Source organism: Nicotiana sylvestris, chromosome 7 (genome assembly GCF_000393655.2).
Source record: "Nicotiana sylvestris chromosome 7, ASM39365v2, whole genome shotgun sequence".
NCBI lineage: Eukaryota > Viridiplantae > Streptophyta > Magnoliopsida > Solanales > Solanaceae > Nicotiana > Nicotiana sylvestris.
In genome coordinates, this window is record NC_091063.1 from 153,034,316 (window position 1) to 153,106,404 (window position 72,089).

At 38.5% G+C, this 72,089-nt stretch overlaps 2 protein-coding genes across 2 annotated transcripts; both read right to left on the bottom strand.

Annotated features, from left to right (window-relative positions):
* Positions 1 to 19,257: 19,257 nt before the first annotated feature.
* LOC104212117 (CRM-domain containing factor CFM9, mitochondrial-like) lies at positions 19,258 to 21,887 on the bottom strand. Its single transcript, XM_009761305.2, has 3 exons — positions 21,676 to 21,887; positions 20,917 to 21,577; positions 19,258 to 20,498 (listed from the first exon to the last, which is right to left on the bottom strand). Exons 1-3 carry the CDS (start codon positions 21,711 to 21,713, stop codon positions 19,395 to 19,397), a joined length of 1,803 nt encoding a protein of 600 aa, XP_009759607.1. The 5' UTR covers positions 21,714 to 21,887; the 3' UTR covers positions 19,258 to 19,394.
* Positions 21,888 to 23,681: 1,794 nt separating this feature from the next.
* On the bottom strand, positions 23,682 to 31,505 carry LOC104212119 (eukaryotic translation initiation factor 3 subunit A-like). The gene is given in 16 exon segments (XM_009761307.2): positions 23,682 to 24,437; positions 24,767 to 24,968; positions 25,485 to 25,565; positions 25,913 to 26,119; positions 26,196 to 26,399; positions 26,480 to 26,661; positions 26,664 to 26,701; positions 27,618 to 27,637; positions 27,639 to 27,779; positions 27,908 to 28,135; positions 28,357 to 28,386; positions 28,482 to 28,850; positions 28,937 to 29,152; positions 29,658 to 30,139; positions 30,421 to 30,482; positions 31,415 to 31,505. Coding segments are annotated over 15 exon segments (2,874 nt in total). The 5' UTR covers positions 30,467 to 30,482; positions 31,415 to 31,505; the 3' UTR covers positions 23,682 to 24,009.
* Between the last annotated feature and the right edge of the window lie 40,584 nt (positions 31,506 to 72,089).

Here is a 72,089-nt window from a genome sequence, read left to right on the forward strand (position 1 = left end):
CGCTCCTCATGCCAGTAGAAATATATATACACCTCCAAATCGCGGTAGAAATCATCAAGAACTCTCCGACTCCCTTTTGCACGAAACCAAACCTGCCAGGACTAAATCCTTCTAGCTCGACCAAGCTACGCAAGCCAGCAAAACCTAAGAGCATTGCCGTAAAATGCTTGTAGGAACTCATTACCCCATACACACCCAAGGAACTAATCATATTCTTACCATACCGATCCGGCCTACTACCAAGCTATCACATCTATCCGAGTTTCCTTATGATCTACCGTCAGCTTGACACTTCTCCTTGCTACAACGCCACCATTCCTCAACCCAAACTCACCAAGCATAAAACTACACTATCTAAGACTCATAAGCCGCTGAATACTCTCTTAAATATTCCCAAAAGCACCACATTCAAAATACTTTACACTGAAGAACTTCCTGCGAATCTAAATCCGTTACTTTTACCTTCCTGATACTGATACATAGAATCTCATAATTAATATAGGAAACACCACAAGTATTGACATCTTCTAATGAAAACTCAGTCTCCAACCACATATACAACCTTAAAATACCCCATTGTTACATGTAAAATCCTAAACACATTAGAACTATTTCCACAAGTTATTCACTCTACTCAAACTACAATTAACTTGATCGAACGAACCGAACAACTCGTGCCTCGTTGGCACTCCAACACCGTAGAATGTAACCTCATCTCAATACAACCATGCAACTTCCTGCCCTATGCACCGAGCATTCTTTATCAACAACCACTCAAGATATTCTGTGACTCTCGCAAACCTATGAAGCTTAATATAACCTTACCTTAGTCGAAAATTTTCCCTTACTCGAGCCGTTCTCGGTCTCAATTTCTGCAAACCATAACTGATTCACCAGCACGCCTCAAACTGGAACCAATATAGCACATATCCATGCAATCAACGACTCAATAGCAGACTCCCCCACTTGACTCGAAGTCATAGATCAAAACAAACTCAATAACTTATAACGCATATACTCTATTGCTTCCAAAATACCATAGTGAGATTAAACTCGATCCTTCATAAACTCGTGAAACACGGACCATATGGTACTTTAAATCTTCTACAAATCTTGCATTCACTCTCACAACGGTCAAGCCCACTCTCTTACGCGACCCAAATTTAAATTTCAACACATATATTTCACTTGCAAATAAGATCTTCTAACAGACAACATAAAGATCGCATAACTTCCTAACACTCCATAGGAGATATCCCACCTACTTCGCCTCGAACTAACCTTCCCGCATACCTTCCACCGTCATAGACTTTACGTAGTAACTTAGTCTTCCTAAGTCTGAACTCGTATCGCAACATGAAATTTACTTCACTCACAACTGGGAAACATGAAAAGATTCTTCACACGCCCATAACTCGGGGCTATACCTCGAATCAAGATGGAATTCAAGCACCTAATAGTCCTTCTAACCTCCAGAAGACCCTTCTCGTCGCTTCCAAATCATATGGATACATCTCGCAGTACTAACATACTCATCACATAGTTATCCAGTCGTCACTCCCACTAATAGGGACACTACCGAACATATAAGTTAAAAAACACTTGCTCACACAATCAGCACCTCGGTGCTCAAGCCATAGGCAAAGATCCGGCCTCAAGTCCTCCAAACTGGCCCAACATCAACTCACAGAGATCACATCTCGCCCCTCGATCGGGGAATTACAAGACATCGATGTACATCTGATACTGAGCGCTCATGCACGCATACGAATGCGTGGAAGGAATTTCAAGAGTTACTTTTCAAGCTGAATCAAGGACGTACAATAAATATTCAAGAATGTAAAGTTTTTCCTAAAGGTTCTGCAGCCTCTCGAGGATAAATACAGACGCTTCCACCGATCCATGAGACTCTACTAAACCTGCTCATGACTCGTGAGACCTATGTAATCTAGGCTCTGATACCAACTTGTCACGACCCTAACCCCGAACCCAGTCATGATGGCGCCTCTCGTGAAGACAAGACCAGCCAATTAAACCCAATGCACTTTTTAAAACTGTTAAACAATATAAAAGCAGTCTAAACATGATTTAATAATAATAAGTAGCAGAAATACAGCCCGACGCAACACTAACCGGGTGTCACAAGTCACGAGCATCTACTAGGGTATAACTACAACTGAAAGTCTGAAGTGTACAAATACAGACTAATAAAATGAAGAGGGAGAAAAGCAGTGCTGCGAACACCGGCAGCTACCTTGCTAAACTCTGATGACTCTGCCTCTGATCAGCCAAAACCCGCTACCGGGTGTATAAATACCTGAATCTGCACACAAGGTGCAGGGAGTAAAGTGAGTACTCTAACTCAGTGAGTAATAATCATAACTAAAGTCTGAATGGTAAGAAAACACGTAAAGCATATCAAGGTGATGTATAGAAGCAGTTCAAAAACCAGTAAGAAAGTAGTGAAGCTGTAAAAATCTCTTAAAACATCTTAGCTCAGTTTATACTTCTTTGAAAATGACTTTTTCAATAGTTACGCATATGAATGCAAAACAGTTAGTGCAGATAAGCATAGAAATTCGTCCCTCTGGCACAAATACCATAGTTTAACAAGTAAATGACCGGTAAATATGAAAGATAAACACGTAAAAGGTTCGCCCCTCGGTCACAATGTCACCAACTCCGCCCCTCGGGAAATATCTCAGAATAATACCAGCCCCTCGGGCAATCACATAGAACGGTACCAGCCCCTCAGACTATCACATAGAATAATATCAGCCCCTCGGGCTATATCTCACATCACAATGGGTACCCACACTCACTGGGGGTGTACAGCTTCGGGAGGAGCCCCTTACGGCCCAAGCGCAATATCAAGCCATCTCGTGGCATCAAATCTAGGCCCTCGGCCTCATATCAATCAACAAGCCACCTCATGGCGTACATATCTCAGGCCCTCGGCCTCATAATCAAATCATTATCTCACTGCTTCGGCGTGCAGCCCAATCCAAAAGTATCCTCATAATACAGGCCCTCAGTCTTACTCAGTCAAAATCACATAAGCCGCTCGGGCAACAATAAAACGAGATGCTCAGTCCAAAATATTAATTTGAAATATCATTTCAACTGTTAAAGTAAAATAAACTTGGCTGAGTTTTGGAAATAGTGGAAAATAATATTACTCAGTTCAAGTATAAAGTCAAAAATAGTGAGGAAATATCAACAAAAATCCCCGACGGGTTCAAATAGATAGCATTAGGCCCAAATATGGCATCCAACCCAAATAATAATGATAGCAAATAGTTTTCAGTCAAATATGCGGTAAAATCATCAATCGGGATGGACCAAGTCACAATCCCTAATAGTACACGACCCCACGCTCGTCATCAAGCGTGTGCCTCACCTCAATATAGCAATACGATATGCAATCCGGGGTTTCAAACCCTCAAAGCATCATTTACAATCATTACTCACCTCGAATTGGCTAAATCTCTAGCTCGCGATGCCTTTGCCTCTCGAATCGGCCTCCGCGCGCATCGAATCTATCCAAAATCAGAACGGCTACGTCACAATATGCTAAGGGAACAAAGCCCAAGCGAAACAATCGAAAAATACCAAAAATTCCGAAATTAGCCAAAACCCGAGCACCGAGCCCACTTCTCGAAATTCAGAAATTTTTACATCAACGCGTTCCTTATCTCCCCACGAGTCTATGCATAACAAGAATACCAAAATCGGAGTTCAAATGACTCCTCAAATCTTCAATTTAAGGTCTCTTAAACTCAAGCCCTAATCCTCCATTTTTAGCCCTTTAATTCCTTTAATTTCAGTCTTAATCCATGAAATACTACCATAGAAATGTGTTTTAGGTCCAAAATCTTTACCTTAATGAAGTTCCCTTGAAATCTCCCTTCCAAATCGTCCAAAAGCTCTCAAGCCGAAGTCAAAAATGGTGGAATAACCAAACCTCGCGAAGTATAATAAGTTATATGATCTGCCCAGGAGTTTCCATATCTGCGGTCCAAAACCCGCTTATGCGGTACCGCATATGTGGTCATCTCCTCCACTTGTACATAAGTCACTTAAACACCAATTACCGCAATTGCGGTCCACTCGCCGCATCTGCGGCTACGCAGGTGCGGCCTATCTACCACATCTACGGACACTAACCATTCCTCTTGAATCTGCTTCTGTGGCTCGCCTTCCACACGTGAGGCACCGCACATGCGGTCCCCAAACCACAGGTGCGAAAACACCAGAAGCAATAAAACTACAGCAGGTTCAAAACATCACAACCTCTCCGACAACTACCCAAAATCATCCCGAGGCCCCCGGGACCTCAACCAAAAGCAACAACATGACCCAATACCTTATTAAACTTGTTCCAATCACCAAAACACCTCAAACAACATCAAATCTACCAAATCACATCGGATTCAAACCTAAGTTTTAAAAATCTTCCGAAATACGCTTTTGATCAAAAACTCAACCAAACCACGTCCGAATGACCTAAAATTTTACACACATATCCCAAATGACACAACGAAGCTACTGCAACTCTCAGAATTCTATTCTGATCCCTATATCAAAATCTCGCATGTTAACCGAAAATTGCCAAAATATCAACTTCGCCAATTCAAGCTTAATTCTACTGCGGACCTCCAAACCTCGTTCCGATCATACTCCTAAGTCATAAATCACCTAACGGAGCTAAACAAATCATAAAAATTCCAATCCGAGATCATATACAAATAAGTCAAATATTGGTCAAACCTTTCAAATTTCAAGCTTCAAACTGGGAACTGCTTTTCCAAGTTTATTTTGATGATCCTACAAACCAAAACCAACGATTTACATAAGTCATAATACATCACATGGGGCGAGTCATGCCCGAGAACTGGCGATCAAAGTGCAAAATCTCAAAATGACCGGTCGGGTCTTTACACTACAGGAGAATATGTCTCCATATAATCAATGCCAGGCCTTTGCAAAAACTCTTGTGTCATAAGTCGTGCTTTATATCTAACGGCTTCATTTTTATCATTTTGTTTTCGCACAATTTGTACCCTACTGGCTTTATACCTTCAGGTGTTCGAACTATGGGTTCAAAAACTTCACGTTTTTCAAGTGAAGTTAACTCTGCCTCATTTTTCTATCTACATTCATCGACAGATTTTGGTTCAAGATCTTCATCTTGTTGCATTATTTCAATAGCAACATTATAAGCAAAAATGTTATCGATAACAATATTATTTCAGTTCCATCTTTTTCCTGTTGAGACGTGACTTATTGACATCTCTTCATTGTCATTATTTTCAGGTACCTGGACCTCCCTTAAGGTCTTATCTTTTGTTACGTCTTGGGGATCTTCTTGAGCCACTACCTCCGTGTTATGATCACTTTGATCATTTGCTCCTTTTCTTCTTCGAGAATTTTTATCTTTAGAACCGATTGGTTTACCACGTTTCAAGCATGGTATAGACTCATTTGCTTTAATTGATTGTCCTACCGGGATGTCAACTCGAATTGGAGCATTAGTAGCTGGAATATGTGACTTAGTCACAGTTGGTATGTCAGTGAATGCATCTAGCAATTAATTTGCAATATTTTGCAAATGAATAATCTTTTGAACCTCATGTTCACATTGATTTGTTCAAGGATCTAAATAAGACAATGATAATGCATTCCGATCTATCTCCTTTTTCAGTTGCTTATTTCTCCCCCTAATGTTGGGTATACTGATTCATCAAAATGGCAATCAGAAAATCTTGCCATAAATAAATCTCCAGTCATCGGCTCTAGATATTTCATAATAGAAGGAGATTCATATCCAACATATATCCTCAACCTTCTTTGGGGACCCATCTTTGTGCGTTGTGGTGAAGCAATCGGGACATATATCGCACAACCAAAGATTCTAAGATGGGAAATATTTGGCTCCTGACCAAAAGCCAATTGCAATGGGAAGACTTTATGATAACTTGTGGGCTTTGTAAGCACCTGATTTTTGCCCTATATGAGAAGTACTCCCAAAAAATTCCAAAAATAAAACAATTTAAATTTGTTTGCAATTGTTGTGAATTTTGTGTTATTTTTCTTGTATTGTTTGCATTTTGTCTGTGCATGTTTATTTGCTAAATTAATAAAAAATACAAAAATATGTCGCATTTGCATTTAGGATTTAGGTTTGCAATTATGAGTAATTAAGTTTGTTTTACAAGAATGAAAATTACAAAAATAGGCATCTTTTGCATTTTTAGCATTTAATGTCCAAATTGTGTGATTTTATTTTTTATTGATGTTTAATTTTGGGTGATAATTATTATTAGGAGTTAATTAGTATTTTAAGATAATTTTGGTTTTTATAATTTAATTTTAGCATTTTAGTTTTATTAATAAGTAAAAGAAAAGAGAACAAAAAATAGAAGAAATTCGGAATTGGGCCTCCTCTTCAATTCTAAATTTAGGCCCAAAACACCTCTACCCAATCCAAAACCTCACTGGGTCGACCCGACCCAGTCCGCCCCATAACCCAAACTAATCCCAACCCCCATTTTCATTTTTTTCATTACCCTAAAAAACTCTAAAAAAAACCATCCCCCCCCCCCTCTTCTTCTCCTTCTCCACCCCAAGCTCCCTCCCATGGCTGCTTCTGCTCCCAAGCTCCCATGGCTGACCCCAAGCTCCAGTTCCAGCCTCCTCCTCACGACCAGCTGCTGCCCAAGCTACGTCTTCATCGACGAACAACACCCCTCTTCGTCGAGCTCCATCGACCTCCCATGGCTGCTGCGCCTTCTTATTCTTCTTCATTGTCCCGCTGTGTTGTTGTTTCTTCTTCTGCTTCGTCCAGCAACGTGAGTCACCAAACATTTTTGCTGCTCGACGACCCTAAAACCACCATCGTCGTCACGTCCAAACCATCATTGCTACTGCCCTCCCCCGTCCGCCATTAACGAGCAGCATGGCTGCTGCGTTGCTTCTCCTTCTTCTTCGTCCCAGCTCATCCATGAACACCACCCAAGCCACCATTGTTGCTGCCTTCGTCGAGCTCACCCCAAGTCGCCGGAAAAACCATCAACTTCCCCGTCCGCGACAAGCAGCATTGCTGCTGTTGTTGTTGCTTCTTCTTCGTCTTCTTTTTCTTCACCATGACTGCCTCGTCGAGGTCCAGTCTGAGTTCGTCGAGGTCCAGTAGGTGGGTTTTCATTGAAGTCGAGATCCATTAGGTCGTTGGCAGTCTTGGTTCGAGTTCATCGTTGTTCATTTCCGGTTAGTTGGTTTAAATTTCATTTCTGTCCGTATTTTGTTTGATATTCTCAGATTTGAAATCAGTATATGTTTGATTCCTTTCTTGTTCTTTGTTTTTCATTTCTTGATTATTTCTCCGGTTTGTTTTCATTCATTTGTTTTTGTTTAGTTTTAATATAGAAGGGTGTTAGTTTAATCGTTTGAATCATTCATCTTTGTTGTTTAATTTAGATTTAATTCGTGTTCATTTGTTGTTAAAAAATATTGTTCAGTCAAAATAATTCCAGTTGTTTCTTTGTTGTTCATCATTTAGTTTGAATTTGTTGATTGAATTTGATTAGGAATTGGTTATAGCTACTGTATTTTGGTTAGAATTGATTAGGTGAATTGGTTATAGCTGATGGGGGTAGAATGGTAAATTGCAGTATTTTCAGGGGTAGAATGGTAATTTCAATAATTTCAGAGGGGTATTTTTGGAATTAAAAATTTGAACAATTATTTAATCTGAGTGTTTCGTCCACTAGGTACTAATAATATTAAATTAATACATTTTTTAATACGTAGTGGGGGACAAGACATGATGGTGGGGAATTAATACATTGTTTAATATAGTGGGGGACAAAGCATGCGGTAGTGGGGAATAATAAAATTAAATAAAGAAAAGATATGTGTTAGTGAGAACTAATATATTTGTTTAATATAGTGGGGACAAAACATTAAGTAGTGGAAGTTAAAGGGGGATGAGTGGAAGATGGTGGGATTTTAATTTTAAATGTTTGAAGTTTGGCTATAAATAAGGGGTCTGGATATTGGGAAAAGGGAGAGGATTCCGAAAATATTTAAAGGGGATAGGGGATTGGCTGAATATTGAGAAAGAATTTCGAAGGAGATTCGAAAGAGAGAGTAGTATACACCCGATATACAATCTGCATACACTGGATATACAAAGGGGTCAAGATTTAAGGATTAAACATTAACTGATCTTTCAATCTAAAAAAAATCACTTTGTTTCTGCCCGTTGATTGTTGTTGGTGTTTTGGGATTTTCATTTGATTTGTTTCCTTGAGTTTGGTCGGTTATTTGCTACTACTTCACTGGTTATTGCTGGATTTTTGTTTGATTTTAAAATCCGTCACTGGTTTCTCGTTGCTGGTTGTTACTGGTTGTTGGGTGTTGTTGTTGTTGTTGTTGTATGTTACTGCATTCCTGCTGATCTTCCTTTTCTTTTGCTTCCAATATCAGGTACACAACTGACACGCTGGTTACTGTAAACTGAAACATGAAGCATGAATATGAAATGAAGAGTTGAAGTTCTGAATTTATCTTAGTTATATTCTGAATTTTATTTGTATATATACATTATTTAGCTTCCTCTAATCAGAATCATGTAGTTGTTTGATATATATAATGGAACATCTTACAGTAGCTTAGTGGACGAACTGTCTATGTATTGCCTAAAAAATAAATAAATGGTGTAGTAACTCTGTCCAGTTAATTCGTTATTGTTGGATGATTATCATGTCTCAAAAAGCATGTTAGCTGATTTAGACTATTCTTAAACATTCAACAGTTATCTCATTAAACGAATAGATCGTTTCGGAACTTGTAGGAATATTGTTTAGCTAGATACTATTGGTTAATTTCAGCATGTAAATGGTCTTAGGATTAAAATTAGATTGCCAAGTTTTTTTTTTTAATTTAACAAACTGTGAGCATGCCTAGTATAATGTAACTAGGTAGTAACATGTGAATGAGATGGCTCAGATCCAGTTTTGTGCCATACACGTTGGGCCTGGGTCCACGTTGGCCAACAGGCTGTTCATATTGTGTTTACATTCTGATTTAACAAATTGCGTTCGGAACCCGACTATAACAATTCGTAAGCATGTAAATAAATTAGGACCTTTTCTCTTTCATTTTTAGAGACAAATTTAATAGAAAAAATGTAGGCACTTTAGGATTATCCTTTTTTAAAATAAATGAGATGAGCCTCACCCAATAAAATGTACAAGTTGCGGGGCCCTCAGTAAATGGTTAATAATTGTATAAACTCCGGGATCGGTCGTTTAGCAAATTTCACGGCCTTACCCAAAATAATGATACGCTAGTCGCTTTAGGCGCGCCTTTAACAATTTATTTTCTTAAACTCAGGTGCACATTTATGTGACCCAAATCCAAATCTCAACAGAGTCGAAATATGTCGATAACCACGGGTACATTGATGTGACGTGGTTCGAGATATATTTTCACGATGCTGCAATTCTCGATAAAAATAATAATAATAATAAAAGCGGTTAAAAGTTAAAATTCGCACATATGTTCAACATGTATTATATCAGATAATAAAGCCGAACATGACAATTGAGCGACCGTGCTAGAACCAAGGAACTCGGGAATGCCTAACACCTTCTCCCGGGTTAACAGAATTCCTTATCTGGATTTCTGGTGCGCAGACTGTTAAATAGAGTCAATATTTTCCTTGATTCGGATTCAACCGGTGACTTGGGACACCATAAATCTCCCAAGTGGCGACTCTGAAATAAATAAATAAATCCCGTTTTGATTGTCCTTTAATTGGAAAAACTCCCCTCCGCGCCCCTTTTGCGGGCTACGCGGGTGAAAAAGAAGGTGTGACAGCTCTGGCGACTCTGCTGGGGATGTAACCCAGAATCTCTGGTTCAGGGTTCAGAATTCAAGCTTAGATGAATTGTTATATTTGGCTTTATTTATTATTTGATCTTATTACATGTTTTAGCCTAAAATATGCAAAATGATGCTTTTTACTGCTTTGATATTATTTGAACTGTACATATAAACTGTGCCGAAACCTTCTCTTCTTACCTCTGGGGATGTGCTTACTGGTTGAGACTCCCTATTCTGTTAGTGTCATACCCTAAATAAAAGAGGCTCGGAAAGTTTATAAGCCGGTTGGCCTTTTGGTTCCCGGAAAGGAGCTCCTTCCTCAACTCGAGTTGTCCGCTTGGGTACACTGTCTAGAACATATACCCAGGTTGAACCTAGAATAACTTGACTTAATGTCGGATCCCTAGTAGGAACGTTTATTTGCATCATGTTGCATTTGGCTTAGGGGACTCAACACAGGGGTTGGGTCCGTCTAGGACAAGCAACCTGAAATGAAAAAGATCATCCTGTTGCATCTTGTTTGTTTTGCACATTTATTTGCTTCAGATCTGCATGCTGACCGGCTTCTGAAATCAGGAATTTTGAAGAAAAAAAAAGAGAAAAAAAATATAGCAGTGTAGGGAGATAACTACTTTTTTTTTTAGAAAAAATAAAACCAATGTCCCAGTAGTGTCAAAACCCTGCCGAAACTTTGAATTTTTTTTTTAGTTTGATTTATTGGAAAAGAAAGGAGTATTGTTTACAAAGTTTAATTTATATGTGGCGAACTACGCTGGTTTTATTCTCACCGGATGTGAGATATGTAGGCAGCCCTAATCGGGTCCAACCTCCCCTTTTGCTAAAATAGCCACAAAAAATATGTCAAATTTTAATTTCATCATAAAGAAGTCGGGTGACGCTGTTTTGTCAAAACATAGCCGAATGTTCCCGAAAGGGACGCCGGAAGGCTGACTTTGCATAAACAACCACCGTTGGGTCATTTTTTTAGATTTGGTCCAGTTGACCCACACAGCCTTAAAAATCTTCGTCCCCGAGGCGCTGAAAGGCCGTGTTTGCAATATTGGGTTTTCTATTTTGAAAAACGAGAAAAGGTCATAAATATGTAGGGTGACGCTGTTTTGTCAAAACATTGCCGAATATTCCCGAAAGAGACGTCAGAAGGCTGACTTTGCATAAACAGCCATCTTTGGGTCATTTTTTTAGATTTTGACCGATTGACCCACACAGCCTTAAAATTTACGTCCCCGAGGCGTTGAAAGGCCGTGTTGGCTATATCGGGTTTCCTATTTTGAAAAACATGTCAAAACTTTTGTCATAAATAAGTCGGGTGATGTCCAACCTCTCCTTTGCAAAAATAGCCAAAAAATGTCGAATCTTTGTCATAAATAAGTCGGGTAATGCCGCTCATGTCAAATATAGCCAAATGTTCCCAAACGGGATGCCGGAAGACTGATTTTGCATAAACAACCACCTTTGGTTATGTTTTGATTTTTGACCCTCGCAGCCTTAAAATCTTCGTCCCAGAGGTGCTGAAAGGTCGTGTTTGCAATACCGGGTCTTTTATTCTAATTTGAAAAAAAAACAAGAAAAGAGTCATAAATAAGTTGGGTCACGCCGTTTTGTCAAAAATAGCCGAATATTCTCGAAAGGGACGCCGGAAGGCTGATTTTGCGTAAATGACCATCTTTGGTCATTCTTTTGGGTTGCGACCAGTTATCCCGCGCAACCTTAAAATCTTCGTCTCCGAAGTGCTGAAATGTCGTGTTTGCAAAACCAGGTCTTTTATTATTTGAAAAACAAGAAAATAGTCAGTGGTCAAGTGAATACCGTTTGGTTTTTAGTTAAAATAAGCCGGCCCGGCTTCGGTGATGTCTTAAACCGTTCTTGCCGAGATAGCCTTAGAGTAATGGCTATTTTCGTAAAAGAACGAACAAGTTTGTGAAAGGTCGTAAAATAGTCCTTCCCGGCCTTAAATTTCATGTAAAAATGAGAATGGGCCACGTCTGAAAAACAACCATTTGGTTAAAATTGGCATATAGGGGAAGGAATCTGGTTGTTTGTTTTTGAGTTTTTAATTCTTTGATTAGAGTATGCGAGTTATTTTATTTTCGAGTCCGTTTGTTGTCTTTTGTCAAAGTCTATTAGTATGGTCAGTTTTTAAACTTTTATAATCAAGTTTGTTTTATTATGAAAATTGAAAAAAATGTTTTATTATTATTTATCTTTTATTGATCCGAACTACGCAAGGTCTGATTCATGCAGGGATATGATACGTAGGCAATCTACATAAGGTTCGACCACCGCTAAAAACGAAAAAGAGAAAGTGAATAAAAGAAAAGAAAAAAGAGAGAGAGAGAGAGTAAAAGAAAAAAGAAAAAAGAAAAAGAAAAAGAGAGGTTTCTGAAACACTCGCAAGAGGCACAAATAAAATAAGTCGGGATGATGCATGCGGTCGGAGCAAAAGCATGTTAGAAATGGTTAACTGCCTAAGAACATTGCATCCCCCAACGTGCAATTGCAATATCTGTTAAAACTCTAACGCTGTCAAGTTTGTTATTTTTCCATATCAGTTAGTTGTTAAAGCGTACTGGCACCATACCATTATCAAACAAGATCAAAAGGGCCTATACCAGAAAGCATGACTGGCTCAGAAAATAGTGTTGAGTCGAAAAGGACAACACATCAGATGCTGAAGGAGGCGATGGCCAATATAGAAAAAATGAGATTGGAAATGAATGAAATGCAGCTAGCCATGGCTAAGGTGCAAAAGGGGCCCGAACCACCCGTCACTCCTACTCCCCCACCGGGACACACGCCGGAATACCCTTCCCCCGGCCCTTCAACAAGCTTCCCAAGCCACCACTACTATCAGAGGAGAGATGCCTATGATCCCCAAGCTCCGCCACCCAATCAGAACCCTCCACCACCAAATGTTCCTGTCTTTGTGGCACCTCCCCCAGCCACATTACAAAGATCGTCTAGTGAACCACTGTTCCAAGTTCACGACACCCAATATTTTCCTCCTGAACCCACTTTTAAAGCTCCTGAGCCATACACATATACACCCCAATTTGGGATCCCAAAGGAAGCTGAGAAACCGGTTAAGAACACAGAACATGAGGAGGTGATTCGAAAGGTCAAAAGTCTGGAGCAATCCTTCAGGAACATGCATGGGTTAGGCCACCAGGTCAGCGTGGCCTACAAGGATCTATGCCCTTTCCCTGATGTCCAATTGCCGGCAAGGTTCAAGATGCCCAAGTTCGATTTATACGAAGGGCATGGCGATCCTGTGGCACACCTACGAGGTTTTTGTAGCAAGATGAGAGGAGCTGGTAGCAAAGACGAGCTGTTGATAGCTTACTTTGGCCAAAACCTAAGTGGGTCAGCACTGGAGTGGTATACAAGACAAGATCCGAGCAGGTGGTACACCTGGGATGATCTGGCACAGGCTTTCGTAGGACACTTCCAATACAACCTTGAGATAATCCCAGACCGTCTAACATTGCTAAAGCTTGAGAAGAAGCCCGGGGAGAGTTTCCGGGAATTTGGGTTCCGGTGGAGAGAATAGGCAGCCAGAGTTGATCCTCCAATGAGGGAAAACGAAATGGTGGACTATTTTCTGCAAACTCTAGAGCCAACATACTTTGGTCACTTGGTGACATCAGCTGGAAAATCCTTCAATGAAGTAGTGAAAATGGGAGTTATGATAGAAGAGGGACATAAGTCCAATAAGATCCTGAGTTACTCGGCAATCAAGGCAACGACTCAGGCCATTCAGAGTGGCACGGGAGGTGCGCTTGGAAAGAAAAAGAGAGAAGAGGTCGCGACAATAGAGGCAGGCAACTGGTCCAGATCGAGAGGTCCTTCCCCTCGCTACCAACCCAGACCCCATCACCCAAACTACCCTCACACTCCAAATTACCCTCCACAACCCTACTACTCGCCACAAGAACCACACTTCTCCGTACACCAAGCCCAGACATACACTCAGCCTCCGGCTCGCCCGCAATGGCGCGCGCCGGCTCCCCAACACACATATCCACCTCCACAAAATACATACCCACCTCCACAAAACACTTATCCGCCGCCAAGGGCCTACATGAACCCTCCAAAGGCAGGTTTCCGGGGAAATCATGCTTTCAGAAATGAAAGAATATAGAGAACATTCACTGAGTTGGGAGAAACCTATACTGTCGTGTTCCACAAATTAAGGCAGTTAGGCTTGTTGAGTCCTGTTGATCCCAGATTGCCAAATTCCCTTCCCAAAAATATGGACCACTCGGTAAGCTGTGAGTATTGTTCGGGGGCTCCCGGACATGATACCGAGAAGTGTTGGAAGTTGAAACATGCAGTGCAAAATCTTATTGACACCAACAAGATTGAGGTTCAGACACCAGAGGCACCCAACATCAATCAGAACCCGTTGCCGGCACACCATGAAACCCACATGATTGAGCTAGTGCACGAAGGAGGGGAGTTAAAGAAACCCTCACAAACAGTGATGATGATCCGTCGACCAGTGGAAAAGCGGTGGTATAGTTGGAAAAGGTAGATGACAAGCCAGTTATGGTGTTGGGAAAAGGGTCCAATGGGGTAGATGTACAGTTTGTGGGCCTGAAAGCAAAAATCAACAATTGAATGGCTACTCCTCTTCCTATACGAAGGGAGTCTTGGTAGTGGGCTCTAATTTTCTTTTTTGTTGTCTGGATTATTCCAGGGTTGTAATCCAGATTTCTTTTTGTGCTCGCCAAAGTGTGAAACCTTGCTATCCCGTATTTTAATAAAGTGAAAGTTTTTTTTCTTCATTCCTTATTTTGTTTTAATTTTTCTTCTTCTTTTTCTCTTCTGAACAGTTCTCTTTATACTGGTTCTAATGACATGACATGCACGACGGGTCTTCAACCTTGTCTAAAAAATCAATCTGATTTCAAACTTATAGTACAAGATTGTGATGATGAGTCGGAATACGATGAGGGTGAAGCCTTCGAAGAAATTAACAGAGAGTTGAGCCAATTTTAAGAAGAAAAAAAAAAGCCCAACTCAAATGACACGGAAGCCATCAATCTAGGGGATGCGGATGATATCAGGGAAGCTAAGATAAGCATCCACATTAAACCAAACATCAGGGAAGAACTAATCAAAGCACTTATTGAATTCAAAAACGTTTTGCATGGTCATACGACGACATACTGGGTTTAAGCACCAATATAGTGGTTCACAAATTGCCCACTGACCCGGCATTTCCTCCCGTCGAGCAAAATTGAGGAAGTTTAAAACCGACATGAGTGTGAAGATTAAGGAAGAAGTAACCAAATAGCTGAATGCTAAGGTTATTCGGGTCGCTCCATATCCTGATTGGTTGGCTAATGTGGTGCCAGGGCCAAAAAAGATGGAAAAATCAGGGTGTGTGTTGATTATCGCAATCTGAACAAAGCAAGCCCAATGGCGCTTTATGTTTAACAGATATCGAAGGGAAATGCATCGACATGGCTATCAATTCTGACGCAGTTAAGAGATATTATGTATGATTTCTTGTAATTGTAATTGTTGTTTGTTTGTACTTAGCATTTATCGGAGAATGAAGTGACGGAGACAATTCTTTCTTCTATCCAAACACTTTATCTTTTGCTTCCCCTTTTGAGCCTTACTTATTCTTTCATATCCCTCTTTTTGGAATCAATAATGAAAATGAAAGAAAAAGAAAAAATAATAATAATGATAATAAAGACAAAAGAAAAGTCACAAGAAAAAAAACAAAGGAATTGGGAACTACGTTTGACCTGATTCCTCAAAGAAGGATACGTAGGCGCCCCACGGCTCGGTCATAGTGTAACATAGTGTGCATAATGTAACATAGTGTAACAAAATAAAAATCCCCAAGCAAAATTGGGGCAGAAGTTTGCGTTTGTAATTTTGGTAAGAAAGTTTGATTCCAAGAGTTGTATTACCCATCAAAATTATTTTTGAACTTTTGATAACCCTTTTTCCTTTTTAACCATACACAAAAACTCGTATTGATGTCCAAAAAAGACCTCCCGATCAGTATCTGAGAAGTGCCAAGTCAATGCAAATGGAAGTCGGGAATAACACTTTGATCCCCAGCAAAGAAGAAGATCATAAGCTGGAAATGAATTGATAGCCGAAAGAATCCCCAGCAAAGAGAGTCATATCGACAGCACTCGAATCCCCAGATGAAAAATAAAATAAAATGAGAGAGTCTTATCGGTGAAAACCTTCACAGGCACCATAAGGTGACGAAAGATGAGAGAAATAAAACGAGAGAGTCTTATCGGTGAAAACTTTCACAGGCACAACAAGACGATGGGAGTTGAGATAAACGAGAGAGTTTTATTAGTGAAAACCCCTCGAAGGGCACTATGAGGCGACAAGACAAGATTGGCGGAAAGGATCCGCATTTGGCAAAGGGTTGACTGCCTGTTTATCCCCAGCAACATGAGGCCGTCCGAAGGGTTGATTGATACAAATAGACTGGGTTGATTAATCCGGAATGCGCGACATGATCATTGGGATCAGTTATATCATTCAGATAAGTTCTTTTCTTTCCTTTTCCCCAACATTTGTTCAGAAAGACTTCTTTTTTTTCTATTTTTTGAGATCATCACTTTTTTATTTCTTGGTTTAAAGACTTTACCTCCCCAGCAGTTTGTTTTTGAATAGGATTTTCAGAGCTTACTACCAGTTGCCAAAATGATGCAAAGCAAAATGCGAATAGGACAGACCAAAGATAAGGCGATAAAGCGAAAAGAAGTTGGTCGCAAGACCAAATGATGAATGGGTCTAGATCCCAAGAGGACCAAGTTTCCAAGAGAAGTGGGAGAAAAACAGGAAAACAACAGTTGAGAAAATTGTGGACCTAATCCCAAGAGGGCCCCCAGCAGATCATCGAGATGTAGGAGCATTCCCAATAGATTTTCGACCAAGTTCCAAGAGGGTCGGACAACACAGAGTGGGGAAGGAAGAAAAGGAAAATTCATCCCCAGCAAGTTTTGATAGCGTAATGAAACACAGAGCGGGGAAGGGAGAAAGGGAAAAACCATCCCCAGCAGGAGTGGCACGGCCACTCACCATGTTTTAAAACTAACAAATTTTCTTTGATTTGAAGCAGGAAAAGGAAATCTTATTAATGGCGAAAAAACATGCCACAAGGAAAAGCACCAAAACTGGGGCAGAAAATTTTCTGCCATTGTCGAAAATTTTCTCGGAGGAATGAGGAAATCAATTCAAGTTTTAAGAGATAGCAAGACAGCACGATTTTAAGAAAAACAGTCGGAGGTAAGACAATTTCAAGTTTTGAAGATGGGTCTATCCGCCCTCGAATATGATATTTTTGGGTTCATCCGCCCTCGAATAGGATATTTTGGGTTCATCCGCCCTAGAATAGGATATTTTTGGGTTCATCCGCCCTCGAATAGGATATTTTGGATTCATCCGCCCTCGAATAGGATATTTTGGGTTCATCCGCCCTCGAATAGGATATTTTGGGTTCATCCGCCCTCGAATAGGATATTTTGGGTTCATCCGCCCTCGAATAGGATATTTTTGGGTTCATCCGCCCTCGAATAGGATAAATAGTTCTTCCCGGTGATGTCAAGTGCCACAAATTCAAATTTTGATAAATTTGACATAATGAATACTATCATAAAAAATAAATAAGTTAGAGAAATAATTATATTAATAAACAATTAATGAAATAAAAACGAGTAGGGAAAAAGAAACAGTAATAAAGTTATATCATGCAAACAGCCTACTATTTTATTTTATTCTGGCCATAAATTGAAAATAACCTACTGTTTCATTTCACTTTATATTATTGATATATATGTGTTAAAAGAATTGAACGTGACTAACATTATTTATATGTTCCAATCCAATAAATATAAAGTAATTAAACTAATGTGAAATTATTACTTGTCAATTCATTTCTCACAGTTCTTCAAAATGCCTTAAAGATATGTTTTGATCCAGGAAGTCCATGAATATTATAAGTATGTCATTAGTGGGTAGCTAGTTTGATGACTTTGAGGTCATCTAAGAGTTGAGCGTCGAAGGAAATAATTAATTTATCACTGCAATGTACTTGAATTATTTAAGATGCCCAAGATTTTCCAAAAAGTGAGCATAAGATAAGTACTACCATGACCAAAATGATTATATGATACATACCTTAATAAAATATGGCTCAACTTAGCGGGGGTTAAGGATAAAATTAGAGTTTCGTGCTGATAACGTGTTATAAAATAAAAGCAATGCAGTAAAATATAAATAAGAAGAGATAGAAAGAAGGAAGAAGTCTTTTCTTCTTTCACTTTTGTGTGTTTTCCATTAAAATTTACATAGCTTTTTATATGCATAAAATGAGAAGACTTACTATTGTAAATAGTGAATGGGATGGACATAAAGCAGGAGATTTCATCCATAAGTTATTCCATACATGGGCACCCATATCTACAAACTATTCATAACAATTACTTATTTGATGAAATCCTATAGCGTTCACTTGGATCTTAGGTTATAAACAAGACTAAGTGCTCGAGTCTAATGTTTTGAATATTCAACGCAAGCCCTTGAAGGATATTTTTTCTTTGCAGAGCCTCATCACATGCTCTAATTGCAAGGGGTTACCATTTCAGTGTAATTTCTGGGGTACAAGCTAGAGTTCTCTGGTAAGAACTAGCCATTTTCAATTAAAATCAACTGTTCGAGTGCGGTACATAAAATATTCAATATGAACACTGTGAAAGCCTAGATAAACCATCAATAATTTAAGCTGAATCCAACAATTCTAACTTTGACGAATTCACCAACACAACCACAATAACAGAGTTCAGATCATACACTTCCCCCATTATTATTTCCTCCCCTAAGACGAGGAATACCCATTCTGCTTTTGGTACATTATGCGAGCTCAGTAAACAGGTCGTAGTAAAATGAGACCGCGACAACCTGATAACTGATAATCAAGTCAATTATGGATTTGGACTTGTTACACTCATTATCAGGAGAAAGACATAGTGCTCAAATAAGCAGTAACAAAAAAAAAATGAAAAATCACTGATATTATACAAAAGTCACCACCCCAGATTCTTCAATGTACTACTCTTCAGCAGCACGCTTCGACAAACATTATGAGAAAGGAATATGAAGTATTTGGGCACTTAAACGATATGGATACAGAGAATACAGGAGGACAAATACAGGTGCACTGGCAGTGTCTCTGTGCGTTGTTAGCGTTTCACCCAAATTCAGACATGTAGATGCAAGCACACAAGAAGAACCGGTTTAGCTCGATCTCCTGCCCATATGAAAAGTGCATTCAACTTGAAAGCATTTACTTCAAGTAACCATTAAACGCGATACTAATCCATACATTTCTTCCTGATTTCTTGCACAAATCAGAGTTCTTTATTCAAGTACCATAAATAGCACTGGCCTCTATTCTACTGTATCCAGTGAGCACTATTTCTACGTCAAAGGTGGCACCCCGGTCAGTCGCTGTCCCAAGTTTCATCCAAGTCCTTTGAGCTTTTCACCTTTGTCTTGCTCTCGGAAGTACCCTCATTTTTCTTCATCTGCTCTTGACTACTTGTCCTAAAGCTATTAGTTACCCCTCTTGATGCCCTTGAACCGGGTGCATCCTCTGCACTTGATCCCAATGTTGCTACCTTATCATAATCCTCCCCCTCGTCACTACTACTTCTATACTCACTTGGTGGCATTGAGTGCTGCCCTCCCTCATCATCTGAATTATCATAATCCTCCCCCTCGTCACTACTACTTCTATACTCACTTGGTGGCATTGAGTGCTGCCCTCCCTCATCATCTGAATTCCACATGGCTTCCTCAAGGTCACTTAACATGTCTGAACCAGAACCTTCTGTACCCATCTTTCCCTTTAAATAAGGATCAAAATTTCTGCTTGAACCTCCCTCACTTATAGGTTTACTGCTCTTACCTTTCTGCCATTTCTCCGTTTTATACTTAGGATGCCTGTCAGGAGCCTTGTACATGCCGGAATCAGCGTAATTGCTTCTACCACGTTGGTCATCATTGTTATCCAATTCATTGTCATCTTCAGATACATCATCATGTCCATCATCATCAGCTATCTTCCTTCCGTAAGTCTTATTCCAGCCACTTGTTCTCCCTCCTGACTCATCATCTGATTCATCACTTCCCATCATTCCAGATCTTCTGAATCGACTACCTATATCTTCTTTGTTCCAATATCTAATCTTCCCTACTTCGTCTTTCTCTGCTTCTTCCTCAGCTGCCCATTCGTCATCAGCTGCCTGTTCTATCTGAGCAATAAAACGGTCAAGTTCTTCCTGGTCACTGTCTTCAGCTGTTGAATGTGTTTGGTCTATACTACTGCTGAGACCCAACTTAGTACCAGTATCCTCCTGAAAGACATATGGGCTTCCTTCTTTCTTATCAATGGCATTGAAGAATGTGGATGCTACTCGCTGGATGCTGGCCCTGGCTGCTGGATCATCAGGATTTATCCCCTTCCTCCGGAGCTCTTGTTCTATTTTCTTTATGTTTAATTTCTGTGATTCTAGTGCTTGTTCGAATCGGGCTTTAAATAATGCCTACATGGAAGAGATAACTTTGTCAAACAGTAGATGTGTACTCATCAACAGTAACATGTTCAAATTTCCAGCGTTGTTAAGCAAGTTACAGAAAAGATAGTTCATTACATACAATAGGAATTAAAAGAGTCCAGAATCTTAGACCCTATGTTCAACACAAATTCCAAAATATCGATGGTTCAACAGATGAGACATGCCATATACCCATTCTTCGGGACCAGGAGTACATGTCTAAGACTCATAGCACCCAGGGAGTTTTACATCACATAGATGTATGAAACACAGACAGAAGCTAGGTTCCCTCAAGGAAATACAAAATTAAGGGGTTAACAGAAACATATAACAATTCATCAACTTGTAAATTTACTACTAGGATTTACATAAGCAGTGGATTACTCAAAAGAGATTTGTAGCTCACCTTCCTTTTTGTAAGTGTGTTGATAGGTATTAAATTCTTAGGCTGGCGGTAGTTTCTGCCGCGAAACATAATAATGGTTTTTACATTGTGTATGTTAACCACAATACCGCCACTTAGTCGAGCCAGCATTGAGGCCATCTCTTTAATTTTTTCCTTAGGGAAGTTATCACAACAAACTTGTACAGTCTCATGAAACTTCCAGTGGAGATGCATATTTTGGACAACTCCACCGAAGACTCCACGAACACCAACAGGAACATAATTTTTATTCCTGAAACCAATCTTCTTATACGCTTGCAGTTGCTCAGGAGTGAGAAGCTCAGGATCATGCCGTGGAGATGGCAACTCTGGTAGCTCATATTTCTTCAGCTTCTGAAGTAGCAAAGCAACTTTTTTCTTTGCTCTACGGAGATTATAAATTAACCGTTCTTCATCAGTCATCAGCTTCAATTTCAACTTCTTTGACCTCCGTATCTCCCTTAGGGTTTTGCTTGACTCATTCTGCATTCTCATTGCTACTCTGCTCCTCATGCTCTTCCCCGACATCCACCGCACGCAATTCCACACCTTACTCGTTGCAGTAAATATAGGAACTTCCACATTTTTTACTTCACCGCTTGAAATCATATTCACCATATCGTATCTCCGCAGAATCGCATTCCTATAGTTTTAAATTAAAAAAAAAAACTTTAATAATTAAAATTAAATTTATCTAAAGTTAACAAACGAAATTAGAAAAAGAAGAGAGAGGAAATATACTGCAAGGAGCGCCGTTGAATGTATCTGGAAACGAACATGACGGCGATGATGTAGAAATCGGTCACAGAGCTTCTAGTTTCATTTGACAGTCTTTTTTGTGGAGAGTGGATGAGTAAAGGGGACGACGATGGGATTAATTTGGGGGAAAAAGGAGAATAGTCACAGTCCTTTAACCTAAGTTGAGGCTTTCCCCTCCGTTAATGGTTACACCAAAACCTGTCCACTTTTACAAATATTGTTATCTACTTATTTTTTCTTTACACTAATTAAAAGGCATATTGTATTACTTGTCCTATCCTTTTTTAATTTATTAATTTTGCTAAGTGTTTTTGCTCCATTTATTTTTTTATTTATTATATTTTTAAAAAAATTAAAAATTTTCTGTTGATGGCACTTGTCATCCTATCCTTAAATTTTGTTAAGTATTTTATTTTCATCTTTTTAAATTAAGATTTTTTGTTGTGATGATACTTCATCCTCTCTTTGTTTTGTCACTCCTATTATAACTCGTTGAAGCTCGGGCCTAATATAGATAAAGCTATATTATTTTTTTACTATACATTGTGATATCTTACGATTTTAATCGTATTATTTTATGAACTTTCACTTGTAAGGATATTTTACAATTTTTTTTAATTATTTGTCATTAGTTATAAAAACTAAAGTGAGATATAAAAAATAGTGTCATTTTTATATAATGACAATAATAACTAATATATTTATCTCGTGAAAATAACCTCTCTATCCTTTTCGAGGCAGAAGTAAGGTCTGCGTACACTCCACTTTCCCCAGACCCTACTAATGGGATTTTACTGTGTATGTTATTGTTGTAATAACTAATACATTTCATATTTCCATTGCCAATTAGCTCTGCACCAATCCAAGGAAAACCAACATATTGGACTAAGACAGCACAAAGGTAAGTACTCTTAGGGGTCGTTTGGTAAGAGGTATTAGGAAAAATAATGCAAGCATTAGCTCTATGCATTATTAATACATTGTTTGGTCTATTTTTTCAACTTGTGTATAACTAATACTTGTATTAGTTATACATCATACTTGCTATTATCCTATGTATAAGTAATGCATAGAAATCATGGCATTAGTAACACCAAGGCTATTAATGCATGCATTAGTATAGTTAACAAAATTGTCCTTAAAGTCCCTTAAAACTAGAGAATATGGAGGGTATTTTTGTAAACAACTCTTAACAATTATGCAATGCATTATAATTTTAATACACCACACCAAACAGTAAATAAGAAATAATATCTGCATAACTAATGCTTGCATTACTAACCCATGCATTACTAATTTATGCATTACTGATACACCTTATTCCGTACTATTCTTATACACCCTACCAAACGACCCCTTAAGATGATGTGATATTGTTCAATTTCATTTAAAGTTGCACGATTTTCCCCAAAAGTCTCACATCATTAAGAATATTCAATTCTGTATTAGTAGATTTCTTTTCCTTTCTACTTTGTATGTCGGACTTTATCTAGACACACCCAACAATCTCTCTTGACTAAGTTTCATATGAAACATCACCATTCATGGGCTAATTTGAAGATTAGTGGTGTGTCATCCACGTGATACCAGTAATTACTCAGCTGCTTCCAAAGCTCTTCTGTATAGTAAGTAAAGTAATACTTAGTAGTGATTTATCAAAGAGTTAAATTTGTAGGGGACGTGGGTTCTTACACGTGTAGCTTTACATCATTCCTTTTTTCAAGTGTTTAAAAGCCCCCAACTTGGTTATATTTACCAAAAGACTGAGGATTCTAATAGAATAAACTGAAATATCATGGTTTTTTTGCCAATTCACATTGACCGGAAGCTCTAGTAAAGTAAAGTAAAATAGGTACAGTTGAGTAATAGATCTCTTCTTTTAAGGTTGCACATGTTGATCCAAAAGTGACAAAACATTTAACCCAGGAATGTATTATTTTCACTATTACAAAGATGTATTGCCAGAGAAATATATGACAAGATGGAGATAACATGATAAGCAACAGGAAATAATATAGGCCATCGTCTTACACTTTCACTAGGAAAAAGAAAGTTGAACATAATAGCAACTGTAGCTATTTGCGGACAAAAAGTTCAACATCAAATCACCTGTCAAAAACTTCAAGCCTCTCCATACCGTGCAGAAAATATCTTAGTCAAGAAATGCTTGAGCTCATAATAAATAAAAACTCCGATACACATTAGGTAAAAGTCACAAAAAAAGGTAAACAGCAAATTGAATTTCTTGAACCAAAAAGCCGAGGATGCAAGACTCCGGTATAAGCCACTGCACGACTCATAAGTGACTTAACCCATTCACCGCCTAGAAGCCGGCCAACTGGTCCTCGAGCCACTACCAAATGAAGGCGGCTTTCGTTCATCGCGCCATGATGGTCGATCATCTGGCTTACTTCCACCGCCCCACTTGTCAGTTTCAGGGGGTGGCGCCTGGCCTGCACCATCCATTTTTGTTCGTAAGTGCTTAGGAACATATTTCCCAGGGCCAGGAGTAGGTGCAGTAGCTGCTGCAGCAGGAATTGGAGCAGCTCCACCAAGTTCTGCGGGGCGCCCCAAGGTTGGAGGCTCAGCAGGCTTTGGCAGCACAGCAGTGGACTTACGCAAGATCTCTTCTCTCTCCCGTTTTTCTTTCTCTTCAAGTTCTAGCATTCGCCGCCTCTGCTTTTCTGCAATCTCATCTAACTTGGCTTGCCGCTCAGCTTCCTCTTTCTTCCGTCTCTCTGCCTCTGCAAAATTTTCAGAAAGTTGCCATAGGATGCTAAATTAATTTTGAGTAGCTATTGAACCTCAACTGCAGGCAGGGGATAAAAAGAAAGGAGCAAGAGAGGGAAAAAGAACTTAAAAAGGACAGTTTATAAGTTCTGAATGAGAGTACATGCTATAGTGATAAGAGTGTAGCAGAGTATCCAAAACCCAAAAAAATACATGTCTGGACAAACAGAAGCATGAACTCTTTGGTTGGACACACCTCGATAAATGCCCCCCCCCCCGGCACCTTTAACCCTAAAAGATTTGAATGCACATGACGTGGGTGGGGAATTAACCAGTAAAGTACCTTCACGTTTGCGGGCTTCCTCCTCTTCCTGCAACCTCTTTTGTCGCTCCTCCTCAGATCGCAGGAAGAATATCATTTTCCTCCTAGCTTCCCTCTCCTGCTTCCTTGATTGAATTATCTGGCTGATCCTTTCCTGTCTCTCCCGTTTCATTCTAGTGAATTCAGCTTCTCGGCTACTGACAACTTTTTCTTGCAAAATTCTCTGCATGATTAGGAATATATATCAGCTAATCTATGCATTAGCATGAATCAATGCAGCCTACGTCAACCACCTACTTTGTTAAAGACCAAGACCAGTCTTCAGCAAGCCGATGGCTGCTCAGATTTCAACTAGTTCCACAAAAAAGTAAGCATATATCGGAGACAATTTCGTCATTGCTGGCTACTGTGATATGCCAATGTATTCATAATAGGGTGAACTGCTGCAAAGGATTTGAACTTCCGTTCTTTTTATTTTCAAACAAGGCCATTATACAAGAAACTAGACAGAAGGCAGAATAAAAGAAAAAACACTTTCTATTACCACTAGCTTCACAGCTCAAAGATTAAAGTAGCCTGCACTAAGTTCAGAAGTTTTCAACTTTGGTCCTACATCAGTTCCATAGACCCAATAAACTATCAATAGCACTGACCCAACTTTACAACGAATAGTTCAGGTATATCATCAAAAGCTTATATCTAGAAGTTCAGCGAATTCATAGAAGTCGGATAAACTGACCTTGTTCTCCAACATGCGTGCCAGCCTCCTTTTCTCTTCTAAATCTCCAGCATGTCGTTGTCTGCTCAGCTCAATCTCTTGCTGGGAACGTATTAAAACGCAAGGTCAATTCATCAGCAATATTTCAACGAAAGAGGTAGAAGGTTAAAAGATAACATATCACTTTCTTAAGAAAAATGTGAAAGAAATTTTTTTTCATGAACACTTGGCTGCCACAAGCTAGTTATCCCTGTGGTAAAAATGTGAAAGTACTCGTTATTGTGGGCTATGTTGCGCGGACACTCCAAAACAGCTGCCGCACCCGTGTTGGATCCTCCAAAAATAAACTATTTTTGGAGGATCCGACACGCACCCATCGATATTTTCGGAGAGTCCGAGCAACATAGATTGTGGGAGGGCAAAAAGCATAATATGTCTTTAATGCAAACCTGCTGCTCGCGTTCATGAAGAGCTGCCTCTTCAGCTAAACGTTGTTTAAATGCAGATTCAATAAGAGGTGCAGCTTCTTCTCTCTTAGCTCTCTCCAGATGATCCATAGTTTTAGCAAATTTGAGCAACTTCTTTTCCATTTCTTGCCTCTCTCTCAGTTGTTCATTCAGCGCCAATTCCATGATCACCTTTTTGGTCATCTTTTCCTGAAATCAAATTAATGCCGGGTAAGATTTTCCAATTGAAAGTTTTTGGGAACAGAAGTACAAGTTATATACTTACTCCCTCTAGGACTGGCTTCTTCTTCCTCTTGCTGCGCTTTTCAGCTTCGTGCAGCAAAGCTTGGGCCTCTTCAAGTTCTCGGTCCTCTATCTCCTTCAAAATTCGTTGGTTCCTTCTTTGCTCATACTCGGCAGCAATGCGCTTTTGCTCAGCCTCTTCAGTCATCTTTTGTAGCTCTCGCCTCTTTGTTTCCTCCACTCGTTCCTTAAAAGAAATGGTCACAAAAGTTCATATGCGATAACAACAATAACAAGCAATTCACAACACCGCCAAGAATTTCATACCATTTCTAAGAGTAAACGCTCTTGCTCCTCTTTGCGTTTCTCAATAATGGACTTCCGGGCAAGAAGTCTCTTGTGCTCCTTCTCCACTATCTCCGCTAAATTAGACAGTGCTTCCCCAAGCTTGGCAGCCTTCTTTGCTGGGGGATAAATCATTGTCCTTGCCTTGCTAAGGGATTCAGCCAAAAGAGACAGATGATCCCGGAGTCCTTCCGCCTCAATACTCTGGAAACAAAATTATAAGCAAATGATGTATGATAAACTAACCTACACGGCTTAATTGGGGGGTGGGGGTGGGGGGGAATCAAAACCATGTAGTTCAAAGTGTCTCAAAGAAACAGTTACAAATTCTCCTGCATCAGTTCATCAACATATATACCACAGAGGTACCTCAATACTCTGGAAACAAAATTATGAGCAAATGATGTATGATAACCTAGCCTACACGGCTTAATGGGGAAAAATCAAAACCATGTAGTTCAAAGTGTCTCAAAGAAACAGCTACAAATTCTTCTGCATCAGTTCATCAACATATATACCACAGAGGAACAGGCTGAACTTACAAATCCATAAGAGTAAGATCAAATCCCACAACATAGAAACTGCTGAAAACAGCAACCCACTAAAACTCTTATATCTCAGAAACTAAGAACTGCACCTCAGAGTTCACAAGCTCCTTGTTCTAGTGACTGAACTACAAACTTATTATGCTAACCACACACCCTTAGAGAGCCCACTATTTTGCACAAAACATTAAAATCAAATACAAGAAATGTTGACCCTGCTTTAAATCTACTTTCTCCTTCAGGAAATACAAGTGTCTTTCTGTCATTTTGACCAAAAAAAAGTGTCTTTCTGTCATGCCTGGCAAAATTATGATAATAAAAATATCTCCATAGAAGAATTAGATAACAGAAGACACACAAGGTTCTGTAGATGCCATAAGCGAGCTATTCCTGTGCTTTCACTTACAATGAGGGAAAGAACAATGTGGTGAAAGAACAATGTTGATAATGCTGATAAAATCTCTCAGAACCAACTGACGAAGACACAGGAAAGTAATCTCTAGGGGCGCCCAACCGACACACAAACAAAAACTGAAGGATAGACAAGAGTTTTAATTCCAAGTGACACATTATACCTGTTTACCAAAGAAGACAGCGCCCTTCATGTGATCAACTTTGATAGCTAGAAAATTACGTCTAACCGCATCAACTGATATCTTCTCAATAACAGTGAAGTCAAAGAATGGGATCATCTTAGATATGTTATCAATCTGAATTGTCTGATACACCTGAGAGACCTGCAACAAGAAAAGGAACAAATAGCAGCATTCTCAGTTAAAATGAAGACAGAATTGAAAGTTGGACTTCCACCTTAAATAATGTGCATGCGTGCTCTTTATCAAAAGGTAAAAAACAGAGTGCATACCTGCTGGAGCAACCTCAGAGTAGCAAGTTTTTCCAAGGCAGGAACATACTGAGACAGTTGTACTTCAGGAACTGAGGAAACTGAAGACAGCTTACCGCCAAGCTTTGATATTTTGCTCAATACGGGCTGCACCTTCAGTGCCAGATCCAAAGGAAGAAACTCATTTTCTAACAGATGATAAAGATCTTTCACTTCTTGGGTGACACAAGACATCACACCTTTGGACACCTACAGAAGGAGAAACAATTAAGAAAAACCAAAGAAACCGACAAACAATTAAAAAATCAAGAGACTGAACGATTTCAAAAACAGTATGACATGTGCTCATCTTTGCCTCGAAAATTTAATGGGTTCATCGAATGCAAAGAGACAAGGAATTTAAACTATAAAAATGGAAAAAATTGAAGGACTATATGCTAAATTAAAAAAACATATATATAATTACTCACCAACTCTGAAAGAAGTGATGATCGGGAGAGCTGAAAAGGAGAAAAGGCAAGGGAACAGAAGCTGTTCAGCCAAAGCAAGAGATTAACAGTAAGGAAATAATTAAAATAATCAAAAATGAAATTACCGCTACTCTGTTTTCGGCTTTGGGTTCAACTTCAAAACCTATTAGATTGGCCACCCTCAAACTCCTCTCCTTCTCATTTTCAAGCTCAAGATGAGATGCACCATACGACTGATCATAAGGAGGCACAGAAAGTGCAGCTAGGACAACAGACGATGCTATTAACTGCAAATCCTTCTGGCTTAAATTTTTATTAAAACTCTTCTGAAGAGAGAAAAGCTTGAGCCATGCATAAGCATGATAAAGATGATTTGATGACATCCAAAATATCTCAGTAAGCTTCCCATAGTAAACAACCATCAATGACGCCTTGGGGGTTTTCTTAACCATGCACATCAATCCATATATGTCTTCTATGGAACGGAAAGCTTCCTGTTTCAAAGAAAACTAAAACATATGAAGTTCACTCCCATATAGGACAAAAGATATGCTAATAATCTATCAGAAAAAGTAATAACCTGCCAAAGACCCAGTTCGGTAGCAACTTTCAGTTGTTCAAATCTAGTGTCTAGATACAATTGCAGGCTCTCTGGAGCAGACAGATCAGGCCGGTCCCTCTGATCTCTATACTTGTTGAGATTTGCCAAATGATTCCGGATGATTTCACAAAGACGACGAAATTCTGTTGTACGTTTGTACTGCTTACAGAACTGAAAGGCTCGGTGTGCTGTCATCTGAGCAAAATAGGTTTGAAGCTTAATTCTCATTTCTTTCAGTGAAAAAATATATGCTCAACTAAAGATGGAAAGAGTACAGAACTTCCTATCAGCCACGCAGAAAGCTTAAATGGCATACAGGACAAATCAGGTTCTACCACACACAAAAAAAATTGTACCCGGATGATATATATAAACTTTTATCAAAAAGAATAGACTTATATTCTGACAAAACTGATACATGTATGAAACAAAGAACATGGACAGATGCCCAGCAAACTGAGAAAGACGCCCATGAAGATTATGAATAAGAAGTGAAAGGGATTGATTTACTAAGCAAAAAATCAGAAGCACAATCACTTCCCAGGCAAGCGAATTGAAAAGGAAAAAAGGATAAACCTGCTTACTCAATTACAGTCTAAACAAGCCTGAAGGTCATGATACTAAGATTCCTCACCTCAGAACATAAATGCAGTCTAATTATTCAAAAACCTAACGAAAAGAAAGAGCAATGGAAACTTACGGCATACAGAGCCTCCAATCTTGAGTTGTTACGCAAGATCTCCAGAACAGTTCTATATGTCTCCCACAAAAACTTAAACCAGGGAGTGACAAGCTCGCGATCAGATCTATCTTTTCCTTTCTCCCCACTAACATAACTCAACATAAGATCTTCAGGCCTTTTATCAGCTTCCAAGTCCTCCACATCCAGAGCTTCCTCCAACGCCTGTGCTTGATTGCGAGCCAGTTCAGCTCGCTCAGTAGCTAAATGCATGAAATGCTTTATCACCTCCTCTAAGGAGTTAATGTTCACTTGCTGACAGACTATACGATATTGAATTAGGCCATCCTTGGCAAACCTCCCCCTTCTCATGTCAACACATAGCTCTACATACTTGAACATTATCCTTTCAAGAGTTTTTTGCCATGCTCTATACCTCCTTGAAGTAATAAGATCATGAAGTGCTTGCAGCGCTTCTTGCTTTTGTCCAACAGTAATCAACTCTACATCAAAACATCAAATTAGTAAACATACCGACATTCTCAATTTTACTATTAAAACATCTGGAATTTACAAAACTTCACCCTCCCATAATATTAAAAATCATCTAGACCACCCTCACCCTGTGACCATATAACCCCTCCTAAATTGCAGATATTACTTGAGATATAAGTCTGCAAGTGTACAGAGTACATATTACCAGGGCACATCTCAAAATAAAGCTTTGAGAAGTTTACTGTAAAAGTAATTTGCTAAATCAGATCCAGATAGTAACTCCACTAACCTTCAGCACGCTTCAAAGCATTCTCAGGTTTGGCAAAAGTCGCCATTTCAAGAATCTTTCACCTGCAAAGGAATAGTTGGATGAGTCAAGAAGTTCATCAACAGGCAAGAACAAAAATGTTAAATCTAAACACTCGTAGTAAGACTTCAAGAAGTTGCTACACGAGAATCAAATCATTAGCTCGAAAAGGCAAGAACTTTAGCCACTTTGCCCCCCCCCCTACCCCACACACACACACACAGAAGAAGAGAAAAAGAAAAAAAATTGCAGATCAGAATAATGATTTCTTTATCATCCTTTCTCTATAACCGAGAAATCTCCAAGGTCCAGTACCACACGGTTTGAAACTAGGTGGATAATGGGCCCACCCTCTACCCTTCTCCGGTTAAATACCACCTATGACAGGGTTCGAACCTGTGAGTGCGGCTAACCCACAAAACACAAGCTACGCACTCACCACTAGACAACCAAAGCCCCGGGCAGTTTCTATATCATCTTTTCTCCTGGGAACAAATCTAAAACCATAAATCAATTAAATTAACTCTGCTCTAATTAGGCCTATTTCTCCTCTTTTTTCCCTCATTCACGCCCATCCTTTCCAGTCTAAAAATTAACACGTAAATAGCAATATTACGCAGAGAAAGAAAAAATAAGAAAAAAAAAATCCAAATCACAGCATGTAAGCAACAGCATAGACTCTATTCCTTGTAATTTCAGATTTTGCACTAACAAAAAAAGGACCAAAAAAAGAAAGGAATAAATGTACAATGTACTCTCAGCTAAATGCATCAAGATTAATTTTTTCTTTATTTTTATAAAAACATCAAGATAAACAAAATTATAAATCGGATACAAATCCAAATTAGCATTCACATACATATACGCATCTACTCATATCGGATTAAAACTGTACTAAAAAAATCCACAAATCTAACCAAAAAATTGTTTCATACACATACAAATTTAAAAAGTTCCCAAATTTAACAAAAAATACCAGTAGATTTCGATGCTTTGTGAGTGCCGCACTGTCTCTCTTTTTGTTTGCCCTAAAAACCTGAAATGAGAAAGAGCTAAGTGAAGCAAATATGATGTGTTCCAGGGTTCGCTAGAACTGGTCCTTTATTTTTATTAAAACACTCTTTGCACCCCCAAACTTTTTGAAAAATGTTATTTTGACCTGTATTTGTAAAATTCTTTCTTTTCTTTATTTAACGGTGATAGGACTCGAATTAGAAATCATACTAGTACTAGGAAAGTAGGGAAAATTTTAAAAATGAGTTAGAAAGAGAAGTTCTCCTACTTCTCTCTAGAACTAAAGAGAAGTCCTGTTATTCAAGGACTTCCTCATCCAGTTAATATAGCAAGAACACCACAAGGAAACCTCAAAGATCTCTTAATGAACATAGCTAAAAACGAATCTACAAATGCAAAAATACGCCCCCAAGACTTAACAATGGAAATGGACCAAGATATGAACACAAAACCCATCAGTCCCAGAATCAGACAAGACCTCGCAGAGGAAAATCATAGACAAACCAACTCATTCCTCCACAAACTTAAGAAAAATCTTGTTGAAACACAATACCAAAACTAAATAGCAGTCCAGAAATCAGTGGAGGGCCACGACACTTTTGATGAAACTGAGAATCACTATGATTCTGAGAATTTTATTCCTATCACCTCCACAACAAAGAAATGATCTACAACAACTGGACAAATGTTGTTATCATCAAAATATTTGGCAGAAAAATGGGCTCCTCCTTCCTCCAAAACAAAATCACAGGAATATGGAAATCAACGGAAAGTATCACACTAATAGACCTAGGTTACGATTACTACCTAACTAAATTCTCAAACCCCAAAACCTACGACAAAGCACTTCATGGAGGACCATGGTTCATTGGGAATCAATTCCTCACTGTCCGAAAATGGGAGCCAAAGTTCGTAACCTCAGCAGCCTCACAAACATACTCAACCATCTGGGCCAGATTACCAGAACTACCAACAGAATTCTATGACTATGACATTCTCCAAAAAAAATAAGAACAAAACTAGGGAGGCTACTAAGGATAGATGTATGCACTGCTTCAACTACCAAGGGCAAATGTGTGAGAGTATGTATCCTAGAACCCATAGAAAACCCTCTTAAAACTCATGTTATCATAGGAAGACATTACCAAAGGATTGGGCCATATTCAAACAAACTGCCCCAACCTAAAGCCTTCAAAGGGAAAAGAAGTAATTGATAATCACCAAAACAATGTTGGAATTGAATCCCTAACAGAGGAAATTGACCACTGACCATAGACACACATGAAAAAACTAGGAAAAAGGAGGACCAAATGGGAAGGCAAAACACCCATCCACAAAGACAACCAAAATAGGAAGATAAAATGCAAGGGGGAAATCTCAGATACACGATACCACTCAGACCACAAACTCCGGCCAAACGCATCAACCTAGACAGGAATTCAGAAGGAAGAACTATGAAACAATCCACAAACCTGAAACACAGCCAAAACAACTGGACAAAAGCATCAATACAGACAAAAGTAATGGCAATCAATTCATGGCATTAAATGTAATAATGGATGAGATGGATGACAAAATGGAAACCTTGAAGCAGCACAAACCACAATGAACCATCCAAAAAATCCACTGGTTATTCACTCAAAACCATCGAGCCCTGTCACAACATCAATGAGCCAAATTCCCCCCTTCAATAACTAAAGACTTGGAAATGTTAATGCTTTAGAAAACCCACCATTCCCGGCAAAATCTGATGGAGCAACTAATGAAACCACACAAACACACGTAAACTCAAAGAACCCAACGGACAATAACATCTCTCAACATACCCTAGTTTGCAATGATAACGGCTCAATGGAAGTTGACCTTTGCATCACCCAAGAAGTTTTCAAAACCTCATTAATTAATAACAACAAAATTTAGACCATCAAAGACACTACACAATCAACAGTCGATATTCACATCACTCCCAAAAATCTTAGTACAAATCAAAACAACTCCCTAGAAAATGTCAACTCACCAAACTCTAACAATTTTGTCCTTCCTATACTAGAAAACTATGCAGAACAAGGGAAAAATGAACCCTGCTACTTAAACTCTCTGCCTAGTAACAACAACAACAACATAAACTAAGCAAAGAAAAACCTAGGCAAAGACCACAAAGAACTCACAATAAATGTCAAGACTACCCACCAACCAACAGCTTTTATAGAAGGCATCAAAGGAATCACAGTAGAAATGTGTGGACACGCAAATAGTACCAAAGAACTCAGCAGCTGAACAACCAAGCATTGAGGCAGGGTCATCCAATATTGTATGCAACTCCACATTTAGCTACAAACCATGTCCCACTTTCATAGATGGAATACGGCCTAATAGGGTTCTCACTGAACATGAATCTACACCAAGAGAGCCGGGACATCATAATCCAAATAGAGAAATCGAGTTACCTATCCCAAATTGTAACGAGGGACTAAAGATAGGGCTGGACAATGTAGCCAACCACCCATGGCTAGCCCTAATGACCCTACAACCCCAAATAAATCCACCACACCCAGCCATGGGAGCTCACCCATCCCCATGGGTCGTCAATAGAGGAATACCCCAAGCACTCCAATACCCCTAAGCATGAATCTACCCCTCTTCCACAACAACCCTCAGCGCAACCAACCACCACATATACACTACTCAAACACACAACAAAACTAGGGAACTACCACAGCACCCCATCAACCAATGCAACTGACGGGCGAGGAAGGGTCATCAACAGCACGAAGAGTGGAGTATGCCATGCTACGAACGTAAAAAACGTTGGTGTTCAAGGAAAGAAAAGAAAAAAGAGTCTATCTTATGTTGCCCGATGAATTTGAGGAAATGCTTGATCAATATAAGGAAGCTACTAACACCACCAGCAATCTACAAATACGGGGTAGTAATGATTCTGATAATGTACGCCAACATAAACATGGCAAGTCCCCCCTCCCCCCATGCACAGGCAGAGGAGAACACCCCACCCCCCATCTAGACCAATGAGTATGATCGTATGGAACTGTAGGGGAGCGAGGAATGAAGAGTTTAGAAGAACATTTAGGTCTATGCTGGACTACAACAGGCTTTTCCTAGTAGCACTCTTGGAGACAAAAATGGCGGATCACAGCATGCTCATAAACGACTTTGGATTCACTCACATAGGTTAGGTAGCAACTTAAGGCAATTCAGGAGGCATGTTTATGATGTGGAATGCAGGAGATATTCTGGTGGATCAAATCGGAACAACTTACCAAGAAATTCATGTCATGATTAAGGTAAATAATTCTAACCCTTGGCTACTATATGTTATCTATGCTAGCAACCTAAGCAAAGAAAGAACTATTCTGTGGAAAAATTTAAAGACAGTAGTAAGCAGTTTTAAGGGTCCCTAGTTAGTTACAAGAGACTTCAACGAAGTCACTAAGGCAAACAAAAAGTTCGTAGGCCTCCCAATAAACTACCCTAGAGTATCGAAATTCCTTAACTGCCTAGACTTTTGTGGGCTTATTGACCTAGGGTATAAGGGCTCAAAATATACTTGGACAAATAAAAGGAAAAAGACTAAAACTTTAATCATGGAAAGGTTGGATAGATACATAGCATACTCAAGCTGGATTAACCTTTTTAAAGAAGCGCACGTCACACACTTAGCAAGAATTCATTCTGACCACTGTCCCATAAAACTAGACCTATTCAAAAACTTCTCACACAGTAATAATATCTTCAGAATTGAATCTATGTGGTTATCTCACCCAACGTTCAAAATCTTGTTAAGGAGTCATGGACCAACCAAGATAATATACTAGGGGAAATTGAAAACTTTACAAAAAAATGTAAAAGAATGGAACATTATTACGTTTGCCAATATTTTCCATTAAAAAAATATCATAATCTACAAAATTAATGGAATACAAAATTTCTCAAACTATACGACCAGTCAATTCCTACTTGACCTCGAAACAAATCTATTAAAGGAATTCAATGACATTCTAAAACTAGAGGAGGAATTTTGGAGGCTCAAATCCCGAATACAATGGTTAAATGAAGGGGATGCGAGTACAAAAATTTTCCACATCACCACCATGCAACGTAGAAGAAAGAATAGAATCCTAAGTCTTAAGGACGAAGTGGGCAACTGGTACTACGACCAAAAATATATTAAATCATTAATAAACAACTACTACACAAACCTCAACAGGACATAACACCTCCTATAGAACGAATCACTGCATGTCCTTCTATGCAACTCTTGATAACATGGACCAAAAAACCCTGTGCCAAGACATCACAGCCTGCGAAATTAAAAGTGTTTTAGATTCTTTTAAACCTACAAAGCACCCGGACCGGATGGTCTGCATCCCTTTTTCTACCGGAAGTTCTGGAATGAAACTAAAGAAAAATTAATTGACTTTTGCAAAGACACCTTTAGGGAGAAAAAGATGGCTGGAGATATGAATAGCACCTACATCTATCTAATCCCAAAATGCCAAAATGCTGAAACTATCAAGCAATATCGACCGATCAGCTTGTGTAACACTGCCTACAAGGTAGTAACAAAAATCATCGTCAATAGAATCAAATCCCTTTTAGCCCAAATTAATCCACCCAACACAAACTAGCTTCATGAAGGGCAGAAGATCTTCAGACAATGCTATCATTATCCACGAGGTCCTAAATCACTTTAAAAAATTAAAAGGAAAAAAAGGGAAAATATTGATAAAAATAGACCTAGAAAAAGTATTCGATAAATTAGAATGGTCTTTTATAAAATTCTCAGTAACCTCCTTAAAATTCCCTCAAGATCTAATTGACCTAATTATGTCTTGTAGCTCTAACACGTCTACCTCTATCATTATTAACGGATCCAACTCAGAATTCTTTAAACCATCTAGAGGTATTCGCCAAGGTGATCCCCTATTCTCTTTCATCTTCATCATATGCATGAAAATGCTGTCGAGACTAATTCACCACGAAATTGACTGCTGCGGGTGGGACCCAGTCAAAATCTCTTCAAAAAGTCCCTCTCTATCATACCTATTTTTTGCAGATGATCTAATCCTCCTAGCAAACGCTAATAAAAAGGCTGCAACTCCATCATAGATACTCTCAATAAATTTTGAGCACATTCAGGCCAATCTATCAACTTCAACAAATCAAGGTTAATATTTCTGAAAATATTCCAATAGACATAAAAACCGACTTTAGCAACTGCCTATCAATAAGCCACACTAGAGAATTCGGTAAGTACTTAGGATTCCCCATAGGGTTTTCTAATCCCTCAAAGAAAGACTTTCAATATATAATCGACCGTCTCAACAATAGACTAAAAGGGTGGAAAATTAACTTCCTTAACATAGCACGAAGGACCACTCTCATTAAATCAACCCTGACCGCAATCCCCAATCATGTTATGCAGATCTACAACCTCCCCCAAGCTACTATTAATAACATTGATAGAATCCAAATGAACTTCCTCTGGGGGAGCACCTCCAGAAAAAAAAATACCATTTGATAAGTTGGAACACTGCTACAAAGCAAAAGATGGATGGGGGCTGGGACTATACAAAACAAAATAGAAAACCAATACTCTAGCTAGCTTAGCTTGGAGATATAAAAAAGATCATAAATTCCTTTGGAGTAGGGTAATTCACAACAGATATAACAATAGGACCCCCAACAAAGCTGGAATCTCCAAGATAAAAATAGCTCCCATATCTGGAAAAATATTGTCCGGGTATCACGACCCAAACCGATGGGCCGCCACGGGTGCCTGAGTTCTACATGTCGAATACCCTTAAGCATGTGTTTAAGATATAAACATGAATAACATATGCAAAGGAAACATGTCCAAAAGACATATGTACATATACGCACGGAATGCGTGGGGCGAGCCGACTAGGCTGCTATAGAAAACTACATATCCAAAACTGGAAACCGGTAAGGCCACCTACTATCCAGTTATACATACTGTCTACAAACCTCTAATTGAAATATAACTATACAAAGACGGGACTGAGCCACGCCATACCCATATATATATATATATATATATATATATATATACAAACACACACACAATCATATCGTACCAAAATCAAAAGCAACTCTGGATCAAGTAAAGCACGCCAACTCTCGCTAACCAAGGATCCTAAGAAGGGGAACCGCCAGCTTGCCTACCTGCACCTGCGGGCATGAAACGCATGCCCCAAAAAATAGCAGTACGAATAATGTACTGAGTATGTAAGGCATGCAAATCAGTACACAAAAGACATAGATAAAACATGGAATAAATAAATCCGCCTGAAAGTCTGAATAACTTTGTAAATTATGCAACATTTATAGTGTCATGCACGTGCATATAAATGTCGTGACATGCATAGGTATAGGTGTACATAACATCATCAAGCCTCTGAGGGCATCCCATCATAACGTCTCGGCCAATGTGGCCAACATTATCAACATATACCAACTGATCAGGTGGTGGTGCGTATATAACGTCGTAACCTTTTTTCCCTTATCCCATATAAATATAATATATATATATGCATATATAACGCCATATGGTCATGGGTCAATGTATTATATAAATGCATGAAATGCATAAGAAATACGTTAATAAGATTTTTCTCGGAATACCATAAAACTCAATATGCCTTTCGGATAAACTTTATTAAATACGTATTTTTCTGAGACTCATGAACAGACGATAGAATAGTAAGACTTATGGGAGAATAAGAGTATACAATCTCTAGCATTTCTATGAATAGAGTAATTTATGGAAATTGTGCATTTGCTCGTTTCGTTTGTGTCGTACAGATCATGCCAAAAAGAAAGAAGGGATGACCTTAACATACCTGGAGTAGGGGAAAATCTGTAAGATGTTCTTGGAAAAGGTTGCACCGTACTCCTTTAGAACCGCAAAATTTTACGTTGCTAACAATTCTCGTTGGATTTCCTTTTAGTTGCAATAATTAACTTTTTTTGTTCAAAATAAGAATGGTAACATTCTGTATTTCTTCTTAACTATCAACTTATGGCTAATGTTTCTAATTGTAGGAATGCTAATGTCTTTGGTTGTAGGAACTTTGTAGGAAAATTCATTTCTATGGTACCAACCTCCTATCTAATTGTAGTCTTGAAAATGTTAGAAAAATAAAGTAGTGAACCATTTGATTAAAATATTGAATTTGTTAGAAATGAAGTAGTGTATATATAACACATTAGTTGCCACCTAAGATTATATGACTACTTAGTCATATGTAGCAATAGTGGGTTATTGCCACATTTTTTTGGCGGAGGGAGTTTGGTCTTATCTGATAATTTATTACTTAATTGGATAATGTCCCGTTACCCGGTAACTAACCAATTACCCGCATAATTAAGAATTGTCTCAATTTACTTAAAATTCTACTTATTTTTAATATACTTTATACATCATACTATCATGGTCATATGACACCACAATCATCAATAACGACAATGGCCTCACATGACCAATAACAATAACTAACACAGGAATTCATACATGTACCTTAAGGTTATGACGTCTCAGTCAGACTCTTCTCTGAAGGAGGAAATAAGTAGGGATATCTAGACTTCATGTCTTCCTCGGCCTCCCAAGCCATTTCTTCCACATTGTTGTTTCTCCAAAGTACTTTCACCGAAGCTATTTCTTTAGTTCTCAATCTCCGAACCTGTCGGTATAGTATAACAATGGGAGTTTCTTCATATGATAGCTGTTTTGTGACCTGAACGTCGTCAACTGACACAATTCTGGAAGGATCTCTGACACATTTACGGAGCATAGACACATGACAGACTGGATGTACAGACTCCAAGTCCCAAGGCAAGTCTAACTCATATGCTACCTGGCCCACCTTGCGTATGATCCTATATGGTCCAATGTATCGAGGGCTAAGTTTTCCCCATTTCTCGAACCTCATAACGCCCTTCATTAGTGATACCTTTAGGAATACCCAATTGTCCACCTAAAATTCCAAGTCTCGCCGTCGATTATCCTCATAAGATTTTTGACGGCTTTGAGCTGCTAATAGCCTTTCCTGTATAAGCTTAATTTTCTTAATTGGTTGTTGTACTAATTTTGGTCCTACTAACATTGTTTCTCTAACATCGAACCATCCTATAGGCAACCTACACTTGCGTTCGTAAAGAGTTTCATATAGAGCCATCCGAATACTTGAATGATAGCTATTATTATATGCGAACTCAATAAGCGACAAATGATCATCCCAGCTACCCTTGAAAGCTATCACACAAGCCCTTAACATATCTTTAAGTGTCTGAATAGTATGCTCAGCCTGTCCGTCTGTCTGGAGATGAAATGTTGTACTAAGACTTACCTGAGTCCCCATTCCTTTTTGGAAGGACCTTCCGAAGTTAGTTGTAAATTGAGCTCCTCTATCCGAGATAATAGATACAGGGGCACCATGCAGTCGTACTATCTTTTTAATATAAGCCTTGCATAATCCTCTATGGAATATGTAGTCCTAATGGGCAGAAAATGGGCTGACTTTGTAAGCCTATCAACAATTACCCATATTGAATCAAACTTACGTTAGGTACGCGGTAAGCCTATGATGAAATCCATATTGATTACTTCCCATTTCCAAGTTAGAATTTCCATAGCCTGCAATAATCCACCGGGTTTTTTATGCTCAATCTTAACCTACTGACAGTTAGGACACTAAGCAACAAACTCCGCTATATCCTTTTTCATTCCGTCCCACCAATATATATCCCTGATATCATGATACATCTTGGTTTCTCCTAGATAAATAGAATAACGAGAATAGTAAGTTTCTCCCATAACCTGCCAACGTAGCCCTACAACATTAGGGACACATAATCGTCATTGATATCCGAAGACCCCATCTTCTGTAATCTCAAACGATGCCTTCTCCTTCTGATGGGTGGTATTCCTATAATGAACTAACACAGGATCATCGTACTGGCGTTCCTTCACTTCAGTTACTAAAGAGGATGTTGTCGTATCCTGAATAAATAATTCCAATATCACCTGAGTCCAGTAACCGAACTCCAAGACTAGCTAGCTGATGAATCTCATGGGCTATTCCCTTTTTTTCGGCTATAAATATGACAGGCTACCCATAGATCTACGGTCGAGGGCATCGGCTACTACGTTTGCCTTCCCCGAATGGTATAAAATATCAACGTCATAGTCTTTAAGTAGCTACAACTATCTCCTTTGATGTAAATTTAACTCCTTCTGCTTTAAGATATACTGGAGGCTCTTATGATCCGTATAGATATCAACATTAATGCCATACAAGTAGTGCCTCCACATCTTTAGTGCATGACTAACTCTAAATCGTGGGTCGGGTAGTTCTTCTCGTACTTTCTTAGTTGTCTAGAAGCATAAGCTACAACCTTACCATGCTGCATCAGCACACAACCCAATCCAACGCCTGAAGTGTCACAATAGATCATATAACCATATGTCCCTTCTGGGAGCGTTAGAACCAGTGTTGAAGTTAATCTATCCTTTAATGCTTGGAAACTCCGTTCGCAAGCATCAGTCCATTGAAACTTTGCTCCCTTATGAGTCAACTTTGTAGAAGGTGCTGAAAGAGAAGAAAATCCTTCTACAAATCTCCTGTAATAACCTACCAAACCGAGAAAGCTACGAACCTCCGTCGGTGTCGTGGGTCTACGCCAACTCTTCACTGCCTCAATCTTTTGTGTATCCACCCGGATGCCTTCACCCGAAATGATATGTACAAGGAAAGCTACAGAGTTCAACCAGAATTCACATTTAGAGAATTTTGCATACAACTTCCCTTTTTTGTAGAACTTTGAGCATAGTACGCAAATGATCTGCATGCTCAGCCTTTGAATGAGAATATACCAATATATCATCGATAAATATAATTACGAACAGATCTAAAAAGGGCATGAACACATGGTTTATCAAATCCATGAATACTGTTGGGGCATTGGTCAAACCGAATGACATAACACGAAACTCAAAGTGCCTGTATCTGGTCCTGAATGCTTTCTTCGGAATATCTTCCTCCTTAACCCTTACCTGATGGTACCCGGACCTCAAGTCTATCTTTGAAAAACACTTGGCACATTGCAACTGATCAAATAAATTATCAATCCTCGGGAGAGGGTACTTATTCTTGATCTTCACCCTATTCATCTGTCTATAATCAATACACATTCGTAAGGAACTATCTTTCTTCCTTACAAATATCACAGGTGCTCCCTATGGTGATGTACTAGGTCTGATAAAGTCCTTTTCAAGCAAATCCTTTAGTTGTTCCTTCAACTCTTTTAGCTTTGTGGGGACTATTCTGTAAGGAGAAATAAATATTGGATGAGTATCTGGTAGTAGGTCAATAACAAACTCAATTCTCGCTCTGGCGGGAGACCTGGAAGCTCATCGGAAAAATATCGAGAAACTCATTAACCACAGAGATGGACTGAATGGTTGGTGACTCTACTTCCACATCTTGAACTCGAACTAAGTGATAAATACAACCCTTTGTGATCATCTTCTTTGCCTTTAGATAGGAAATAAATCTTCCTCTCGGCGACGCCGTATTACCTTTACACTCCAAAACAGGCTCCCCTGGAAATTGAAATCGGACTATCTTGATCTACAATCAACATTGGCATGACAAGAAGCCAACCAATCCATACCCATTATAACATCAAATTCTACTATATCTAACTCGATTAGGTCTGCTATGGTAGATCGACCATGAACTACTATTATACAATCTCTATATACTCGCTTAGCTATCACTGAGTCCCCAACAAGTGTAGATACCTCAAAAGGTTGAAACAATTCAGGTTTTATTCAAAACTTACTAGCGACCAATGGAGTAACATATGATAAGGTGGACCCTAGGTCAATCAGTGCATATACATCATATGAGAAGACTGATAATATACATGTAACAACATCAGGTGATGACTCTTGATCCTGTCGTCCTACCAATGCATAAATGCGGTTCTGAGGACCGCTCGAGCTAGATGTTCCGCCTCTGCCTCTACCATGACTCATTGGTGCTTGTGAACCTTGACCGGGAGGCGTACTTATGATGACGAACCATTTATAGATCCTGTTTGCTAAGCTATGCTTGCCTCACCTCTTGTCGGACAATCCCTTATAACGTCGTCCGGATAACCACAAGTATAACAAACACCTAATCTCATACGGCACTGCCCAGCATGCTACTTACCACATTGAGCACATCGTGGCAAGGGCGGCCTCATCTAACTTAACTCTCCCCTATACTGAGATCTTTAGGCCCTGGAATTTTGACCAAGCCCTGAATATGTGGAACGATTAAATCTCTTACTACCGAACTGAGGGGGTGCGCTAGCCGATGGCTGGACTGAATATCTCGGGTATTGTTGCCTTTGACCACCTCGAAACTCACCAAAAGGACTTGAAGACCTCGCTCTCTTATTATGGGCCCTATCATGTTCATGATCGGCCTTCTGTTTCTGCTTACGCTCCTCTACACCTGAGCGTATGCCTGAAGTACGAGAAATATCCATGTCTGGTTGAAGTGAGACCGACTTACAATTGTTAAGCAAGTGTGGCTCTAATCCCATCACGAACAGTGAACTCGATCCTCCATCTTAGATACAATAGTGGGAGAATACCTCGCAGATCAATCAAACTGAAGACTGTACTCCCGAACACTCATGTTACCCTGCCGAAGTGTCAAGAACCTATCAACTTTGGCTCGTCTAAGTTCTGGTGGTAGATAATGACGAAGAAAAGCTTCCGTAAACTCCTACCATACTGCTGGAGGGGAATCCTCACCTCTGGACAATTCCCAATACTTGTACCAATTAACTGCAACTTCTTGGAGTCTATAGGAAGCTATCTCAACCGACTTAGTCGCAGTGGCCTTCATTACCCTTAACGTCATCTGCATTCTATCAATAAATACCTGAGGGTCTTCATTTGGATCTGACCTAGTGAATACCGGAGGGTCTAAATTAATGAAATCACGAACCCTCACACTGACGGACCTATCCGTATGACCAATACCTACTTCCTGACGTCGAGCCTGCGCGGCTACTAATCGAGTTAATAGCTGAATATCATCTCTCATCTCCTGACCCGGTGCATCTGGCTAAGGGGTTGAATGTACAGGGGCGGGCGCTGAAGCTAGTGCCCCTCAGAGCCCTTCTGGAGAGGGAGGGGTATGTGCAGTCTGGGATAGAATCTCACTATGAGACTCTCTCCGAGCCCTAGAAACTCATGGCGCTCGACTAGTAGTCCCACCAGCCACAGACTTTCCCTTCTGGGCGGCTGTAGTCTTCAGATGCATCACTGAAAATGTAACATATTGTTAGGAACATAAATTCTTATATCGCACGATCTAAGACAAAAAGAGAGGATAACATCCTATATGTCCTGTAGCCTCCTGTTTATAAGTGTGGTGCACAACACACCTATAAATAAGACTGTAGTAGACATGGGCTGTAGAAAATCCTAGGACATAATTGCTCTGATACTACTTTTGTCACGACCCAAATCGATGGGCCACGACGGGTGCCCGAGTCCTACCTATCGAACACCCTTAAACATGCAATTAAGATATAAACATGAATAACGTATGCGAGGGAAACATGTCTAAAAGACAAATGTACATATACGTACGAAATACGTGGGGCGAGCCGACAAGGCTGTCATAGACAACTACATATCCAAAACTGGAAACCGGTAAGGCCACATACTATCCAACTATATATACTGTCTACAGACCTCTAATTGAAATACAACTGTACAAAGATGGGACTGAGCCACGTCATACCTATATATATATATATATATATCTATATATATATATACACACACACACAATCATATCGTACCAAAATCAAAAGCAGCTCCGGATCAAGTAGAGCACGCCAACTCTCGCTAACCAAGGTTCCTAAGAAGGGGGACCGTCAGCTTGCCTACCCGCACCTGCGGGCATGAAACGCATGCCCCAAAAAATAGCAGTACGAATAATGTACTGAGTATGTAAGGCATGCAAATCAGTACATAAAAGACATAGATAAAATATGGAATAAAGAAATCCACCTGAAAGTCTGAATAACTTTGTAAATTATGCAACATTTATAGTGTCATGCATGTGCATATAAATATCGTGACATGCATAGGTATAGGTGTACATAACATCATCAAGTCTCTGAGGGCATCCCATCGTAAAGTCTCGGCCACTGTGGGCAACATCATCAACATATACCAACTGATCAGGTGGTAGTGCGTATATAACTCCGTAATATTTTTCCCTTATCCCATATAAATATAATATATATATATATATACACGTATATAACGCCACCTGGTCATGGGTCAATGTATATGTATAAATGCATGAAATGCATAAGAAATACGTTAATAAGATTTTTCTCGGAATGCCATAAAACTCAATATGCCTTTCGAATAAACTTTATTAAATACGTATTTTTCTGAGACCCGTGAACAAAGGATAGAATAGTAAGACTTATGGGAGAATAAGAGTATACACATCTCTAGCATTTCTACGAATAGAGTAATTTATGAAAATTGTGCATTTGCTCGTTTCGTTTGTGTCGTGCAGATCATACCAAAAAGAAAGAAGGGATGACCTTAACATACCTGGAGTAGGGAAAAATCCGTATGATGTTCTTGGAAAAGGTTGCATCGTACTCCTTTAGAACCACAAAATTTTACGTTGCTAACAATTCTCGTTGGATTTCCTTTAGTTGCAATAATTCAAGATTTTGTTGAAAATCATAAGAATGACTAATATTCTATATTTCTTCTTAACTATCAACTTATGGCTAATGTTTCTAATTGTAAGAATACTAATGTCTTTGGTTGTAGGAACTTTGTAGGAAAATTCATTGCTATGGTACCAACCTCATATCTAATTGTAGTCTTGAAAACGTTAGAAAAATAAAGTAGTGAACCATTTGATTAAAATATTGAATTTTTTAGAAATGAAGTAGTGTATATATAACACATTAGTTGCCACCTAAGATTATATGACTACTTAGTCATATGTAGCAATAGTGGGTTACTGCCACGTTTTGGGGGTGGGGGTGGGGGTTGGTCTTATCTGATAATTTATTACTTAATTGGGTAATGTTCTGTTATCCCTTAACTAACCAATTACTCGCATAATTAAGAATTGTCTCAATTTACTTAAAATTCTACTTAGTTTTAATATACTTTATACATCATACTATCATGGTCATATGGTACCTTGCATGGTACTAGTCCATAATTATCGAGTATTATCGCTCGACCTGTATTTTATCCCAAATCGGCCACCTTCAACAAAACTCGTTTTCTTTAATTCGTGTACCATTTATCCTTCGTGACACTTACTTATCGCTCGTTATAAATAGCATAAATACGTTAACCTCAAGATAATCTCATCTCCGAGTCTACGTCGATTAACTGAAGACAAAACTTTGACGTACAGAAACATGAGATGTAACACCGGGGCACAAACATTTGTAAATAAGGTATACACTGGAAAATCGGAAACGGGCAATCCACTAAAACCTAGCAAGACGCCTGGCTAGGTAACAAGGAAACGTTAAGAACCCTAATCCAAGGGCCCTTAATGAGTCATGAACAACATCAACCGTTAGCAGATATTATTAAAAATAACACTTATAACCTTAATAATCTATCATTCCAGCTCCAACCGAGGTTAAGAACAAAATCACTACCACCTACATCAAGCAAATCCAACCTATTGAAGACAAATATAGCTGGGACAAAAGTACCAATGAGACCTTTACTATCAAATCAGCTTATGAAATGCTCAAGGGGGGAGATGAGGGAGACATAAAAGATTACAAATGGCTATAGAAGATTAAAACCCTCAATAAAATAAAATTCTTCTTATGGACGGCTATCCATAATAGACTCCCCACATTACAAATGCTATTCAACAGGAATATTAGTAACTCTCCAACCTGCAACATTTGTAGCACTACAAATGAAAATACAATGCATATGTTCTTTAGGTGTAAGTACTCCAAAACAATCTGGGATCAAGTTGGTTTCAAGCTTTCCCCCCATAACCGCCAGACCAATACACCTTGCACAGCTGGTTAAAAGCCCAAAGTAGCTCTAATACCAGGTTCAATGAATATCTCGACTGGTCTGATGTCCTCCCCTTTATCCTCTGGCACATTTGGCTGCATAGAAATGAGACGATATTCAACAATAATAGTAAGCCTCTACTCCTAAAAACATAGTAAACAAAGCCATGGAATACAATCTCCTGGCCACAAACCAAAAAAGACCTTCTATAACTAGAGACATCATTCTCATTAAATGAAAATCGACGGAACCAAACACCTATAAACTTAACATGGATGGCTCATGTTTTGGAAATCCAGGTAAAGGCGGCATAGGAGGAATCATCAGAAGGGGCAATAGAGAATGGGTTTTTGGGTACAACATGAGTATTTCACATGCAACTAATATTTATATGGAAACACTAACACTACTGCATTGTCTGAAATTAGCCATAGAGAACAACTACCTCCCCCTCACTATTGAAACGGATTGTAAGGAACTCATTAATTTAATTGATAATAAAAATTATTCCTATAACCTAATTGATGACTGCATATGCCTATTGAGTAAAGCAGGGGATCCGCCACTCCAGCACGTCTGCAGAGAGGCTAATCAGGCGGCTGATTCAATGAAGAAGAATGGAAGCAACTTATCAATCCTTGGAAGCTTAAGGACTTATCTAATTCCTCCTATTTTTGTTATTTCTATTTTGGAAAGGGACAAGTTAGGAACTACGTGTCCTAGAACAGTTCCCATATGTAATGAATTATGTAATAACTCTTAGTATATGTTTTTAATATATGTCTACATTACAAAAAAAAAAGGATAGTAGGAAATACCATGTACCAATAAAAAAGGATAGTCTAACTCATTATATTTGAGTAAACTAACTCTTAGTCTTATCTAATATTTGCAACCATAAGTATCATTTGTCGATAATTTATAAAAACTTGAAATTATATTAATAATTAGTGTTTACGCATTATTATTAATGCTATCTGGTTTAATAATAAAGCATAAACTAATCTATATCTATATTATATTAAAAGCACGAAGGCCCTTAGCGAAATATCGTTCGTCTTTTTTGCCCTTTAAAAATAGAGTTCATACCGGATATAATAGTCACTTTAATTATTTTTATAATAATTAGAAATAGACTTTATTATTTTCTTACTATTTTAGCAATAGTCAATTAATTACTTTCCTAATATACAAGACGTTAAAATTAACTAAAAAATTAGTTATTAAAAATTTTCCTATTTGAACATCCTAGGAAATCCTAACATTAAGGACTAAAATCAACTAAATATCTAGAAATTTATTTGACGTCAACTACAAGAAGAATAAGACAATTAAATCCAATTGAATTCAGTTCCAAATTACAATTGTGATACATCTTCCTATCAAATTTAAAAGACGAAATTCACGTGATTATTGAATTGTTAATTAGGAAATAGACATAAAGCAAACAGAGGTTAACACTATAAGTACGTTACCCAAAAAAGAACTATATATAAGATTACATTATAATAATTTAAAAATATAATTAATAAAAAGAATTTAAATTTAATATATAGATAAGTGTGCATATACAATATTATTTCAGATTTATAACATTTGATGATATCATATTTTTAATAGAAAAATTTGTAATAGCTTTAAATAAATTTGATCATCACTAGAACCTAGATGATTACAATACACCGGAGAGGAACTCAAAAAGATTTTGGTGATTTTTTAATTTTGCTATAAATTGGTGAAGTGTTATAAATAGAATTATATTTATGGTGAATGTTTATATTTAGAGAGATTCTAGGGTTCATTACTTGGTGGCAAAGTCACCCCCTCCCTATAAATAGAGGATTTTATTCCATTGTAATTCATCCCAAAATTCAATAAGAATTTCCTCTCTCCCTTTCTCTGCAATATTGTTCTTCTTCTTTTATTGTTTTATAACACGTTATCAGCACGAGACTCTAATCAATTGAGTAGAAGCTTTGGGATTGAACATAATGATTGTCAATTGTTCCATGAATTTCCTTCATGATTAAATTCTGGATTTAAGGTAAGTATTTTACTTTTCTCTTTCAAATTCTTGACATTCTATAATTTTATTTTAAATACAAGCAAAGACGATAAATTTTGATTGCAACTCTAATGGAGTTTGAAAGAAATTATAACCACCCAAAGTAGTAAAATTTTTATGCCTTGCCATGATTAAATTCATGTATGATTGTGGGCAAAGAATTGAAAAGGTGGCATTCATGCAATTTAAATAAATTAATCAAATATGTGAATAATATAGTAAAGAATTTGGGAACTTTTTGAGGTAAATATTTTTCTTCGTTGAATTAGTTAAATAATATTATCATGTTCAGGGACTTGATTTTTTTCTACTAATTTCTTTTATAACTCAAAATATTCTTTAATAATCATTATGTGATTTAAAAAAAGTTTATATACATTAAAAAAATTACACGCGCAACGCGCGTACACTAAGACTAGTTAATAAAAAATAGACAAATAAAAAAATTCAAGGAAACTGAAGTACAGAAAGATTGTCAGAAAGTCTAAAGTAATAATTGATATGTAAAACCAATCATCCCCAAAGAACGACCATGGAGAATCAACAATATAAGGATTTAAGAAGAAATAATTACCTTCAGGAATCAAATTTGAAAATAATATTGAATTTCAATTTCACAATAATATTTATCAACTCACACTATGTGAAAATCATCTAAAAATAAGTTTACCAAGTATTTATAGTTATTACATAAAGCTAAGAAAAGAGAATCCTATTCCAATTGAGAAAGGTAAATAATTAAAATAATGTGAAGAAACCTCCGATTCAACAAAAGAAACATGGAAATTAAAACGTACCGACAAAAGGAAATAAGAAGTTCCTTCTAAAAAAAAAATACTAAACCAACAATACAAAAGGCCCTATTTTTAAAAGAAAACAATAAATAGAGCTGAGGCAGGGGCGTACGTAGCCCTATAATATTGGGTTCAATTGAACCATAACTTTTGATATGGAGTATAAATTTATATGTAAAAAATTACTAAAATCGCAATAAATTATAACTATAAACCCATAACTTTAAAGATATAATGAGTTCAGTCGTAAGAAATTTAGACGTTTAACTCATAGAATTTAAATTATGGATCCGCTATGAGCAGAGATGCTCTATTCTTCCACTATGTCTTCGTGCTAGCCGGACTATTCTGTACCATATCAATGGTACCGTAGTGGTTTTTGCTAATCGTGGTTGTTTCTCGAGCACAATGTGTGTAGTCGTCACATTTAACGACAGGATAATTCGTAGTGCCTCCTCTATACTTTCAAAAGTGAAGGGTTGCTATTTACTATCCTTATGTACAAATGATTTGCTCATAATTTTTTCTTTGTTTTTGTGTTTTTAAGAATTTCTTCAATTTTAATATTTTCAGTAATGCCTTTTCCCCCACCGCGCTTTAAAAGTTATGTGTTCTTTAGCTTCTTCTACTAATCTGTGGAAAAAATGCAGTAATCATTCACGACTTACTCTAGCTGATTATCGTGTAGATACCATTGCCCCATATAATAATTTTTCAGGCTATAGCTTTATCTTTCAATTACATATCACGTGCTTTTCCTCGACAGCAGCTTGAGTTAGGGGTGTACGAAGAAAATCGACAAACTGCACCAAATCGATAATTCGAATTAAACCGGTGAAAAAATTTCCGATTGTGGTTGGATTTGATTTGGTTTGGTATTGGAGAAAAAATGACCATAATTGGTTTGGTTTGGTTTTAACTAAAAAAAGTCAAACCGAGACCAAACCTACCCGATAGTACATTTATACAACAACAACAATGACAACGACCCAGTATAATACCACAAGTGGGGTCTGGGCGATAGTACATTTATACAATTTCTAAAAATATTTTATACATATAAATAATTATTATAATGTAAATTATAAATATTTCTTAAAAAATTTCACAGTTTAATTTCAAGTTTGAACTTAACATTCTTGAATGATAAATAAATTTTATAGCTCATAAATGTAGTAACTCAAACAAAGTTCAAATCAATACTAGTATTAACAAAGAAATTCAATCAACACTAGAAGTGATGATAGTGTTGGATATCTATTTTTCAGTTTTACATTGGTTTATAACGAAAATGCATAACTTAGTTTATCTTTTTCTTTAGTGCTTAGTTATATAATTAATAGTACTTATTAGCTATACTTATTTTAGCATGACCTATATATAGTATTTTTAGATTAAGTTAATTTTCATTATGGCTTTTTAATTAGCAATATTTTATTTATGTAATTTTATTATCTTTGTTATTGAATATTTTAGCATAATGCTATAACTTATCCCATATTAATATACTAGTCTTAGGGTACTGTCACGACCCGAATTTTTTACCCTCAGGAGTCGTGATGGCGCCTACTAATGTAAGCTAAACTAGCCAATCCTTTAAACTAATTACTCCATTATCCAATTAATTCTTTTTAACAAATATAAAGCGATAACATATAAACAACGAATATTTAATTAAGCGGAAGAAAAATAATAAAATATCTATTTCGGTAGCTATTACAACTACTTAAGCCTTAATCACCCAAAACTTTGTGTCACAGTGTCACAGACGATCTAAGAATGCTAAATACAAGGTCCGAGAATAAAAGACACATTGTTTCTGAAGCAAAAAGATGAAACGTGAATTAAAAGATAGAGGAGACGTCAGGGTCTGCGGACGCCTGCAGGTCTACCTTGGATCTCCGCGTGGACTGAAGGTAGCCTCCAACTACGGTCCAAGAGCTGCTCCGGGATCTGCACATAGTGCATAGTGTAGTATCAGCACAACCAGCCCCATGTGCTGGTAAGTGTCTAGCCTAACCTCGGCAAAGTAGTGACGAGGCTAGGACCGGACCACCAAATAAACATGTGCAGTTATATAATATACAACAAAAAGTAAAGTAGGAATAAACAAGTAAAGCTGGGAGGGGGAAAACATGCTTCGGGGAATAACCGGTAAAAACAGAATATCAAGAGGATTATAAAAGAATCAAAATCCAACCACTAACAAGAATAAGGAAAACAAAGGCAGATTTCACTTTCTTTTCACATCTGGTTACAAGCATGCAACTCGATCCCATTTTCTGTATCTCGTGGCAGGCATGCCACCCGCTCCCATTTCATGTATCTCGTGGCAGACGTGCCACCCGCTCCCATTTCATTTATCTCGTGGTAGGCGTACCACCCGCTCCCATTTCATTATATCTTGTGGTAGGCGTACCACCAGCTCCTAGTTACAAGCCATCAATAATCACAGGGAATCCCGGCAAGGGAACAAGAGCAATATAACAACTTCCTGGCAAGGGAACAATGATATTTCAACAACATCCCGGCAAGGGAACAATAATATCAAACAAACTTCCCGGCAAGGGAATAATACTATCAAAACAAACATCCCGACAATGGATCATTAATATCAAACAAACATCCCAGCAAGAGAACAATGGTGATAATAATATATGAAGCACAATAAACCACAACAGAGTCATAACAATTATAATACAAGACTCACAGGCATGCTTGACACTAACGTATAGATACTCGTCACCATGCCTATACGTCGTACTCCACAATTAACATGTAGCAAATAAGACACAACTCCTAATCCCTCAAGCTAAGGTTAGACCAAACACTTACTTTGATTCCACGAACACAATTCACGATTCAACTATAGCTTTACCCCTTGATTCCACCACCAATTCGCTCGTATCTAGTCACAAGTTACTTAATTACATCAATAAACGCTAAATGAATCAACCCCAATGCATGAAAATGAGTTTTCTAAAGTTTTACCCAAAAAGTAAAAAATTCCCCTGGGCCTACATGGTCAAAACCCGAGGTTCGAACCAAAATCGGATTATCCATTCCCCCACGAATCCAAATATATAATTTGTTTTGAAATCGGACCTCAAATCGAGGTCTAAATCCCCAATTTTTGAAAAACCTATGTTCTACCCAAAACACCCAATTTTCCCCATGAAAATCATTGATTTTAAGTTGAAATCATGTTAAAATATGTTAATGATTGAAGAAAATGAGTTAAAAACGACTTACAATTGATTTGGAGAAAAAGAAGCCTTTGAAAAATCGCTCTAATGTGTTTATGTTTTGAGAGGATATGAAAAATGGGTTTCACATCGTCTAAGTATAAAGGTTGCAGGTCTCAGATATGGGAATTGCGAACAGGGGTTCGCAATTGCGAACCCCGACCTCTGCTGGCTTGGGAATTGCGAAGGGAAGTTGGGAAATGTGAACTGGGAATTGCGAAGGGAGGTTGGGAAATGCGAACTGGGAATTGCGAAGGGAGGTTGGGAAATGCGAACTGGGAATTACGAAGGGAGGTTGGGAAATGCGAAGCCTGCAGACCAGCAATTCCTTAAGTCCAAAATTTCACCCCGCAGCCTATCCAAAACTCACCCGAGCCCTTGGGGCTCCAAACCAAACATCCACACCACCCTAAAAACATCATACGGACTCGCTCGTGCATTCAAATCACTAAAATAATATCAACAACTATGAATTAAACCTCAAAATTAATGAAATTTTCCCAAAACTTCTTTAAACGTCAAATTTTGCATTTAAGGTCTGAATCACGTCAAATGGATTCCGTTTCTTATGAAACTTCACAGAATTATCTTAAATCATATATAAGACATGTACCGGGCTCAGGAACCAAAATACCGGCCCAATACCATCGAGTTTTAATCAAAATTCATTTCCAAACCTTATAAACAATTTCAGAAAATAATTTTCTTCAAAAATTCATTTCTCGGGCTAGGGACCTCGGAATTCGATTCCGGGCATAGCCCAAGTCCCATATTTTCCTACGGACCCTCCGGGACAGTCAAATCACGGGTCCGGGTCTGTTTACCCAAAACGTTGACCGAAGTCAAATTAACTCATTTTGTTTCTTTCTTAATTATTTTTCTTTATTTGCTTATTACACTTAGCGAGTTTTCTAAGTGTTTGTGATGATTATTAAAAATTTGACTAAGTTATCATTCTTCATAACTAATTTCTAAGCTCATAACCTTAAAAAGAATAAGTCATCCACAAACTTGACTTATAATTAGTGATGTTGTTAAAGTTGAACTTTATTATTGGATAAGGTTATATGCAAATTTAGCTATGTTAAAATAATAGATATGATTCAATTGTCCTTCTGCATGTGTTTTTATGCCTATTAATAAAAAAGTGTATAAAATTTAGAATAAGAATGAATTATGTGTAATAACAATTGACATCGAGATAAAATGTAATATTTATATAAATAAGAGTAAGGAAAAGGGGTATTATCACTTTTAGCAAACGCCAAAAACTATTTACATTTGGAAACCGAAAAAGTGAATAAAATTTGTATAATTATTTTATATGACATACAGAATGTGTGTTTTTCTCTGTGTGTATATATATATTGGTTATTATTTTGAGAGCGGCTATACAATGTCATTTTCCTTAAGGATTTTTTTTAAATTTAGATACTAAAATTATACACCATTAAGATATTAGTTCATTGAAAATTTAGAAAATCAATTGAAATATCCAACATATAAAATATTAATGGCAGTTATCATTATATCTTACATGGAATGTATACTTCTGTTGATATATTTACTTTTCATAATTGTATAAATATTTACTACTAATAAATGTATTTTAATATAATTTAAATGATTAATTATATTTAAGCAAAAAAAGAAAAAGTAGACAAACCTAACGTGTACTTTGTGCATATGGAGAAGTTTACCATAAATTGATATTATGCCATTATTCTTTTATTAATTGAAAAGATCATAAAATTTAGGAAATTTTAAGGACTTCTTACCTAATTCAAATAAGTTTTGATTTAGTAAAACAAATTGGCTTGATTTTAAGGTCCTAAATATTAGGAAAGCAATTTAAATTATAATTTTATCTAATATAAAACTGATTTTTAAAGGGTAAAAAAATCGTTAAGGGCCTTCGTACTTTTAATATAGTATAGATATAGATTATTGTGTTAGTTTCCTGGAAAATACATTATATAGTTGTATCTTATTAGGACTAAAGAAATATTTGGAGCACAACTCCGATCCCTAAAACAAAAATAGAATTTGGCCAACAGACCTAAACTCCACATGCTTAGTATGAGTCATAAATTATTTTCCCAAAAAAAGTGGACAAGATTCAAAGGAAATATGAGATGTGCATAAATAATTGATATAAGAAAAAATATTTATATCCATTAACAATTTAGACAATTAATAATACAATAATGTAAAACACATTTCAAAGTCTTCATTTAGCATTAAGCTTAACCAAAAATCATGTGAGACCTTACATTTAACTGAGAGCACTGTATCGACACATCTATCTATCTATCTATCTATATATATATTAAAGCAACAAAGTTTGCATTGTGGTTAAGCCAAGTGACAAGCTACTATAAAGTCACTTGGCAATCTTAAAGAGTTTGTGGGAGATTGTCAAATAAGGAAATATCACTTAAGAACTATATATAGAATTTCATTTATTGAAATTAAATTGAAATAAATTCTTTTTTTAAAAAAAAAATAAAGTTCAATCACTGTACTAATATTTTCTAACAGAAAATATTTATTTGAAAAATAAAGAATTTTTATATCAATAATATTTGGATTCCTTTTCTAATATCGAGTGAGAAGAATATATCCTACCGTATTCTAATGTACAATTTTAATTATTTTAAAAATTTAATATTTTTTAATGAGTTGAAGAATGTATTTTAAGATTTTAATCTAAAGTTCAGAATGTAGATGTATTTAATAATTTATTTATTTTTTAATGAATAATCCAAAGCATCTGTTTTAGACTAAGTTTTCTGAATTTTAAATAGGTATACAATAAAAATATTTTTTTTAAAGGATAAAAGCTTCAACAAAAATAACAATTACTAGAAGTTTAATAATAAAAATACTGTAATATTTTGGTGAAGTACTATATAGTTTGATCATATGCACTTTTACTTTTGTCTATTATTGAATAAAATACTAAATGAAAAAATTAAATAAAATATCATACTTACTAGGGAAAATAATTTAGAAAGAGGGGGATAAAGATAGTGTGAGAGAATTTATATTTTGAATTAATTTAAATAATAAAATAAAGTAAAAAAATAATTAATACTCAAAAATATTATTGATAAATTCAAATATTATATAGTGAAATATTAAAAATAAATCTATATCAATATATATATTAAAGCAAGAAAGTTTGCATTGTGGTTAAGCCAAGTGGCAAGCTACTATAAAGCCACTTGGCAATCTTAAAGACTTTGTGGAGGATTGTCAAATAAGGAAATATCACTTAAGAACTATATATAGAATTTCATTTATTGAAATTAAATTGAAATAAATTATTTTAAAAAAAATAAAGTTCAATCACTATACTAATATTTTCTAACAGAAAATTTTTATTTGGAAAATAAAGAATTTTGATATCAATAGTATTTGGATTCCTTTTCTAATATCGAGTGAGAAAAAAATATCCTACCATAATCTGATGTGCAATTTTAATTATTTTAAAAATTCAATAGTTTTTAATGAGTTGAAGAATATATTTTAAAATTTTAATCTAAAGTTCAGAATGTAGATATATTTAATAATTTATTTATTTCATAATGAATAATCCAAAGTATCTATTTTAGACTAAGTTTTCTGAATTTTAAATAGGTATACAATAAAAATAATTTTTTTAAAGGCTAAAAGCTTAAAAAAAATAACAATTACTAGAAGTTTAATAATAAAAATACCGTAATATTTTGGTAAAGTACTATATAGTTTGATCATATGCACTTTTATTTTTGTCTATTATTGAATAAAACACTAAATGAAAAAATTAAATAAAATATCATACTTACTAGGGAAAATAATTTAGAAAGAGGGGGATAAAGATAGTGTGAGAGAATTTATATTTTGAATTAATTTAAATAATAAAATAAAGTAAATAAATAATTAATACTCAAAAATATTATTGATAAATTCAAATATTATATAGTAAAAGATTAAAAATAAATAAAAAGATTATTTTAAGAGAAAGAAAAACCATATTCATTATAGTATATTATAATAGAAGTAGTAGATAGGGTTATAAAGTAGCTAACAAGCTAATAAAAAGTTAAGTAATAATGTAACCATATTAAGTAACGGGTAACACAATAACAATAGACAAAGAACAAAAAATAGAGAATTTTTTTTTTGTAAACAAATAATATAATTGTAGATATATAGAAGGACTAGACATTTAAATTTGATATAAGAAAACTTTTTGAATTATGACGAGAAAAACATATAATATGGATAATATCACGCAATTGAAAACATAATTTATAAACCTAAAATTTAAAATATTTACAATGAAATAATGTCAAGCAACAAATTAAAAATATAAAGATGTAATTAAAATTGTCATGTTAAAGTCAAAATTCTATATGAAAACAAAAGAAAAAAAATTAATTTCTTATTGCACATAATACTAAATAATAATTACTAAAAGTGTAGATTTATGGAAAATAATAAAAGAACTTCTTCGTTTAAACTTTGGCATATTTTCAAAAGAATTAGAAATATAATATGATAATGTTTATATTATAGATACAACACGAAATGTGAAAAATAATTAAAATATTATATGATAGAAAATAATGTATATAGAGGATAATAGAAGTAATGTGAAGGGGTATACACTTTAAATTTGTTTAATAAAATAATTAAATAGGAAAATAATATTATTGATAAATTTAAACAAAACAATTAGAGCTAGGGAACAAAAGAACAAAGTTAAATTAAATTTTAGGGTAATACAAAACAATATTCATTGTATTATACTAAAAGCAGAGCAATGAGTAAGGATATTAAGTAACGCAATAAGCTAATAAAAAGTCACATGGCAATATAGCAAGTGTGAATTATGGTTAAGCCAAGTGACAAGCTGATATAAAGCCATTTGGCAAATTATGACGGTATTTTGTTATAGTATTTAATTTAAATTGAAAGACAAGATATTTATTTAAATTTAAATACAAAGATACTAAATAAGATTCTTTTGAATATGAATGAAAAGAAAGTTAAATTTGAATTGATTGATTAATTAATTAAGAAAACTAATCAACATATAAATGTTCCAATTCAAACGGGAGGCTCAACGAGTGAGGCAAATTGTTCGAAATAATGAGAAAGAGTTTTTGAAATTTGAGTTCACAATAAAAATAAAAAAAAGACGTGTTTGTTACTAGAAATAAGACTAAAAAATCTAGGTTCGAACCTATAATCATAATTACCGAGTTGTTGGATCAAAACTTAACTTTCACAACTACCTTAGGGATAATGTTTAACTGTGAATCGACTCAGACATCTGCTAAACAAATATCAATTGTGTTGCCTTACTGTAAAATTAATTATCCAATATTTTATAATTTATTTTATATCTCAATTGTTTGGAAGCAATACATATATATTTTTTTATTTTTTTTTATTTTTCTATTAGTGCTAGCAGTTGCTTTGCTAAAATATATAAGAAGGGAGGATAGATTCTTCTCTAATGGCTCAGGTATAGATAATGACTTTTTAGCGCGTTGTTGATATTTATGTTCTCACAAATTGTATGAGCCAATTGTATAAGTTGGTAACTCCCAAAAGTTAGAATATATTGGTTGTTAATAAATTATCATATATGTATATATTAATTTGTCACTATGTAATTTTAGGTTGGTAGAAGTCGATGTTGATGTGAGAATTTATTATGTTGAGATAATAATATAATATATTTTTACAATTTTAATTAAGATATCACTAAATATATTTTTATTTGTTATTATTCTATATAGTGTGACTTCATTCAGTTTCAATATAGATGAGATAGTTTGACTTGACACGAAATTTAAGAACGAAAAAGAAAACTTTTGAAACTTATGATCCTAATAGTTTTGTGGGGCTATGATATTTGCATGGGTGTAAGAACTTCTCATTATATGTAAAATGGGTAAAATAAAAAATTTAAAGTTAAATTATTTTCAAATACAAAAATGTGTCATTTTTTTGGAACAGACTAATAAGAAAAATATTTTTATGTAAATTGAAAGGGAAGGAGTATTTATTTTTGAATCATATTGTATTTTTATTTGTTTGTACCACCGGCTATGTATAGGGTTATAATATTTAAGTTTATGTCAATAGTTATTCATATAATTTATTCTTTTTAATTTATAGAATTTGGCAGGATCATAATATTATCCGTACATCGTGCGGGTATTAATCCTAATGTGAGATAAATATCACAATTTGTCGACCTCTTCAAATATAATTAGCCTCTCCAATATCAGAATTTGGAAACACCATTTCTTTTAAATATCACAAATCTCGAGGTTAATGCTCAAATCATAACTCTAAAAATAATTTTTACCATAAATCATTAATACTTCTGAAATGAATCATATTATAATGACCCGATCAGTCGTTTTAAGCTCTAGTGCATTGTTCGGAAGTTTGAGATCATAAGCAGCTTCACTTCAGGTATTATGAATGGTACACATGGTTGGAATTGAATTTCGGGAGGTTCAGAGTTGATTTGGAAAGAAAATTCTCATTTCGGGAGGTTCGGAGCTTTAACTTGGACGAATTGACTAACATTTGATTTTTGAGTAAATAACCTCGGAATTAGGATTTGAAGGTTCCAACAGGTTTGTGTGATGATTTTGGACTTGGGCATATGTCCGGATCGTGTTTTGGATGACCCGGAAGCGTTTCAGTGCCTATTATGGAAAGTTAGCATTTTGGAAGAATTTCATAAATTTGGATCAAAGTGAATTTCAACGTTATCGATATCCGTTGGGATTCCGAGTCTAAGAATAGCTCCATATGGTTATTCTAGTTTTAGGAGCGCGTCCGAATGTGGATTTGAAGGTCCGTAAGTCATTTCGGGGTCATTTGGCGGAAGTTAGAAATTTGAAGGTTTTTGAGACGTTTGACGGGGAGTGGACTTTTTGATATCGGGGTCGGATTCCGATTCCGGAAGTTGAAGTAGGTTTGTAATGTCGAATGTGACTTGTGTGCAAAATTTGAGGTCAATCAGACGTGATTTGATAGGTTTCGGCATCAAATGTAGAAGTTTGAAGTTCTAAAGTAAGCTTGAATTGAGGTGCGACTCGTGATTTCGACATCGTTTGATATGATTTGAGGCCTCGAGCAGGTCCGTGTTATGTTTAGGAACTGGTTGGTATAATTGGACGGGGTCCCGGGGGCCTCAGGTGGATTCCAGATGGTTAACGGATCGAATTTGTGTTTGGGGGAAATGCTGGGGCTGTTGCCTTCTGGTGTAACCGCACCTACGAGGTTTGGGCCGCAGGTGCGGAGCTGCAGAAGCGGCCAAGAGGATCGCAGGAGCGAAAAAAAGGAGAGAGGGTTTCTTCGCAGAATCGGCAATGCAGCCGCAGAAGCGAGTCCACAAAAGCGGACTCTTTGACCGCAGAAGCGAGGGAAGACACAGAAGCGAAGTGGAGCATCGCATCTGCGGAGCCGCAGAAGCGACTAAGGACTGCAGAGGTTCAAGAAGTACAAGCCCCCTGTATTTAGTGGTCTAGCATCAAAGGATGCTCTGGGATTTTTTGATGAGTGTTACTGCATTCTCCGTACCATGGGTATCTCGGGATCGAGCGGGGTTTATTTCACTACCTTCCAGCTTCGAGGAGCCGCCTATGAGTGGTGGCGCACCTATGAGTTAGACAGTCCAGATGAGGCTGCTTCATTGACTTGGGCCCAGTTTTCAGATCTGTTCTTGAAGGAGTATGTTCCTTAGAGCCTCAGGGGCGCATAGCGCACAGAGTTTGAGCATTTGCACCAGGGTGCTATGACTATTTCAGAGTATGCTGTCCATTACACCAGTTTGGCTAGGCATGCACCAGACTTGGTTTCTACTTTCCGTGAGAGGGTTCGCCGGTTTATTGAGGGCCTTATTCCCAGCATCAGATCTAGCATGGCTCGTGAGTTGGAGATGGATATTTCTGATCAGCAAGTGGTGAGCATTGCTAGGAGGGTCGAGGGTATGCATGCTAGGGATAGAGAGGAGAGGGAGGCTAAGAGGTCTCGAGAGTTGGGCCATTATTCTGGTGTCTGTACCCCAGCTGCAGGTCATCATGGTAGGGGTTATATGAGTCGCGCTGTTCATTCAGCTCTTCCAGCAGCCAGTAGTGCTCCAGTTCCTCCTAGACATCAAGAGCATTATTATGCACCACTGGTTTCTAGCGCGCCTCCTGCGCGGGTGCTTTCAGAGGTCAGTCCAGTAGACCAGGCCCTAGCCAGTCATAGCCACCACGTCCTCCCAGAGCTTGTTTTGAGTGTGGTGACACACGCCATATGGTGAGGGATTGCCCCAAACTTGGGAGGGGTGCACCTCCACAGACTTCTCAGCCACAGTGTGCCCTACAGAGTTCTTAGGCTATGGTTACAGCTCTAGTTGCTACCCCACCTGCTCAGCCAGCTAGAGGTGGAGGTCGGAGAGGTAGAGGTCGCCCTAGAGGGGGAGTCCAGGCCAGATACTATGCCCTTCCTGCCCATACCGAGGCTATTGCCTCCGATTCTGTCATCGCAGGTAATATACTGGTTTGCCACAGAGATGCATCGGTTCTATTCAATGCAGGCTCTACTTATTCTTATGTCTCTTCTTATTTTGCTACACATTTGGGTGTATCTAGGGATTCTTTGTGTTTTTCTGTTTATGTTTCTACTCCTGTGGGAGATTCTCTTATTCTGGACTGCGTTTATCGGTTGTGTTTGGTTGCTCTTAGTGGTTTTGAGACCAGAGCCGATTTATTTTTACTTAGTATGGTTGACTTCGATATTATCTTCGGCATGGACTGGTTGTCACCCCATTATGCTATTCTTGATTGTCACACCAAAACCGTGACGCTGACTATGCCAGGTGTACCACGTGATGAGTGGAGAGGTACTTTAGATTACACTCCCAGTAGAGTTATTTCTTTCCTTAGAGCTCAGCGTATGGTTGAGAAGGGGTATGACGCATATTTAGCTTATGTGAGAGATATCAGTATTGATACCCCTTCAGTTGATTCAGTTCCAGTAGTACGGGATTTTCCTGATGTGTTTCCAGCTGATCTTCCAGGCATGCTACCTGATAGAGATATTGATTTTGGCATTGATCTGTTGCCGGGCACTCAACCCATTTCTATCCCTCCGTATCGTATGGCTCCTCCTAAGTTGAAGGATCAGTTACAGGAATTGCATAATAAGGGTTTTATTCGGCCCAACGTATCATCTTGGGGTACTTTTGTCTTGTTTGTGAAGAAAAAAGATAGGTTTATGCGTATATGTATTGATTATCGCTAGTTGAACAAGGTCACAGTGAAGAACCGTTATCCTTTGCCTCGTATTGATGATCTATTTGACTAGCTTCAGGGCGCACGAGTGTTTTCTAAAATTGATTTGCGCTCAGGTTACCATCAGTTAAAGATTCAGAAGCCCGACATCCCGAAGACTACTTTTAGGACTCAGTATGGTCATTACGAGTTCCTTGTCATGTCATTTGGGTTGACCAATGCCCCAACAGCCTTTATGCATCTGATGCATAGTGTGTTCCAGTTGTATCTTGACTCGTTCATCATTATCTTTATTGATGATATTCTGGTGTATTCCCAGAGTCGGGAAGATCATGAGCAACACCTGAGGACTGTGCTTATGACTTTGAGAGAGAAGAAGTTATATGCTAAATTCTCGAAATGTGAGTTTTGGTTAGATTCAGTAGCATTCCTAGGCCACGTGGTATCTAGTGAGGGTATTCAGATGGATCCGAAGAAGATAGAGGCCGTGTAGAGTTGGCCCAAACTATCCTCAGCTACTAAGATCCGCAGTTTCCTTGGTTTGGTGGGTTACTACTGTCATTTTGTGGAGGGGTTTTCATCGATTGCAGCCCCTATAACCAGGTTGACCTAGAAGGATGCTCCATTTCAGTGGACAGAGGAGTGTGAGGCGAACCTTCAGAAGCTCAAGATAGCTTTGACCACAGCCCCAATTTTGATACTACCTACAGGTTTGGGGTCTTATACGGTCTATTATGATGCCTCGAGGGTTGGCCTTGGAGCGGTGTTGATGCAGGACGGTAGGGTGATTTCCTACGTGTCCAGACAATTGAAGATGCATGAGAAGAATTACCCTGTTCACGACCTTGAGTTAACTACCATTGTTCACGCCCTGAAGATTTGGCGCCATTACTTATACGGGGTACCCTGTGAGATTTATATTGACCATCGAAGCTTGCAACATTTGTTCAAGCTAAAGGATCTAAATTTGCGCCAGAGGAGGTGGTTGGAGTTGCTAAAGGACTATGATATCACTATTTTGTATCACCCGGGCAAGGCCAATATGGTGGATGATGCTTTGAGTCACCGGGCAGAGAGTTTGGCTTATTTACCAGCATCAGAGAGGCCTATGGCGATGGATAATCAGGCCTTAGCCAGCCAGTTTGTGAGATTGGATCTTTCGGAGCCCAGTCGGGTTCTAGCTTATGTGGTTTCTCGGTCTTTCTTATTTGATCGTATCAGGGAGTGGCAGAATGATGACCCTCATTTTCTTGTCCTCAAGGACAAGGTTTAACATGGTGATGCTAGGGATGTAACTATTGGTGATGTGGGGTATTGAGGATGCAGGGTCGGATTTGTGTACCCAATGTCAATGGGCTTCGAGAGTTGATTCTAGAGGAGGCCCACAGCTCGTGGTATTCCATTCATCCGGGTGCCGTGAAGATGTATCAGGATTTGAGACAACACTATTGGTGGAGGCGGATGAAGAAAAATATAGTAGATTTCGTAGCTCGGTGTCTCAACTGTCAGCAGGTGAAGTATGAGCACTAGAGACCGGGTGTGTTGCTTCAGCAGATAGATATTCCGGAGTGGAAGTGGGAGCGGATCACCATGGACTTTGTAGTTGGGCTCCCACGGACGTTGAGGAAGTTTGATGCTATTTGGGTGATTGTGGATTGGCTGATCAAGTCTGCTCACTTTATTCCTGTGTGTACTACTTATTCCTTGGAGCGACTGGCAGAGATCTATATCCGAAAGATTATTCGTCTGTATGGTATTCCGATTTTCATCATTTCAGATAGAGGTATCCAGTTCACATCACGGTTCTAGAGAGCCGTTCAGCATGAGTTAGGTACTTAGGTAGAGTTGAGTACAGTATTTCACCCTCAGACTGATGGACAGTCCGAGTGCACTATTCAGATTCTTGAGGATATGCTCCGTGCGTGTGTGATTGAGTTTGGAGGGTTTTGGGATCAGTTTTTGCCATTGGAGAAGTTTGCTTACAACAACAACTATCAGTCCAACATTCAGATGGCACCGTATGAGGCTTTATATGGTAGGCAGTGCAGATCTCCGGTGGGTTGGTTTGAGCCGGGTGAGGCTAGATTGTTGTGCACAGACCTAGTTTAGGATGCTTTGGAGAAGGTTAAGGTGATTCAGGATAGACTCCGCACAGCCCAATCCAGACAGAAGAGTTACGCGGATCGGAAGGTTCGCGATATTTCCTATATAGTTGGAGAGCGAGTTGTGCTTCAGGTTTCACCTGTGAAAGGCATTATGAGATTCGGGAAGAAAGGGAAGTTGAGTCCGAGGTTTATTGGCCCTTTTGATATATTGAGGCGTGTTGGGGAGGTTGCTTATGAGCTTGCCTTAGCTCCTAGCTTGGCAGGAGTTCATCCGATATTTCATATTTCGATGCTCCGAAGGTATCACGACAATCCGTCGTACGTGTTGGATTTCAGTTCAGTCCAGTTGGACAAGGATCTATCTTATATTAAGAGCCAATGGCAATATTGGACATGCAGGTTAGAAAGCTGAGGTCAAAGAATATTGAATCAGTGAAGGTCCAATGGCGGGGTCAGCCGGTCGGGGAGGCGACATGGGATACCGAGCAGGATATGCGCAACTGTTACCCTCATCTTTTCACTACTTCAGGTATGTCTCTATGCTCGTTCGAGGATGAACGAATGTTTAAGTGTAGGAGGATGAGATGACTTGGCCGATCGTCTTAAGAATTTACGCCCCGATCCCCTATTAACTGCTTTCCCTAAGTCTATTTCTGCTATTTTGATTTACCGGGATATTCGGTTTTAAGTTTCGGAGAGTTTTGGGACACTTAATCCCTAAATGAGAGCTTAAGTGTTGGAAAGTTGACCGTAGTCGGAACAGTATAAAGACGACCTCGGAATGGAAATCCGATGGTTCCGTTAGCTCCGTTGGGTGATTTTGGGGTTAGGAGCGTGTTCAGATTGTGTTTTGGAGGTCCGTAGCTAATTTAGGCTTGAAATGCCGAAAGTTAAATTTTGGAAGTTTCCAGTTCGATACTGAGATTTTGATCCAAGGCTCAGAATGGAATTCTAAAAGTTTCAATAGTTCCGTTGTGTCATTTGGGATGTGTGTGCGAAATTTTAGGTCATTCGGACGAGGTTTGATAGACTTTTTGATTAAAAGCGTATTTTGAGAAATTTTGAGTTCTTAGGCTTAAATCCATGGTTAATTCGAGGTTTCGATGTTGTTTTAGGTGTTTTGAGGATTGGTACAAGTTTGAATAAGGTTTTAGGATATGTTGATGCCTTTGGTTGAGGTCCCGGGGGCCTCGGGGTGATTTCAGATGGTTAACGAGAAGTTGAGGAAATGTTGCAACTGCTATTATTTTGCTGCTTCTGGTATTTTCGCATCTGCAGTTTGGGGACCGCAGATGCGGCGCCGTAGAAGCGGCTAAGGAGATCGCAGAAGCGATTTTTGGTCCTTTCTTCATGTTCCGCAGATGCGGAAGGAATACCGCAGAAGCGATAGCGCATCTGTGAAAGGGTGGTCGCAGATGCAGTTTCTGGTCATTTAATGAAAGTCGCAGATGCAACGTAGTTTCTGCAAAAGCGGAACCGCAGATGCGGTCTCAGGGCCGAAATCGCTGGGCAGAACATATAAATAGTTGCCTTCGCGAAATTGAGGGATTTTTTCACCATTTTCATTCGGGTTTGAAGCTTTTGAGAGAGGTTTTTGAGGAAAACAAAGGGGAATTACTTGGAGGTAACATCCTTGATTTAATAACTCGTTTTTATGTGATTAAAGACCTAATTAGTGGTGCAAAATTTGGGAAATATGGGTAATTAGGGCTTGAGTTTCAGAGGCCTTTAAATGAGGATTTGAGGAGTCATTTGGATGCTGATTTCAGTGTTTTTGTTATGTATAGACTCGTGAAATTACGAGGTTTTTGAAAATATAAATTTCACCCGATTCCGAGATGTGGGCCCGAGGGGCATTTTGGTCATTTTATATAATTTCGCGTATTAGCTTAGAATTTAATTGTAGAATCAGTTACTTGAAGTGAATAGATTTGGGCCATTTGGAGTCGAGTACTCGTGGCAAAGACGTGGTGTTGGGTTGATTTTGAGCCGGTTCGAGGTAAGTGGCTTGTCTAACCTTGTGTGGGGGACCTTCCCCTTAGGATTGGTATATTTGTTAATTGAAATGCCTTGTACGTGAGGTGACGAGTGCGCACTTGTGCTAATTGTTGGAAATCCGATTTTCTTTAAGTACTTACTAGTATTTTCCTTTTTTGTTTCTATTACTTGCACTATTAAGCCTGTTGTTAGCTTAGGAAAGTATGTCTAAGTGACTTAATTGGTTCATTTGATTTAACCTGCCTTACTTGAATTCTGTGCAGCATGCTAGGCTAGAATCACTTATTGCCTTAATATAAATTTTGCTATTTCTGTTTATCTTTCTGCTGCTGCTGCTATGTATTTATTTTGGGACTACGGATGTGGGATTCCGGTAGCTCCCCCTTGTCTGTTTACTTTGGGACTACGAGTTAAATTCCCGGTAAATCCCTCTACACATTTACTTTGAGACTATAGGTTAGATTCCCGGTAGATCCCCCTGCACATTTACTTTGGACTATGGATTAGATTCCCGATAGATCCCCCTACACATTTACTTTGGGACTACGGGTTAGATTCCTGGTAGATCCCCCTGCATAGTTATATGGAACTACAGAAATGCACCCGATAGATTTCCCCAGCACTGGGTATTTACATTTGGGACTACAGAACGGGATTCCGGTAGATCCCCGCGCACTATGAGTTGGACTACGGGATGGGATCCAGGGAGATCCTTCGGACGTATATATGATGGACTACGGGACGGTATCCCAGGGGATTAACTGGATATGTAAAGATGGGACTACAGGACGGTATCCTGGGAGATCCTCGATTGTTACTATTGGTACTGAGGTGTATTTTTTTCATGTTTATCGTGTTCTGTATATCCTGTGTTATTTTACCGCCGTACTTATTTATACTATTCTGTCCTATACTGTTGACCTTTATATTTATTTAACCTTAGTAGGGCCCTGGCCTTACTCATCACTACCCAACCGAGGTTAGGCTTGGCACTTACTAAGTACCGCTGTGGTGTACTCATGCCTCTTTTGCGCATGTTTTTCATGTGTAGATCCAGGTACCGCTGATGGTGCCATCACGATGGTTCACGGAGGGAAAACTGGGGTCGTGACAATTTGGTATCAGGGCTCTAGGTTCATAGGAGTCATAGATCACAAGCCGGTTTATTAGAATCTCGCTGATCGGTACAGAGACGTATGTACTTTTTTACGAGAGGCTATGTAACTGTTAGGAAAATTTCACTTCATTTGATTTCCTGGTCGTGCGATATTTTGACATCACAATTCTAAACTTCTGTCTTCTATTCTCTCACGGATGGTGAGGACACGTGCTACCCGAGATGATCAGGCACCCGTGGCCCCTACTGCAGCCGTTAGAGGCCGGCACCGGGGTAGAGGCCGAGGACGCGCACGTGGTGCAGCCAGAGCACCTATGCGAGCTGCTGCCGAGGTACCACCAGCATATCCAACCGGAGTCCACGCACCTAGAACGCCTACTGCAACTACTACTCCAGCTCTTCAGGTGACTCTGGCACAGTTCATGAGCATGTACACCACTCTGGCTCAGGCAGGGTTGCTTCCCCTTGCTGCAACTACATCTCAGGCTAGGGGAGGAGCACATACTCCTGCTGCCCGCACTCCTGAGCAGCGAGTGCATGTTGACCAGGTCCCTGAGATTATTCTTGTGCCGCCTGTAGTGCCAGTTCAGCCCAAAGACAGGGCAACGACTTTTGAGGATGAGCAATTGAGGCTTGAGAGGTTCAAGAAGTACAAGCTCCCTGTATTTAGTGGTCTAGCATCGGAGGATCCTCTGGGATTTCTTGATGAGTGTTACCGCATTCTCCGTATCATGGGTATCTCAAGATCGAGCAGGGTTTCTTTCACTACCTTCCAACTTCGAGGAGTCGCCTATGAGTGATGGCGCACCTATGAGTTAGACAGTCCAGATGAGGCTGTTTCATTGACTTTGGCCCAATTTTCAGATTTGTTCCTGAAGGAGTATGTTCCTAAGAGCCTTAGAGATGCATGAAGCGCAGAGTCTGAGCATTTGCGCCAGGGTGCTATGACTATTTCAGAGTATGCTATCTGTTACACCAGTTTGGCTAGGCATGCACCAACCTTGGTTTCTACTGTCCGCGAGAGGGTTCGCCGGTTTATTGAGGGTCATATTCCCAGCATCAGATCTAGTATGGCTCGTGAGTTGGAGATGGATATTTCTTATTAGCAGGTGGTGAGTATTGCTAGGAGGATCGAGGGTATGCATGCTAGAGAGAGAGAGGAGAGGGAGGATAAGAGGTCTCGAGAGTCGGGCCATTATTCTAGTGCCCGTACCTCAGCTGCAGGTCGTCATGGTAGGGGTTATATGAGTCGCCTTGTTGATTCAGCTCTTTCAGCAGCAAGTAGTGCTCCAGCTCCTCCTAGACCTCAGGAGCCTTATTATGCACCATCGGTTTCTAGCGTGCCTCCTGCGCGTTGTGCTTTCAGAGGTCAGTCCAGTAGACCTGGCCTTGCCAGTCACAGTCACCGTGTCCTCCTAGAGCTTGTTTTGAGTGTGGTGACACACGCCATATGGTAAGGGATTGCCCCAGACTTGGGAGGGGTGCACCTCCATAGACTTCTCAGCCACAGCGTGCCCCGCAGAGTTCTCAGGCTATGGTTACAGCTCCAGTTGCTACCCCACCTGCTCAGCCAACTAGAGGTAGAGGTCGGGGAGGTAGAGGTCGCCCTAAAGGGGGAGCCAGGCCAGATACTATGCCCTTCCTGTCCGTACCGAGGTTGTTGCCTCCGATTATATCATCACAAGTATTATGCTGGTTTGCCAGAGAGATGCATCGGTTCTATTCGATCTGGGCTCTACTTATTCTTATGTTTCTTCTTATTTTGCTCCACATTTAGGTGTATCTCGGGATTCTTTGAGTTTCCCTGTTTATGTTTCTACTCTTGTGATAGATTCTCTCATTGTGGACCGCGTTTATCGGTCGTGTTTGTTTGCTCTTAGTGATTTTGAGACCAGAGCCGATTTATTGTTACTCAGTGTGGTTGACTTTGATATTATCTTGGGCATGGACTGGTTGTCGCCCCATTATGCTATTCTTGATTGTCACGCCAAAACCGTGATGCTAGCTGTGCTAGGAGTACCGCGTGTTGAGTCGAGATGTACTTTAGATTACACTCCCAATAAAGTTATTTCTTTCCTTAGAGCTCAGTGTATGGTTGAGAAGGGGTGTGACGCATATTTAGCTTATGTGAGAGATGCCAATATTGATACCCCTTCGTTGATTCAGTTCCAGTAGTACGAGATTTTTCCGATGTGTTTCCAGCTGATCTTCCAGGCATGCCGCCTGATAGAGATATTAATTTTGGCATTGATCTGTTGCCGAGAACTCAGCCTATTTCTATCCATCTGTATCGTATGTCGCCTCCTAAGTTGAAGGATTTGAAGGATCAATTACAGGAATTGCTTGATAAGGGTTTTATTCAGCCTAGCGTATCACCTTGGGGTGCTCCTGTCTTGTTTGTGAAGAAAAAAGATGGGTCTATGTGTATGTGTATTGATTATCGCTAGTTGAACAAGGTTACAGTGAAAAACCGTTATCCTTTGCCTCGTATTGATGATCTGTTTGACCAGCTTCAGAGCGCACATGTGTTTTCTAAGATTGATTTGCGCTCAGGTTACCATCAGTTGAAGATTCGGGAGCCCGACATCCCAAAGATTGCTTTCAGGACTTAGTATGGTCATTACGAGTTCCTTGTCATGTCATTTGGGCTAACCAATGCCCCAACAGCCTTTATGCATCTGATGCACAGTGTGTTCCAGTCGTATCTTGACTCGTTCATCATTATCTTTATTGATGATATTCTGGTGTATTCCCAGAGTCGGGAAGATCATGAGCAGCACCTGAGGACTGTGCTTCAGACTTTGAGAGAGAATAAGTTATATGCTAAATTCTCGAAATGTGAGTTTTGGATGGATTCATTGGCATTCCTAGGCCACTTGGTATCGAGTGAGGGTATTCAGGTGGATCCGAAGAAGATAGAGGCCGTACAGAGTTGGCCCAGACCATACTCAGCTACTAAGATCCGTAGTTTCCTTGGCTTGGCGGGTTACTACCGTCGTTTTATGGAGGGGTTTTCATCGATTGCAGCCCCTATGACCAGGTTGACCCAGAAGGTTGCTCCATTTTAGTGGATGAAGGAGTGTGAGGTGAGCTTTCAGAAGCTCAAGACAACTTTAACCGCAGCTCTAGTGTTAGTTTTGCCATCAGCTTCAGGTTCATATACCATGTATTGTGATGCTTCGAGAGTTGGTATTGGGTGTGTATTGATGTATGAGGGTAGAGTTATTGCTTATGCTTCTCGTCATTTGAAGCCCCATGAGAAGAACTACCCCGTTCATGATTTGGAGTTGGCTGCCATAGTTCACGTGTTGAAGATTTGGAGGCATTATTTGTATGGTGTGTCATGTGAGGTGTTTACTGATCATCATAGCCTCCAGCACTTGTTCAAGCAGAAGGATCTCAATTTGAGGCAGCAGAGATGGTTAGAGTTGCTAAAGGATTATGATATCACTATATTGTACTATCCCGGGATGGCCAACATGGTGGCTGATGCTCTGAGCCGAAAGGCGGTGAGTATGGGGAGTTTGGCATATATTCCAGTTGGGGAGAGACCTCTTGCAGTTGATGTTCAAGCCTTGGATAATTGGTTCGTGAGGTTAGATATTTCGGAGCCCAGTCGGGTATTGGCTTGTGTGATTTCTCGGTCTTCCTTATATGAGCATCAAAGATCGGGTGGCTTGCTTCAGCAGATGGACATTCCAGAGTGGAAGTGGGAGAGGATCACTATGTACTTTGTAGTTGGACTCCCACAGACTTTGAAGAAGTTCGATACTATTTGGGTGATTGTGGATTGGCTGACCAAGTCCGCGCACTTCATTCCTGTATGTACTACCTATTCTTCAGAGCGGTTGGAATGGATCTATATCCGGGAGATTGTTCATTTGCATGGTGTCCTAGTTTCCACCATTTTAGATAGGGGCACTCAGTTTACATCGCAGTTTTGGAGGTCTGTGCAGCGAGAGTTGGGTACTCATGTTGAGTTGAGCACAGATTTTCACCCTCAGACGGACGGGCAGTCCGAGCGCAACATTCAGATATTGGAGGACATGTTGCGTGCTTGTGTCATTGATTTCGGAGGGTCATGAGATCAGTTTCTACCGCTTGCAGAGTTTTCTTATAACAACAGCTACTAATCGAGTATTCAGATGGCTCCATATAAGGCTTTGTATGGGAGGCGATGTAGATCTCCCGTTGGTTCGTTTGAGCTGGGTGAAGCTAGGCTATTGGGGACAGACTTGGTGCAGGATGCTTTAGAAAAGGAGAAGGTAATTTAGGAGAGGCTTCGTACAGCGCAGTCAAGACAAAAGAGTTATGCTGACATTAAGGTTCAGGATGTGTCCTACATGGTTGGTGTGAAGGTTCTGTTGAAGGTTTCACCCATGAAGGGTGTTATGAGGTTTGGGAAGAAGGGTAAATTGAGTCCTCGGTTCATTGGGCCTTTTGAGGTGCTTCCGAGGATTGGGGAGGTGTCTTATAAGCTTGCTTTGCCACCCAGTTTGTCGAGTGTGCATTCGGTATTTCATGTTTCTATGCTCCAGAAGTATATTGGGGATCTGTCTCATGTTCTAGATTTCAACACGGTTCAGTTGGATGGTGATTTGACTTATGATGCGAAGCTAGCAGCTATTTTGGAGCGTCAGGTTCGAAAGTTGAGATCAAAGGATATAGCTTCACTGAAAGTGTAGTTGAGAGGTCGGCCAGTAGAGGAGGCTACCTAGGAGACCGAGCCGGAGGTGCGGAGCAGATATCCTTACCTGTTTGAGGCTTCAGGAATGTTTTTTGACTCGTTTGAGGACGAACGTTTGTTTAAGATGGGGAGGATGTGACGACCTAGCCAATCGTCTCATGAGTTACCGCTCTGTTTCC

Excerpts from the sequence above, each read along its gene's own strand:
- LOC104212117 (XM_009761305.2), bottom strand. The coding sequence starts at position 21,713 with ATGTTCGTTTCCAGATACATTCAACGGCGCTCCTTGCA. Across the intron at positions 21,578-21,675 it reads ATTCAACGGCGCTCCTTGCA|GAATGCGATTCTGCGGAGAT; the intron begins GTATATTTCCTC and ends TTAAAACTATAG. Across the intron at positions 20,499-20,916 it reads ACACACTTACAAAAAGGAAG|GCATTATTTAAAGCCCGATT; the intron begins GTGAGCTACAAA and ends TCTTCCATGTAG.